Source organism: Rhinoderma darwinii, chromosome 8 (assembly GCF_050947455.1).
Source record: "Rhinoderma darwinii isolate aRhiDar2 chromosome 8, aRhiDar2.hap1, whole genome shotgun sequence".
Taxonomy (NCBI): Eukaryota; Metazoa; Chordata; class Amphibia; order Anura; family Rhinodermatidae; genus Rhinoderma; species Rhinoderma darwinii.
The window spans coordinates 13,287,768-13,359,856 of NC_134694.1; the positions used below are offsets into that span (position 1 = coordinate 13,287,768).

The window sequence follows — 72,089 nt, forward strand, 5'->3', positions numbered from 1 at the left end:
AGATATGAGATAGATAGATAGATAGATAGATAAATAGATATGAGATAGATAAATAGATAGATAGATAGATAGATAGATAGATAGATAGATATGAGATAGATAGATAGATAGATAGATAGATATGAGATAGATAGATAAATAGATATGAGATAGATAGATATGAGATAGATAGATATGAGAGATAGATATGAGATAGATAGATATGAGATAGATAGATAGATATGAGATAGATAGATATGAGATAGATAGATATGAGATAGATAGATAGATAAATAGATATGAGATAGATAGATATGAGATAGATAGATATGAGATAGATAGATATTAGATAGATAGATAGATAGATAGATAGATAGATATGAGATAGATAGATATGAGATAGATAGATAGATAGATATGAGATAGATAGATAGATATAATGTTCTGCTGTCTTTATCTATCTAATAGGTTGGTTCTCCTCTGTGTATTAGATATATAGTTCTGCCACTGTTTGCCTTACTTTACTGTCAACAAAGTGGGGGAGGCATTCCTCTCCTTGCTATGTTACCATATTAAATTTTAATTATACCCATAGATAGAAAGATACGAGATAGATAAAAAGGTGAACTATGGGTTGGTAGGTTGATAGATGTGTGAGATATGATAGATTTATTTTTCTCTTTTATTTATATATATATATATATATATATATATATATATATATATATATATATATATATATAATCTAAATCCATCTATCTATCTATCTATGATCTTGCCCTATCTACCTGATCTATCATCTGTCTATCATTATATTTCTTTCTCTCTTTCTCTCTCTCTCTCTCTCTCTCTCTCTATATATATATTAAATTCTTCTATCTATCGATCTCATATCTATCTACCTATCTATATATAATCTTAAATTGCTCTATCTATTATAATGTTCTATCTATCTATCATTTCTTGTTTCTCAGTGTATTAGTAGAGGGGGACGGATGTTTCTGCTGACTGACACCTGTTATAGCTACAAACCGTAGAACTGAAACCTTCAGCTCTCAAGTAGATAGAAGAAGAAGCAGCAGAATGAATGACATTATTAGCAGCAATGTAGGACTATATCCACTGTTCATTCATAAACATAATAACTGAGAAAGTGGCATCAAAGACACAAACCGGTAAAAGGGGCTCATGGGAATTTGGGATCGTGGGAAGGGTTAAACCATGGCCAGATGATACAATATCATTCTCCAGTCCACTTACTAGTTCTGAAGCAGCGTCAAGAGGCAAAGTTCATACAACCAAACAATGAATAAAAGATTATTGCACAGAATTAACCTTTTCCTCTCCAGCTGCATTGGAACTACAAATCTCAGCCTGACCTAGATAGATAGATAGAGAGATAGATATTAGATGTAGCAGTATCTCATATCTATCTATCTCATATCGATATCATATCTATATTTCCATCTCACATCTGTCTATATACTTCATGTTTATTAAATAACGATCTAGGTTTATATTCAGATATTGTTGTAAGATATTTTACTCAACAATAACCATTATAATAAATTATACATATCTCATAATTTGGAAAGGTGAACTGTTCTTATGTTACAATCTTATTTTGATTTATATGTAACACCACTCTTAATTGCTCTTCATAAAATACAATAATAAGACAAAAGCATATAAAAGTGATGGTGATGTTATATTATAAAAAAACAGATAATATTGGGGCAAGGTTAGTAATTTAGTATGAGAGCAAAGATGGATAGATAGAGAGCTATTAATTTCTGAATAACTCTTCCATATATTAATGTACTTGACCAGCAGTATATTTACATGCAGTATATAGAATAATGTCTATTATAGTTAGTAGTTTATAATATTGAGAATGTTATAAACGAAAATAACTGCAAATGTGAACTTCTCCCAGAACAACCATGTGCTGACTGCTCCCTGGACACCTGTGGGCACTGTCATGTAATGGTCGGGGTATTGTGAGGGGCTGCTGGGGACAGATGTACAGCGCGTCTGACCATTATCCCTGCCACTGGTCCCAGTATCACAATGTTCCACAAGACCCCCCCCCCCCCCCAGCGTGCTCCTCTCCTGTCACAATAACCAATTATTCGGGTGTTAACTGACAACGGCCCCTAACACCAGCTGCCACTCAGGCAACAAGAGGTTAAAACTGATCATGTATCACAATTATCTGATACTGAGAATAGTTTATAAATTATTGAAAATAAATCGGGACAATATTAATGATAACAACAACAAATAAAATATATAAATAAATGACAACAAAAAATACAAATATAATAATACATTTTAAAAAATATAAAAAATAACAAATATAACCTCAAATATAAAAAATAACAAACAAATATAATAACAACAAATATTAAAAAAAATGCAACGATTTTCTACCGGAGTAACAGCCCTGCATGTATCCCTGTATTCGTTCATGATTCGTTACATTGTAACGGAAACGTCTGATCGGACGAAACTTCGATACCGATTATTTGGACATGGGATAGATGGCTCGTATTATATTTCTAGGTTTCTTTATTTTCAAGACTTAAATATTATATACACGCAAATACAGGAATATAAAGTCCGAATCCTATCCAATATAATAACTTATAAATAAAAAATGATACATAATAAATATGTAATGAAAATATTTATTTCTATATTTATTTTTTGCTTACGTTTTTTAGATTTGTTTTGTTTGGGGGGGGGGCACAATCGAATAAAAACATTGTAGCAACAACAATAATTGTCTGAATACACACCCCCCCCCCCCCAAAATAAAGAAATATATAATAATAATAAACAAATAAAAATATTTTATGGGGAACCTACAATTCAGCTAAAACAGTCAGTAAGGACTGGGACTTTTACACAAGGAGCAACTTCATGCTCCAATTTGTAAAATCCAGTAACAAGAGCAGCGCCTCTTACCTGCAGTACCAGGGAAACCACACATGTCTGTAGACTTCTGGCTGCTGGACCTTACCCTCTCCAGCAGCATGGTGCCCACTGTGCCTGGTATGGCCACAAATAGTCTCACACAACTAATACAGCAGCCAAAATGTAGTGTGCGCCTCTAATGGCAGCCAAGAAGCATCATCCCCTTGTAGTCAGGTGAGCAGTTATCTTGTACTCTGTAACAGAAGTGCTGCTCAAGTGTCACTGAGATCCTGGTCTGTCACAGCTGGGGCTCTTAACTATCACGTCTTCTGGAGGCTTGGTGGAGCAGTGAGGTAGTCAGTGACAGGTGGAGCAGGGATGCCAGGGAGAACAATTGGTGTCTTGGTGATCACTTGCTTGGTGGAGCAGCGAGGTAAAGAAGTCAGTGACAGCTGGAGCAGTGATACAGTGTCCCAGTTTTGCACGGGCTGGAGTAGTAATGTCAAGGTACTGGACACAGCTGGGGTAGTGATAGGTAAGTGCTCACTTGCATAGTGGAGTAGTGATGTAAAGTGACTGGAACAACGATAAAGGAATCTCAGATGACTGGGGGAACAATGATGGATAAGTAGTCACTTGCTATAAGTATCCAGGATGATGTGTGGTGTAGGATGCTGCTACCCTGCTGTCCTAGTGTAGAGTGATGCTGCAGGAGTAGTAGCCTGGTGCAGGGAGGATGGATGGGTGAGCAGGGGGCTGGCATCAGGTGACCTCTCTTTGCCTCTAGTAAGCTCTTTAGCATAAGAAAGCAGTGGTGGTCTCCTCCAGAATGAGGACATACCCATACACGTGTCTGCCCATCACTGCACACAATGGCCTCACAGGGACCCAGCGTCCGCTCATTGTCCTAATGCAAATGTCACCCTGTCGTTAGGATTCTGTTCTTTTGTCCAATGCACAGAAGTAACAGAGGCCAGTATTGTCCCCAACTACTCAACCCCCAGCCCCATTCACTTGTCTGCAGGAACTGTGCTGACACCCATGACTGATTCCTACTCCACTACATTCATATAGGAAAATATACAATGACTGGAGACCTGTTGCTGTGTCATGTACCCCAGATCATCCCTGATGTAGAATAAAATGTTATTTGACGGGTCTATAGGGGCAATACAATTATTATTCTTTTATTTTGTATGTATTATTGGCTATTTCTTACTATTTTGTATTATTATTTTGCAATTGTGTTTGATTGCGAATTTAAAGTATTCTTATTATACTAGCAATATTTTCTGCTACCTTTACTACAACTAAGAACAATCACAATAATAAAAATAATTGTATCAAATATATGCAAATATAAGAGAACAGTGAAAATACATTCTAATTTTGAGAAATTGTTAATAAAAAAAATTGTGGCTTCAGCTGCATATTTATTTTTTAAACTAAAAAAAAATATATACAAAATTTGACACATTTGATTGTTTTGATTTCAAAACAATAGGTTAATTGAACCACATGTCGTGTATCAGGATTTAGGAACAAAACGGGATTGATACCCTTGACATGTAGGGACTGTCCCAGTACAAAATCCCGATTCGTTTTTTTTTTGGACCAATAATTAATGATATCATTGCCTTGATATGAAAATACATTTTTTCATACTATTTTAAAAAAAAATTATTTTATATATGATTGTTTTATATACTATTGTATTTAATTATTTTATAATTTTTGTTTAATATACTATTGTATTTTTAATTTATTATTGTGATTGTATCATAATTTTTTTTAAATACGTTGTTATTTTATATAATTTATTATATTATTTAGGTTATCGTATTATTGATGATAAAATAACACATATAAATAGGTATAATGCTATACCTTTGCACTGATGCTATATACTATATATGTCTGGATGAGCAGCATTTAGTAGACGTGGCCGGGGACAGCAGGTGCATGCTGGGCTCAGGTGCTATGACATGGCCCCAGACATTGGGATCCGTGCTCATGTATTATTTGTGAGGTGTCACCCTGTAGACAATGGGCTGTAGGATACTGTAACAATAGTGGAGGCATCTGCAGCTCTGCTCTCTCTTCTCTATAAACTGACTATAATAAATCCAACATTGTGCAGAGTGGGAGATTATGGGCGTCTTTCCCTGTAACCCCATGCATGCCGGGCAGGGTGACGACTGGTATATGAAGGGGTCAAGATTGATTTGGTTGTAAACAAGTGTCTCCTTATTGTAAAATATTAGTATAAATTATTATGGTAGTTATGTTGTATTGTATTAGACTTTAGAACAGTGTTCTGCAACCTGTGGCTCTACAGCCGTTGGAACTACAACTCCCAGCCAGTGGCTGACAGGCCATGCCGGCAGTTATAGTTCCCCAACAGCTAAAAACTAACGGATTACCGAACACTCATTTACAATATAGTAGTAGAGAAGGTTATAGTGTTTATATATTATAACACTACTATATTATATATTTATGAGTATTTTTATATATTTGTACTACAAAAGGAATAGATACTGTAACACTACAACAGCAGTTTAAACATCCTACTGTTACAGTATAAGGGTATGTTCACACGAGGGCGTCCGTTACGGCTGAAATTACGGGGATGTTTCAGCCTGAAAACATCCCCGTAATTTCAGCCGTACCGGCATGTGCAGGCGCTTGAACGCCGCGTCTATTACGGCCGTAATTAGCGCTGCTATTCATTGGAGTCAATGAATAACGGCTCCAATTACGGCCAAAGAAGGGACAGGTCACTTCTTTGACGCGGGCGTATATTTACGCGCCGTCATTTGACAGCGGCGCGTAAATTTACGCCTCATGTGAACAGACAAACGTCTGCCCATTGCTTTCAATGGGCAGATGTTTGTCAGCGCTATTGAGGCGCTATTTTCAGACGTAATTCGGGGCAAAAACGCCCGAATTACGTCCGTAATTAGGCCGTGTGAACATACCCTTAAAATAGTATAACATTCAGATGTAGCAGAGCTATGTTTGTTACATGGCAAACTCAACCAAATGTGTTTTGTGATCCCCCCCCCCCCCCCCAATTGAGCTATAGTAAAGGTAGGATAGAGCATAGCACAGTATAGTATTACTTGGTGTTAGTAGTAGAATATAGTAAAGGTAGGATAGAGCATAGCACAGTATAGTATTACTTGGCGTTAGTAGTATAATATAGTACTATACTATGCTCTATCCTACCTCTACTATATTATTCTACTAACGCCAAGTTATGCTATGCTCTATCCTACCTTTATAGTATTACTTAGTGTTAGTAGTATAATATAGTACTATACTATGCTCTATCCTACCTCTACTATATTATACTACTAACACCAAGTAATACTATACTGTGCTATGCTTTATCCTACCTTTTACTATCTTATACTACTAACACTAAGTAATACTATAAAGGTAGGATAGAGCATAGCACAGTATAGTATTACTTGGTGTTAGTAGTAGAATATAGTAAAGGTAGGATAGAGCACAGTATAGTATTAGTGTCAGTAGTATAATATAGTAGAGGTAGGATAGAGCACAATATAGTATTAGTGTCCGTAGTATAATATAGTAGAGGTAGGATAGAGTATAGGATTACGTAGTATAGTGTTAAGGATCTCCTCTACTGCATGAGCCTAATAGGAATAGATTAGAGAATTGCTGTACATGAATTCTTTAGTATATAAGTGAAGGGTCAATAAAGGTGAATGCAGCTTCCCAGGATTAACACCGATATCTCGGGTCAATGATACTTAATTCATGTTCAGACTTTGTGGAATGTCAGGATTCAGGTGTGAATTCCATGCCTAAGGGCCTGTTCACATCAGCGTTCGCTTTCCGTTGAGGGGTTCTGTCGGAGGTTTCCGTCGTGGAACCCCGCAACGGAAAGTCAAACGGAACCCTTAGCTTCTGTTTGCATCACCATTGATATCAATGGTGAAGGAAACATGGCTAAATGGTTTGTTAGTCACCGTCCGGCAGGTTTCCGTTTTCACGACGGAATCAATAGCGCAGTCGACTGAATTCGCATCCGTTCTGCCCACACTATGTGAATTGGTATACTTTTATGCCCTAAGGGCACGGTCAGGATTTGCCCTCGGAAGCTCTGCAGTGGATTAGCTCCATTGATGTTCAATAAGCTAATGTACGGCTTTCAGCGCAGAATCCATAATGAACATGGTGCAGATTAGAAAATCTGTGATGTGGCCAATACTCCCTGAATCTCCTTTCTGAATCATGTGAATGGGGCATAAATGTGCCGACTTATATAAACAGGTGCGGATTCTGTATGGATTTAGGAACAGAATCCGGGTGTGAGCATGGCCTTACAATTTACAGACGGTCTCCTTGTGATATTGACACCCACACAAAACTGGTGGTAACAGTTGTCACCCATAATGGAATTGTACATCTGATTGGTTGCCATGGACAACACCAGAGTTTTGTCGTTGCTATATTTTACAGGATAATACATCAGTAGATGGCCAGTTGGAAACTTATTCCCCCCCCCCCCCCCCCACTTCACCTGTTATTTCACAGTCACAAGATCTGTGATCAGTATCTGCGCTAAGGCCCCTGATTTCGCTCCTTTGTCTGCTCTTTATAACTTCCATAATAGATACAGAATATAGCAAACGCACCGTTTTGTTGAGCTACAGGTAAACTTCCACTTAAAGGGGTTGTCTTGTTTTTATGTTACGAAATTCTGAGGGGGCATTACATGGGAGCACATTGATTTCCATTGGCACCATGTAATACTTAATTTCCCCTGTGGTGGTGCTGCAGGAAATGTGAACACTTGAAGCCAGGTTCCTCCACAGATTACAGCGGATCGTTGGGGGCTCCAGCAGCAGGACACTCTATGATAGGTTTCCCCAAAAATAAACTTGATCAGCCCTTTTTGTTAAGCTGCCAATCATTTTACAATATTAATAGTAGAATTTATTAGCAGAATGCATAATTGTATAATCACACAAGGCTTTCACACTCCATTATTATAGGCACAGTTTAGCGTCTGCATTTTGGCCGCAACACCCTGACCTCTTGCGGTTTATCCTGTACCAAACTTAGATCACCATAGGCTTTGATGGAGGTCCTTGTACCCCCAACCATTGAAAAGATCAGTAGGGGCCCAGCTATTCTTGCTGGGACAAACAAAGTGCCAGCGCAGCTTATTTTTACTTACCTCATTCTACCACTTTGAAGAAATATTTTGTAAGTCATTATATGACGGAATAGTTTCCTATGGGTAATCCCATTGAAGAAAACTGAAGTTAAGGCCCTTTACACCGACCAATTATTGGGCATTCCCGATCATTGCACTGTGTAAACAGGGCAACTATCAGCCGATGAACGAGCAAACATCGGCTGATTGTATCGTTTTAAATGTCGAAAACATTATCATTGTCGGCAGCACATATTACTGTGTAAACAGTGAGATGCCCTGCCGACATGATAATAATGTATCGGGACGAGGGATCATAGTAGTGACCACTCGTCCCCATACATAGCTCCTTGTGAAAGGAGCAAACGAGCGCCGATCAATGAGCTGTCTCGTTGATCGGCGCTCGTTTACACGGCCCACGTCGTGCAGTGTAACCCTTTCTCTCCAGCCTTAAATGGCTAATAACAGAAGACGATAGAGTACTCTCTGCATTTACTATCTAGTTGAATACAGAGACTTTAGGTAATTGCTATTTATACATTTTTTTTGCTTTACAATTGTAGTGTTTTATCTTTTCCCTGGACTGGCGCTGCGCCCTCCTCCTTTCTGCATGCCAGCATCTGTCTGTGCCTGGCCTGAGGTTTTTTTTCCAGTTGGGTCACTGCTATCGCTTCATCAGGGACCACCACTAGTTCAGGCAAAAAAACAATTTAAGGCCGGGTTCCCACGTAGCATAAACGCTGTAGAATTTCCGTAACAGTATTCTGTGTGAAAATTCAGCAGCATTTACAGTAGCAGCAAAGTGTATGAGATTTAGGCTGAATTGCGTATGATGTGCGGTTTTGCGTACGGCAAAACCGCAGAGTAATACAGTACCAGCATAGGCCATGAGATCCCAGGGAATCTCATGTCCACGCTGCAGGATTTTTTTGGGACATAAATTGACCTACGGTGCTTATTTTCTAAACCGCGGCATGTCAGTTTACCCCTCGACTCCGCTTGCGAATTCTCTCTCTCTCTAGTTCTGGGAAATATGCAGCAAAACCCGCATGAAAATGCCGCAATTTATGCAGCAAAACTTAAAAACCGGACTGAAAAAAAAATTAAAAATGCAATTTTTTTTCCCTGCGCATTTCTTGTGGTTTTGCTGTGCATTTTCCGCAGCAAAATACGCAATGTGTGCATTCAGCTTTAGAAAATCTCATGCCCAAGTGTTCCATTCCGCAGCGTGTCAATTTATGCTGGTGTTCTGTGCGGAGATGCTGCGGGTTTGACCCATAGACTTCAATGGGGAGCAGAAATTCCACCACATTTATGTTGTTGCGGTTTTTACAGCGTTTATACAGTAAAAAACGCTGGAAATCTGCAGGTGCACATATACTCTGCTATAACCAATGTTTAACACTAAATCTGCAGGTAAAACCGCTGCGGAAAAAAATGCGTTTCCGCAGCAATACGAGCAGGAAAAACGGTACGGATTTCTGTGGCGTTTTTCTAGAGATTCTGCTGCCGAATTTCTGTTGCGTATTTTGTGTGTGGCCCTCAGTTTTTCCTGGAATTTTCCTTCAATGCTTACGCAACTTGCACTGCTGGATATTCACATTGACGTAGTGTCCCTATGATAACACTGAATCTGCATAGCACAGAATAGGAAGTGTTGTCATGGGAACACAGGAGGTGCAGACACTGTAAACTCACCCTGATAACACCAACAAGCGTGTCTAGAATTTCACCTTTTATATAATGACGTATAACAAGATTTGGCAGTCGTGGATCTATGATGATAATCTGCAGTTACCGGCCAATAATGTAAAGGATCAGGAAACAGAAAACATTGATTTTTATAAAACTTTTATTAACAGACACATTTTATACATTTTTGTGTGGACGTTTTTTTTTAGGAAGTTCTCAGAACTGAAGGTATTTGTATAAAATTGTGAAGGCGGGTGAGAGGATTTATAATACACAGCGGATTTAGACTGAGTTTACGAGGAGGACCGCCACACTCCCGCCCAATCAGACGGACGCACCAAAGATATTTTGCCATTTGAAAGGGGTCTTGGGGTGGTTTCCCCCTTCCTTGCAAAATAAATCCCTGGTATCTCGGCAAAGGTCCAAATGAAAGGCTATGTTCACCTTTGCACACCATTTTACAGGTTATATATAGATATCATCTAAATAAAGAGCAGAAATACGTAGCGATTATTTTCCTCCACCAGATTACTGTACAGTCTGGTGTAAAAATGACCCTTCTCAGAATACAAATCACCCAAGCAAGCCCTGTACAGACAAGGAATGCTGGGAGATTTCAGCTCTGAAGCTGACAGAATTGTGAATGCAGCTCTGGGGTATAATACAGGCTGTAACCCAGGGATAGGTAATGTAATGTGTTGACAATGTTACTCACTTTTATATATGTAGATTTCTTCTATATGTAAAATGGTGTACAGAGGTGATATACTCTTTAAGATCTGGTTATTATAATGGCAGACGCAACAATTTTTCGCTCGGATGCAATCGATTCCTTCACAACCCCAACTGCAGTCATTCCTATGCTGGTAATTGAAAAATACTCCGGTTCCCATGCGGCAACCAAGAAAATAGCACCTGTCTGACAGCACAACTTGTTACCAAGTGTCAGATTAAGCACAATGACAGGGATTATCATCAATTGAAACAATGAACTAACATGAGATAATAGGTGTGGTAGTGTGTGATGTCCTGCTTAGAAGAAAATCACAACTGGAACTCTCTGTAATCCGGCAAATACCTGCCCTGAGGGTCTCCGAGTCCCCTCCGCACACACAGTGTGTTGTTACAAGGCAGAGCACGTGCAAACCTTTAATCCAGTGTTTTATCATTGAAAAGGCAGCAATGAGACTTACACAGCACAACTTCCTTGGTTTAAGCTGGGGATTTGCCTAAATGGGCTAATACTGTGGTCATTTTAGCACAAAAAGACACAAAGATACATTCAAAGGGAGCGGAGCCCCTGGAGAAAAATTTGGCAAGATGGTTTACTGAACTGCACATAAATAAAGGCTGAAGAGGTCGCCAATTACTGAGATTATTCCAAACGTTAAGAATTCGGTTACCCGAAGGGTCCTCCAGCACGACCCGGCCTGGGCCGTGTAAACAAGCACTGGTCAAGCTGGTTCGCTCGTCACACGGAGCTGTGGAGAGGGACGAGCGGTCGTTACTCCGATCCCTCGTCCCCATACATTTCTATCACGTCGGCAGCGCGTCTCCGAGTTTACACAGGAAGTTGTGCTGCCAACAACGATATCGTTTATGCTCAAGAACGAGCGTTGCTCTGCTACACAGGGCAATAAACCGGAACAAGCGTTCACATGAACGCTCGTCTGCCCAAAAACTGTCCCATTTTAAAAGGGCCTTTAAAGTGGTTGTCACTCAAGACATTACTGACATATTCCTAAAATATGCCATCGACGTTCAATCAGTGGGGGAACTGCTGTAACCCCCGCCAACCCCTAGAACGCAGCGGCAGGTTCTTCCGTTTGGTTTTTATTCCAGGCTGCGTGATCAGCCCTTTTAAGCCAATTGGCAACCATGCACCCTACAAAAAAAGGCAAGCAGAAGCAACTGGACATGGCGCTTTCCTAGCAACACTGCTTTCTAGGCCTTCATGGGCGTACAGTGGTCAGACCACCTCCAAGTATTTCTTACGAATATGTCATTGTCTTTAAAGGGGGTTGTCCAGGATTAGAAATACATGACTGTTCTTCCAAAATCAGCGGCACCCCTGTCCACAGGTTGTATGAGGTGTTGCAGCTCCGCCCCAATTACTTCAATGGCGCTGAGCCGCAATACCAGACACAACCCACGGACAGGTGAGGTGCTGTTTCTGGAAGAAAGCAGTCATGTTTTTCTAATCCTTGACAGCCCCTTTAAGTTAGTGAACCCCTTTAATAAGTGGAATGATGAATGTCCCTGCTAAATCCTTTCAATTTCTATGTATGAACCGTCAATACTTAACAATACTTTGATCATTTTGCTAGTTTGAGCATTAAGAAGGATAAATGCCTGCGTCATCGTTAAAGGAACACTCCAAAATTGATGTGCTTTGCCTGGTGCAGGTCCTGAGGGGGCAGAGCATGACACAGGAATTCAAATAACAAAGATGCTTCACCCCCTCAGGCCCTGAATTAGGCATAACACAGTACCAGTCTTGCCCGAGTGTTCCTTTTAAGATCGGATAAACCCTTTGTGTAAATCGTCTTTCTGAGTCGCCTCTTTCTAATGGAATAGTTACCCTGAACTGCTGCTTTCTGCTGAGTTTCTAAGGCGGCTATAGGCGATCACTCACAATATGACCAATAGACTATTCTGATCGTTACTGTGCGGAATGACGAATTGTTAAAGGGGAAATCCACCTAAAATCTGAACCTCTTCTCCCTGGGTGTATCTGATACAACAGTGGTAAGAGAGTGCCACTGATTTCAAAGGTATGCCATCAAGGTTATATTGGAGACTGGCGCTGCTTTAAGATTTGAGCCTCTGTCTATAGCATTCTGGCTTCATTGTTTGTAAATTGGTGGCAATCCAAGCTTAAAAGACCACACAGATGTCATGTTTGGATATCTCAGAAGATGGCTTTAGGTGGAATACCCCTTTAACAATAGTGCACTGGTAACCGAGAATCCACGACCAGCATGAGGTATGCACAAAATTGTCCATTGTTACAACTCCTCCTATGGGTCTGTGCTGATAAAACATCAATGGCCAGCCAATAATGTGCACATCAACAAGATGGCCATTAAGGGTTAAACCTAATGGGCACCGAGAGGACCCGCTTTACAGACTACTACCAAACTGGAGTAAGCGTGGCTAAACGTTGTCCTGCTGGTGGTCGTAGTACAGTGTAAGGGAATCCTCGTCCATCACTGACTCCCCGCACCATCTATAGCATGCGTCACACCCAGCGGATAATTTCCGTGTCCAATAGGTTAACGGAATGCCCCATAAACAAAACCGGTGCAACAATTCCAGATGGGATTTGGTCAAGTGTATGGCTTTAATCGGCCTTGGTGAGGTTGAACAGTGCTGGCCTGTATGTCCATAGTGGCAGAAAAGACTCCAGTGCTGGGATTATGGACAAGCATCCTTGGTAATTAAGGTGGGCTCATCCCAAAAATGTGTTATACCAATGGCCAAAATTGTCAGACGAAGTTCTGTGTAAAACCAGCACCGGTTCCTCTGCAGTAGCAGAATTTCAAGGAACAAAAGGTGGAAAAATGTGTATTAAGTAGTTGTATGAGCTTAGAAATAGGGGGGGGTCTGTTCCTCCCAGCCACCCTTCCCAAAACAGCACCACTCTTGTCCATGGGCTGTTTGTAAAATTGCATCTCAGCCCTATTCGAGTGAATAGGGCTGAGCTGCAATACCAAACACAACCTGTGGTCAGAAGTGGTGCTGTTTCTGAAAAAATAAAGCTGAACCTTATTTCTAACCTCATGCGACCCCTATAAAACACATCAAATATCCCTGATCAAACATATATACATATGCAATTTGTACAAAAACTGTAAGGAGTCAAAATGGTCAATTAGGGGTGTAAAAAAACGAAAAAAAATTTAAATAGAAAAAAAAACAATAAAACTAGACATATGGTCGGTTATACCTGATTTTCCATCTTCTCGACCGAACTCTGAAAAAGAAATACATGATCATTAAAAATAAGCAGGAGGTGATGTAGAGCACCACACACAGGCTCATGTCTATGTTGGAGAAGCCAAGACCCAAGAAGCTCACGGACGGTTTGCTGCCCTCCCCATAGTTTGAGCTTTTTCCCTTTTCGATGGGTTTTTGAACTAATTTGTTCATGAACTCTGGTTTAACCATCGACTGGTCGCGGGACTTGTTGTGGCTGGAGTCTGCGCCTCCTCCGGGATCCTTGGTGTGAAGGTTGTCGTTCCTGCCATCCTCTGCTTCTTGTCGGTCGCTGTTAGGATCGGCGTATTGTAAGGAGATCTCTTTGGTACCATAGTGCCTCTTGAGGAAGACGAGAACTTCCTTTTCATTCCAGTTATGCAGCCCGTTTGTCTCCTCGTGACAGGCAGGGCACAGGTCAGGCGTTGGCCACTCTACTTTGGGGCTTTTTGAATCCTCACTTGGAGCGCCTATACGGAGAGAGAGACAAAAAGAAATATGAATGGGAAGTAAATGGGATCATAAAAACCAAGGCAAATGCTGCAACGCAAAACTAATGTACAGTTCTGAAGGTGGCCATTCACATAAGGGTAACATTGGGCCAAACCGGCAGACCATCTAATATGTATTATGTTCAGCTGACGTTCGTATGGCAGATGTTGGGGGAAAAAAAGGGATCGGACAAGTTGAATTTTAATATACCCTATCCTCGAGAGATAAGCCGTAGCCACGTGTCTGGCAGCAGCTTATTCCTCCTTCACTATTGATGGCACATACTCATTTGGCCGACAGCGATTGAAGGCGTTTGGCCACCTTAAGGGGCAAGGAACGGATTTCTTCCACTGCAAATTCACTGTAAAATCAGCATTAAAACTGCATCCACATGTATTGTACTGTAAATTGCTACGTGGCCTTAAAGCATTCAGCTGGAATCTGGGCTTGAACCTGTTAGCAAGTGCTCAATTTCCCTGCAGCGCCACCACTGGACAAAATGCAGTATTACATGGTGATTATTCTGGGTCCTCCAGAGAGACTTTTTGTAGCAAGAAATATAGAGAGAGAGCATGGGAAAAAAAAATGGCTGTGTGATAGTGCCATAGGGCAGTGCTGGACAAAACTAGGTGACCATTTATGGTGAACCGATCTTCCTCCCAACCCTGTAAGTATTCTGCGCTCAGGTGTTTCCACCCTGGTGCCAGTCACGGATATCATTCCTCAAAATCTGTCCCGGCAAAAGTAATCGTAGATTGCTCCTGGCATCAGACAGTGGCTCATAACGGATACAGGGATAGGAGAGCGTGGCAATCTTGGCTATGAACACAGCAATCACAGTAACTTTCTGACGACCAGCAGAGGGCGCAGCGGTGCAGTACAGGAGAAAGAAGGGTAATGCAATGACTAGTGCTGTTGGGCTGTGACTACTGGGGAGTAGGGGGCAATGGAGGGTCTAGAACTTTTGCTGAACATTTGTCTATGTTTTGGCCTGAATATGTGGGGTATGTGGCTTGTGAACGTGGGACGGTTTGATTAGCCGGTATATATGGATGTGCTGGTTAGCACCTTGGCTGTTCATTACTTCTTTTCATTACCGATACAAAAAAATCTGTAGACAAGAAATAAAATAAAAATTCCCATCACCTTCTTATTCAGGAGCTTGAGGTTCAATTGCCATTATTTATTTATTAGCAGGGAACATGGGAAAAAAAAATCCCCACCTCTACTAATCTCCTTCACACACATACAGAACCGATTTAGGCGCATGTTATAATAATTGATCTCTGTCCTCCAAAGACAGCAGACCGTATACCAAGGAATCATGTCCCTAGATATATGCACACAGCCGGCGACATTCATTATTGTTTTCTACCCTGTATTTTTGTGCTGCACACAATGAATATAGTCACTATACTCTCCACTGTCACCTCTGACTGACTGTTCTATAAAACAGGCACAGAAGACAGCAGAGGGTAAAAAACAGGCACAGGTGACAGAGGAGAATGATACAGGAGCAGAGAGCCATTATATTTATCTGCAATATCATACTGGCTATCTTGTCCCAAAAAAGAGAGACCTCCAGAACCCCTGGAAGGACAGTATAGTCTCCCACAAATCAGGGGTGTCCGAAGCAGGAGCGGTCGACAATGAGGCGGATCTCTGTTTAAAGACCTTCTTGACCGTAGACGCGCATGTGCCTGCCATTTGGTTGAATTCTCAGGCGCTATATCCTGCAAGATTTCCAACTCATTGGGAGCGGCACTGTGTATGTGGTGGTGAGGGGGCTTGTGGTTGTCAGACGGAGGAGCTTATATAAATGTAAAAAAAAAATTTGACAGTGCTTCTAGGACCCCTCTGATGTCTGTTCTCAAAAGTTGTCGCGGGAATTCAAATGAATGGATCAAGAAGCCCCCATCATCTGTACATAGACTAGCAAAACCAGGCTGGCGTGCATGGCGCTATACTGCCCATCCCATGGGATGTCTATCCGCTTCTCAACACTAAGGGCTCATTCACACTTCCTTTGGAAAATACGGACCAAATACATGCGCAATATTCTCTTTTTTTTTTTTTTACAACTTTTTTGTTTCTATATTTTGTCACAAGTTGTCCATCTTTCGTCCGTATTTGTTCAGTTTTTTTGTTATAGGATAAACTATTTTTATGCGGTTATTGCAATGTTGCTGAAATACGGATGTAAAAGAACATTATAACGCGTACTAGGCAAAAACAGAACATGCGTTTTTAAATTCAACCCATTGATCTCTGCACTAAAAACTGTACCAATACGGATCTGTTGGAATATGCTGCGTATCAAAAAGACTCGTGTATAAAAAACAAAAATGTGGATTGGCTTAGATTTTCAATGAAAAAAAACAAAAAAAACTGAACATGGAAATACAGAAGTGTGAATGTGCCCTTAGGGTGAGTTTACCAGAGGAGACTGGCGGGAAAACGTGCTCAAAATGTTTATAGCTCTATATTGGTAAAGGGCCTTATTTTCTATAAACAAAACATTTCCAAGAGTGTATTCACAGGCGGGTTTTGCAGCTTTATTTGCAGGGATTAGAAAAACAATGGTCGCAAAAAACCGCAGCTGTTCTACCCAAACATGCATTTTTGCGGGGATTTCGGATAAGTGCGTCAAAAGAGCCATAAAAGCTGCTTGTACTAAAATGGGTTGTCCAGGTTTATAATTTTTTTTCTTTTTTTACTTATTAACCCATGAATGACCAGGCCATTTTTCGTGTGTCATTTTAGTTTTTCCTTTTATTTTTCCATTGACGTGGCCATATGAAGGCTTCTTTTGCTGGACGAGCGATCATTTCTAATGGCACCATTTAATGTACTGGGAAACATTGAAAAATTATTTTGTGGAATGGATAGAAAACACCAATTTCCCCTACGTTAACTTTGTTCTGCAGGTCAATACGATCACGGCGATACCAAATTTCTCTAGTTCTGTTTTACTACTTTTACAAAACAAAAATCTTATGTTAAAAAAACAAAATGTTTTGTGTCGCCATATTCAGAGACCCAGAACTTTTTTGGTTTTCCTTCGATGGAGCGGTGTGAGGGATTGTTTTTTTGCAGAAAGATCCGTAGTTTCTTTTTATATAATTTTGGGGTACATAAAACTTTTTGATCACTTCTTACTCCATTTTTTTTGGTGACAAGTTGATCAAAAACTATTTCTGGCGTTTCTGCAGCAAAAACTTATATTAAATAAAAATGTATTCGCAAGGATCAATAGGAGCACGAAGATGGCAGACATGGGGGCCTTCATTAGGCCCCCAGGCTGCCATGACAACCATCAGCACCCCATGATCGCGTTGCAGGGTCGATGGGCTTGACCGTGGCATCTAAGGGGTTAAACAGCCGGGATCGGAGTTGGAGAGGTCTCAGCCCATGGTTCCGCTCCATACAACCCCCATCTCTTCACGACATACAAGTACAATGGTCGTTCTTTAACAGGTTCCGAATACGAGGACTTTACATGGATCCTGGAAAATGTAAAACATTGCAGTCTGTGCATCCCCTGCCCCCTCGCTGCCAGTCTGTGCATCCCCTGCCCCCTCGCTGCCAGTCTGTGCATCCCCTGCCCCCTCGCTGCCAGTCTGTGCAATCTATAGGACAACCATTCATTCCACCGTATAGAATATGGAGGCTGCGGTTTGATATCCTCAAGGAAACCAAGCCTTTCGGAAGCAGCTTGTTCTGGTGTATGGACAGTAGGGGGTGCTCTGATGGAACAAGTGTAAATATTACAGTAAGAATATGTTCATGTCACATTACTGCCCTAAGTCAGACGTATAGTTTATAAAAAATAAATAATGTAATGTGTAATATGTATGTCTGATGTACACCAGAAGCGACATGAACAGAACCGCACAGTATTCTAGCCTGTAATCGTCTCTACTTACCAGCCAGTCTCTTGTTGACCACATTGTGTTTTTTCCACAGCCAAAGCACCGCCTCATCCGCGGTTTTCACACTGTCCATCGACTCTTTCGCCATGGCTTCAAAGTGCTGTGCACATTCCCGGCATCCGAAAAATTCACCGATATATCGTCTCATGGTTTTCATGACCGCCTGAGCGTCTCCTTCAAACTCTACAGAAAAAAGATAGAAATGTTGTAATTGACAATACTGTAAGTGTCCACCATAATATCCTCGAGCGGTTACATACAGATCCATGTCAGACACGTAGACTTACATTTAGGCCTCATGCACACGACCGTATTTTTTCCCACCCGTAAATACTGGCGTAAATACGGGTCCGGTGTCACACGTATTCCACCCGTTTTGCACCAGTATTTACGAACCCGTGCTCGTTAATATGGGTCCGGTGTCACCCGTATTCCACCCGTATTTACGAGCACGTTTTTGGCGGCAAAATAGCACTGCACTAATCGGCAGCCCCTTTTCTCTGTCAGTGCAGGATAGAGAGAAGGGACAGCCTTTTCTGTAATAAAAGTTAAAGAAATTCATACTTACCCGGCCGTTGTCTTGGTGACGCGTCCCTCTCTTCACATCCAGCCCGACATCCCTGGATGACGCGGCAGTCCATGTGACCGCTGCAGCCTGTGATTGACCTGTGATTGGCTGCAGCGGTCACATGGCCTGAAACGTCATCCAGGACGTCGGGCCGGATGTCGAGAGGGACGCGTCACCAAGGCAACAGGCGGGAGACCGGACTGGAGGAAGCAGGAAGTTCTCGTTAAGTATGAAAGTCTTTTATTTTTATTTTTTACAGGTTTATACTGATCGGTAGTCACTGTCCAGGGTGCTGAAAGAGTTACTGCCGATCAGTTAACTCTTTCAGCTCCCTGGACAGTGACTATTTACTGACGTCGCTTAGCAACGCTGCCGTAATGACGGGTGCACACATGTAGCCACCCGTCATTACGAGAGCTCCATAGACTTCTATGGACTGTCCGTGCCGTTATTACGGCCTGAAATAGGACATGTTCTATCTTTTTCAACGGCACGGGCACCTTCCCGTGAGAAAACGGGAAGGCACCCGTCGCCAATAGAAGTCTATGAGCCCGTTATTAGGGGTCGTAATAACGGGAGTTTTTACGGTCGTGTGCATGAGGCCTTAAGGATATGTTTATTACTTTGCAACCATTGTTTTTCATTGCTCAAATGCACCCAGAATAAAAAAAAGAAGCAACTTTGCAAATAGTCAATTAAAAATATCTGACCGTTTTGTGTGTACAGCTCCTATGCAGACCTAGGTGTCTCCATGGTTGCAGACTACATAGAAACCCTGATGTTGCAGTCATGTGTTACATTTATTTGACCCCCTGCTTCTAGACTAGGCCGTAGAAGTGGAAGCAAATAGGAGAGTACATATGACCGCAGGTTTAAGGTTTGTTTGTAACCATGGAGACCCATAGGTCTGTAAAGGAGCTGTATACATATAAAGATCGATTAAATTTTTTACTTTAGATGCATTAGAGCAATTTAAAGAAAATGGTTGCAAAAGTGGACATAACCTTTAAGGAGAAACTCTAAACAACCAGTCTCCCAATGTCATCATTCATTAGAGGACCCTTCACAGTATAGATCTACATACATTATACATTTAATTAAAGTAGACATATTGGGTAACTTTGCACAATCTTTCTTGTCTCAATTTTGATTGACATGTTCTCTTCTCCATCGACATCCAAAGTTGCATTCAAAACACAATGTTGGTAGTACCAAGTAGTGATTAGTAGCATTTTTACTTTTCCTTTGGGTGTGAATAGAGCAGAAAACAATATAAGTAGTAAAGCAAAGAATTTGCAGAGTTACCTTTTATTTATTATGGATGTAATCGTTGTACTGTGATATGGACGGTCCCAGTGAGGCACTGTAAAGTGGAATTACATAACGCTGTACCATAATAGCCAGCACTGGCACACACGGCGGGCAGCTTGTCTTCCACCTAATGGCTTGGCACAGTGCCACTGCCCACTTTACTCAAATCAATATTTAACACTGTTGCAGCAGTAATGTTTTGCTGAGTCTTATCAGGAATGGACGAGGGAAAGCCGATCTGGACAGAGAGGATCAGGATTCGAGAACGGAGAGGTATGTTTCAGCAGAGACAAAATAGGTTTGATCGTAGAGATAGGGAGATGGCCAGCTGAAGGCAGGAACGAGGGACAGTGGCGGGCATCATTTTCTATAACGCCTGCCTGAACATTGCCCACGAGGTGGGCGTCCGTCTCATCACCTATTGAATGTGAAAAACACAATATGCCAATAAAAATGTGTGATGGTAAGGAGGCCATAGACAGAACTACTTTCTTAAAGGGACACTCCAGGAAAAACTTATTGCGTTTGCCTAGTGCTGGGTCTGAGGGGGCGGCGCATGACACAGATACAAATAGAGAACCTCATGAACCGCCGACTCAGGCCCTGCACTAGGCATAACACAATAAGTTATTTCTAGTGTCCCTTTAACGATCCGACCATAAACAACAATTGTAAATGAGAACCATTAGGCCAGGATCACACACGCAGTTTTGATGCAGCTTTTCAGGTCAAAGCCAGAGGTGGATCCAAAGTGGAAGAAAGGTATAAAGAAAAGACTGATGATTCTTCTTTGTTTTGCGTCCATGCTTGGGTTTGGCTATAAAAAAAACGAATCCAAAATGTAGTTTGTGATCCTTGCCTAACACATTCTGACTGATTATTACTGTTAAATAATTTCATTTGGTCGTTTCAGATACAACCGCGTAAACAGTCGGAAAAAAAATTGCGCAAGGTCAGACATGTTGGAAGACGCAACTAGAAAAGTATTGCAACAGTATGTATAAAGCGACCGTGCCACAAAAACGTACATACAGGTCATCAAGACATCGCAACTAAAAGAATTCTAATCGATCCATATCCTAGTTATATCTGCTTCTGGGCGACAACCAATATGGCCGCCTTTACCGCTCTCACAATTCTGAATAGCAAATCTGCATAGTTATAAAATGCAGGCAATTCTAGTATAGGAATCCAAAAAAATAGGCAGCACACCGTAGTTGAAGTGTAAAAAAGAGGGTACTTTATTGCCCCATGTGTGACGTTTCAGCTCTATCCTCTAGAGCCTTTCGCAATTATAGTATACCTAGGCAGATCTGCCATTCAGGAGCATGGGAAAGAGTTATGGAAAACCCTGGTAACGCTAACAGATGCCATATTGGGGGTCTCATACTACAGAATATTGGCTGTCAGCCGAGTTAATAGATTTACAGCTAGACATGAAGGTGGTATTTTTTTGAGTCCGTTCTTTGTCTAAATGTAGGAAAAAGTTCTAATAAAGGTGTTCACCGGGCATTTTATGTTGATGGTCTATCCTTAGGATAGGCCATCAATATTAGATCGGTGGGGGTCTGACTCCTGGCACCTTCGCCGATCAGCTGACTGGCACAGTTTACAGCAGAGTATCTCAATCTTTTCAGGCTCGAGGCACCCCTGGAAAAAAAAAGTTTATAAAACAGACAAAAAAAAAAAAAAACGGCTAAAAACGAGCACTACACTCTTAGGGTATGTTCACAAGGCGTTTTTTTGTAAGGCAGATAAAAATAAAAAAAAACTGCCTCAAAATTCCTACAAATTTTGAATTGTCAGCATTGTTTGAAACTTTTTTTGTGCCCACTTTTTTTTTAAGCCGTTGAAGCGAATGCAAAAACCGCAGTTAAAAAAGCACCAAACGGGCTCCGCAGGTATTATCTGCCTTCCATTAATTTCAACCACTCGAAGACCATCAGTCCCCCAGTAACAGTAAAATGACAATCAGCCCCCCCCCCAGTAAAGAGACCATAAGCCCCCTCCATTAAAGTCACCATCAGCCCCCCACTCACAGTAAAGAGACTATCAGCCCACCCCCAGTAAAGTCACAATCAGCCTCAGTCCCCCCACCCAGTAAAATTACCATCAGCCCCCTCCAGTAAAGTCACTATCACAAACAGAAAGTGTGCTTACTCCTGGGGAAGGAATAAATAAGGAGGTATAGAAGAGGACTACAAGTTCTAGCATGTCCAGACTGTTATGTGATATCAGAGGCCATTACAGGGAAGAGGTATAAGAGGAGAGGACTACAAGTTCCAGCATGTCTGGACTGTTATGTGATATAAGAGGAGAGGACTACAACTCTCAGTTCTCACACAATCGCTAACAAACTAAAGAAAAAAATACTTACCCTGCCCAGCGTTAATGGCTCCTCTCCCTCCGTCCGGCTCTTCTAGTGGGAAGTGGTGGGCGGTATTTGTAGCAGATGTGCGTGCGTGCGTGCGTCACGTCTGCTACAGTGTCGGGGGCTGAGCTTGTAGAAAAAAAAAGTGGATGAGCAGAGTGTCACGGCACCCCGCTTGGGGTCCACTGGTTTACAGGTACAGCGCCGTACACTTCCATAGTGGCTGTGCCTGGAATTGCAGTTCTGGTCCAATTCAAATGAATGTGACTGGTAAACCGTTATGAATGCTGCAGCCCCTTCAGTCAGCTGATCGGCGGGGCTGCTGGAAGTCGGACCCCCTCCGATCTTATAATCACGACCTATCCTAGGGATAGGCCATCAATATAAAAGTCCTGGAAATCCCTGCCATTTCAGTGATCTCTTTTTGGGAAAGTTGGGTGAAAATTAATAGGTAAACATTACAGATCCCATTAAAGAGGTTACCCAGCATCTTCAGACTCCTGATGGGTAAGGGCCCTTTTACACCAGCCAATTATCACAGAACACTCGTTCCCGATCATTGCCCTGTGTAAACTCGTTAATCGGCTGATCGGAGCGTTTCTGCAGCAGAAAATATTATCACTGTCGGCAGCACATCTCGGTGTCTAAACAGGGAGACGCGCTGGCGACATGATAATGTATGGGGACGAGCTGTCTCATTGATTGGCGCTCGTTGTTACGGCCAAAATGGGCCGGTGTAAAAGGACCTGCAGTCTACCCAGTGATACACAGCAGTATGGGAGCTGGGTATGGAACTAGTAGTTATGCCATTCAGCGGCATGGGAAAGCTGGGTGACAACTCCAGTGGGAGCTTTTCCCAACTAAAAAAGGGCTGAATAGAATTTCTTACATGAGTAAAAAAAAAATTATAAATTCTATTTACTTTTTTTTAATATCTTAAAGGGAAAGGCCCTTCTTAGTTATTGGCTGAACTTTCACAGCAGTAACGCCATACATCACCGGAGCATATTTCTATTTAATAAGAGCCGCAGGCGGCGGCCCCGCTCCATCCTGTCATACCGCTGATTGAGTAGACGCAAATAAAGAAGACACTGGCTCATAAGATTAAAGAAGATTAAGAAATGCTTCAAAACAATTTTTAGAAACCAAATTAAAATCACCCAAATCACTCAAAAACACAGACGCTGGAAGTCTCCGGGGAAAATAAGAACATTGCGGCAAAATAATCAACTTCCTTTACTGCTAAAAACGGAATTAGATTTTAATGAACCATTAACCGTAAAACACTGAAAAATATATTTTTTATAAACCTTTATAAAGAAGCAGAATCCCGGTATATTATGTTTCGACCCCCGCTGATTCCCATCTTAAAAAGGGGCCGCAGCAGGTTCCTGTACCCCTTCTAGATTATCTGGAGGTTTCTGTGATTATAGGGCCGGTCTCGGACTAGCGTAATACGGTGTTCTGGCTATTTGGGGTCATTAGACCCATGTGGTTGGGCCAGGATTTGCACCCATAACGCTTAGCGTAAAAATGCACCTGTATACGCCCGTCTGAAACCGGCCAGAAAGTCACATTGTTTTTATACCGAATTTTAACGGTCAGTAGTGTGAGAATTGTTCATTTCCAGTCATGGAAGGGGTCCAGGGACTAGCGGACGTCCGAGATCAGGGACTTACAAATACTATACGTCCGACAACAATTAACTGTAATTCGCGAAGAACAGTTTCCATAGCAACTAGTCCACCACTTCAATGACACCCGGAAACGGCAGGATGGAGAATAAAAGAAGTGACCTGATTGGCTGCGATGGGGAACTACAGCTTTCTTTTTAACACTAAGGGGCGGAGCTCCATCAAAACTAGTGCAAGGCAAAAGTGGAGCAGTTGCCCCTAGCAACCAATCACGTTGCGGCTTTCATTTTCCACGGGCCACATGGAGTTCAAATCCGATTGGTTGCTATGAGCAGCTGCTCCACTTTCCCTGCATCAGTTTAGAGAAATCTTCCCCTTGGTGCCATAAGCTAAAAGACATTCAGGCAAAATGTGGAGCCGCTGCCAATGGCAACCAATCAGATCCCGGCTTTCAATGTTCCTGGTGAAGTTGTGACCCATGGTGGTTTTTTTTAGTCACGGATGTGTTATTGGCTCCTCATGAAGGGAAAAGCTGCATTTTTGGCTGTAAAGCATTTTTTGTGAGGGAAATGTTATCTACATTACCGGGGGAAAAAAACGAAAACGGAAATTGTAAAATTTGTGAGAAAAATAGCGTGAAGTACTGGTAGTCCTACATAAATAGCAATTCCCTAATGTCCCCCATACCTGAAGAGGCGATCCAATAATAAAGAAAGGAATCTGGGCGAAGCCTCGCTGTAAACGAAGGGTCAGTTCACACCGATTTTGATGTGAAAACTGCATCTGAATCTGCGCCAAAATCACCCCTCATTTTGATTTCAATGAGAGCCAGAGGCGCATTTTATCCCGGGCGGCTTTTGACCGCTCGCAAGGGGGAAAAAAAGGCAACATGTCCTTTCATGCAGTGGTTTCCGCCTCTGACCTCCCATTGAAATCAGAGGGAGGCAGAAAAAACCTGTGACGTTGGTTTCTGAGCGCGCCCCCCCCCCCCCCGCCATCCGCCATCCTTGCATTAGCTTCAATGGCTGTAGGTGAAAAACGCAACAAAAAATGTGGAGAAATAGGGGCAACAATCAGCGTTGCTCGGATATTCCAATAAAGACATATTGGGGAATTGCTTAGTCTTACAATAAATTTGCCATGTGGAAGGAACCGGTCGGGGGCTCAGGTTAGAGCGGTTATCAATAACGCACCACCTTACGTGACCCAGCTGATAATATATAAGGCGGCTGTCATTCAGCCATAATGCCGGTCTCCATTACCCGCCGGGTCAGCCACAATCCGCAGCATCAGGCATTGTCTGAGGGTTAAGGAGTTAAGAGACAAAATGGCTCATTTTGTTTTTCTTCTTGGCTAAGTCCCTGGCCGGATCTTGTGCTAACATCTGCCATGTATCATCGTGTAATCCTCCTTTTCTCCTTCCTCACAAACTACCGCAATTCTGCTTTACCCTAATCTCTAAAGTGGACAATAACCATTAAACCCCTACCTGGTGGTGGGGCGGATTAGAGGCAGGCGGCAGGCTTTTTACTCGATGGGATTTAAGATATAAGGAGAGGGGAAAAAACCTTCCCAAGACATAATCCAGCAGACTAAAAGTGACCCAATTCTTTTATCGGAAGGAGCGCTCGGCAGATTTCGGCTGTGATGGGAAGGGGCCAATGACAACTGCGAGACCACTTACAGAACAGGGTGGCGCGGAGATTCACACGTTGGCAGCCAATAGCAGCGGCTCCGATTATAGGGAAAAGATTTAACTCTTTCCAGGCTTGTTACCAAGCAATAAAGCACAAATCTATTAGACAAGTGAGGACAGATGACTTATTTGTAGCATAACAACCCAAATGTTGCAGCAGGTCCTATGGAAATATTCCCCTACAACGTACCGCTGGCATCACCGGGCATAGCAAAGGTTGTACTTCCTACAATACAATGTTCAGAGCCGTATTCACTCTACGTGGCGCCATATGGTACGGAATTACCTCCATAATACATACACCGACTGTCCTAGTCACGTATTCAGAGGAAGTACAGTGCGGTAACATATTACGGATTTGTACAACATCAATCTGTAACACCGTCATGTAACGGAGGCCAAAGTACAAAAAAATGATACCCAAACTGATAAAAAAAAAAAAGGCAGCCAGACGCCATATAAATATGCGTACCACTGTCAACCCACGAAAATGTCTACAACTTTTATAAACGTGGTCTAAGACCTTTTCACCAAACCATATATCTGCTCTCCCAGTAAGATTTGCGATTCCAGGGTGTGGGAAAACTGGGTGACAACCGTTGTGGGAGTTGTACAGTCGCCATAAGGGTCGTCACCCAGCTTTATCAGAGACGGATAGAACTAAAACTGCTCAAATGTCCGCGTCCTGATACAGGATGTTCCTTCACCCCAAAGGAGGGTTGGAGTAGTCACTGTTGTCGCACATTGATAAATACAGAGATTCACTTAAAGAGGCTCTGTCACCAGATTTTGCATCCCCTATCTCCTATTGCAGCAGATCGGCGCTGCAATGTAGATAAGAGTAACGTTTTTATTTTTAAAAAACGAGCATTTTTGGCCAGGTTATGACCATTTTTGTATTTATGCAAATGAGGCTTGCAAAAGTACAACTGGGCGTGTTGAAAAGTAAAAGTACAACTGGGCGTGTATTATGTGTGTACATTGGGGCGTGTTTACTACTTTTACTAGCTGGGCGTTCTGATGAGAAGTATCATCCACTTCTCTTCAGAACGCCCAGCTTCTGGCAGTGCAGACACAGCCGTGTTCTCGAGAGATCACGCTGTGACGTCACTCACAGGTCCTGCATCGTGTCAGACGAGCGAGGACACATCGGCACCAGAGGCTACAGATGATTCTGCAGCATCATCGGCGTTTGCAGGTAAATCGATGTAGCTACTTACCTGCAAACGCCGATGCTGCTGCAGAATCATCTGTAGCCTCTGGTGTCGATGTGTCCTCGCTCGTCTGACACGATGCAGGACCTGTGAGTGACGACACAGCGTGATCTCTCGAGAACACGGCTGTGTCTGCACTGCCAGAAGCTGGGCGTTCTGAAGAGAAGTGGATGATACTTCTCATCAGAACGCCCAGCTAGTAAAAGTAGTAAAAACGCCCCAATGTACGCACATAATACACGCCCAGTTGGACTTTTACTTTTAAACACGCCCACTTGGACTTTTGCAAGCCTCATTTGCATAAATACAAAAATGGCCATAACTTGGCCAAAAATGCTCGTTTTTTAAAAATAAAAACGTTACTGTAATCCACATTGCAGCGCCTATCTGCTGCAATAGCAGATAGGGGTTGCAAAATCTGGTGACAGAGCCTCTTTAAAGGGGATGTCCGGGAGAAGAATAAGGGTGTTTTTTTCCACAGAAACAGCGCCACTCTTATCTATGGGCTGTGTCTGGTATTATAGCTCATCCTCAAGTAACTGGGGTTAAACTGCAATACCAAGAATAGCCTATGGAAAAGAGTGGCGCTGTTTAGGAAGACAAAAAAGCAGATCTATTGGCTTAATCCCAGACAACCCTTTAAAATGAATATAGTCATCTATACGTTTATCCTGCATATAGACCTCTTATGGGGAGCAGGAACGTCTGTCCCGATGTGGTTGTTGCGGAGCGCCATAGTAATTAATGTAGGCTCCTGTATGGAGACTACATCATTATTAAATTCATTTTACGCAGTTATAATTAGGACCCGCCAGACCATTTTCGCACCATGCCGGATTATGGGGTTCTGGAATATTGTAATTTTATTCAATATTATTTAAAGAGACACTCCAGCGATTTTTTTAAATAATTGCCACAGTGTGTACAGTACACCTGGTAAAAGGATGGGCAGGCCATTCTCTTACCGGGCACTTGGTTTTAGAAATATCCCGGCCTCAATGCGGTCACGTGCCTGGCCGATTCATACAGCGTCTGCTGTGTGGATGGGAACTCGGTTACTAGACATCCCTAGGAGTCTCACATTGACCGTCTCATAGCGATGCATAGAGCAAGACACTTCCGGTTCTCACAGCTGACGCTGTATGAATCGGCCGGTCACGTGACCGCATAGCGGCCGGGATATTTCTAAAACAAAGCGCCCGGTAAGAGAATGGCCTGCCCATCCCTTCACCAGGTCTACTGTACAAACGGAGGCAAAAATAAAAAAATCGCTGTAGTGTCTCTTTAATGTATTTATTGGAATTGAGGGGTACATCGTATTGATGAAGTGTCGCTTATCAAAATATAGAGAATTTGGGGGAGGGGGCAAATAGTAGGAGGTCGTCTAGAGGAAGGTTGAATTCTAGAAATTAAAAGGATGTAGAAAACAAAGAAACCACATCTTCAGGTTTGTAGAAAAGGAAAGAAAATATATATATGGATTTCACCGGCCTCCGGCGGCCTCCATCCTCTGACCCTTCTCCAGAACAGCCAATATCAATTCAATTATCGACGGGCTATTTTTTTTTAGAGGTCGCACCTTTAAGGGCGTTCCCATAACTCAAGGAGCCGGCACGATGTCAATAAGAATGCCTGGCCTGTTGCTGTAAATGGCTTTCTGTGTAATCAATGAATAACAGTATTTCTAAAAATCAAATAATGAGGCCGAGCGTAGGGAGAGCGGGCGGCGCTCAATTACAGCGCCGTATATTACCGGTGAAAGGCTACAGAGCGGTCTCAGCGCTGGTGATTCACGGCCTCTCAAGGGGTGAATAACACATCCAGGCTGAAGGAAGAATGACTGGTGACCGATAGCTGAAAACTATACAAAAAGGTTATAAGGGCACTGCCCGCCTCCTGGCACACTCGTACCTGCAAAAACTGTATGCTGTTACTACGTGTGGCCTTACCCTTCAAGGGGGTTTTAGGACTTTATCAATTACAGGTTATTCACTGTATAATCAAAAGTTATGCAGTCTTCTAATATGCTTTGTGTATCAATTCCTGATGGTTTTCAAGTTGAGCTGTAATACCAGACCTGGCCACTGAACAGTAGTAGCGCTTTTTCTTGAAGAAAAATCAAGTCTCATACAACCATTGTTTTTAACATTTTGAGGCAATTCCAACTACTATAATCATGTTTAATCCACTATTGTATGAGAAAAATCTGACCGCTAGCCCGATCCGGCGGGTTGACCAGTGTACGACCAGCTTTATAATGCAGTTGTCCCCAACACGCGTCTCTTCAGCTGTAATGGTACTACGACACCCAGCATCCCTGATCTTAAGACGTTTTACGTGCAAAGTCATTAAGTTACTAAAAACTTACCAGTGTTTGCCAGGATATCTGGTTGTACAGCGGCCTGTACCGTGAGGCTATGAAACAGCTTCCAGAGGGAACACGGGTATCCTCTCAGCTGTGCCCTGCTTCCCTGGCAGCCGACCCACTCCACGTGGTTTGTGAGGTAGATTCCAGAGATCTAAAAAAAATATGATATTATACATAAGGACTCAGCAACCAGCGGGCGTCAGATCTCCTAGATCATGATGAGCGCAGTAAAATTCCTGTAATCCAGCATCTATGGGATCTATCAGGCGGCAAAATGATCAAATTCTAGATTATCGGATGATCATGGAAAAGTATAAAAAACGAGATTTACATTCGTTAAGCGCGGTCAATTCCTACGCATTTTACGGAATGATCCAACGACAGTGAGAACGTTCCAGATCCAGGGACGTCACTTAATCTTTTAGTGAATAGAGAGATGACTCACCCGCATTTTGTTGTTGACCAGATCCAAGATGGCGTCATAAGGGATCTTGTCCAGCGGCATGCTGACAAGCCACTCCTGCAGCGTTTCCAGAAGTTTAACCACATGGGGGCGCCCTGGGAACAACTGGATGAAATGAAGAGCGTGAACAGTCAATGAAAAGAGAAAATAGAACTTCACAGTAAAGAAATGACTAAAGTTTATGGTAATTAATGGGTTATATTGTTTGAACTGCCGTCTTTTCTTTACGTAGGCCCCCGGACAATAGGCTGGCTATGTGGGGTTATGCCACTGGGACCCCCCCCCCCCCTAAATTTTCTTCTATAAATTAGAACATCAGGTATTAAGCTGTAATACCACATACAGCCCATGGACAAGGGTGGCGCCGTATCTGGAAGATAGCAGTCATGTTTTTTTTGCTTTCTACAACCCCTTTAAACTGAGGCGTTGAATCGGGCTGTGTGTTTTTGCGCTGTATAAGGGCCGGCAGGAAGAGACAACAGGATCTTCCTCTTTACGGCGTAACATTTTGCTGAACTAAATGAGGACATTGAGACTTATCTGCTAAAAGCATTAGAGAGTGGAGACGGTCGTAACATGACAGGCAGATTAACACTACACTTTCTTCAAGGAATGAGGACAGACACAGATTTGTGACCCACCGCCTCATTGCAGGAGTGCGTTCAGCCAGGCGTGCAGACAACAAGCGACACACATCAGACAACGCTCTGCCCTCCTAGAAACCGCGGGCAACAGATGTAACCAGATCCGACTTTATTCTACACAACCATGAGGCAGAAGCAACACATTTTAATGGAAGCTTCGGAGCGTCTTAGGGTATTGTTCATATGGCCTATTTTCAGCCGATTTTCGGGCCGTAAACGCCCCCCGAAAAACGGATGAAAATACAGGGGCTGAACTGAACGCCTCCAAACATCTGCCCGTTGATTTCAAATGGGAAAAACGGCTGAAAATCAGGCTTTCCCTTGAACAGCTCCGTATTTTACAGCCGTTTTTTGTTAAGAGTGTGAACATACCCTTAGAGGAACACAAGAGAATCGCTTCAACGGCAATTGCATAATATTACAGACCGTAACTTCTCAGAAGCTTCCTACTGTCCATCCCAAGACCACTGCGAAGGGAACTCCGGAAACGACTCCTGGCAGACAGTAGTAGTAGCCGCCATCATTGTATCATGTAATTACTATTTAAGCAATTCTCTAATATAAGGCCCCATGCACACAACCGTAAAATCGTCCGTAATTATGGGCCCATTCATTTCTATGGCCGACGGACACCTTCGCGTATGTCTACGGGAGGGTGACATGTCCTATTTTTTTATTTTACGGACCGTGCTCCTATACTTTATAATGGGAGCACGGCCCTTAAAAACGGTCGGCTGCCCGTGCCCATAATTACAGTTCGTAATTACGGGCACGGTTGTGTGCATGAAGCCTAAATCTGTAAAGAAGAGGCGAACTCTAAGGCCTTATTCAGACGAGCGTATTTCGCATCCGTGTGCCGTCCGTTTTTTTCACGGACACCACACGGATCTATGAAATTCAATGGGGCTATTCAGACATTGTGTTTTTCACGCAGCGAGTGTCTATTGCGCGAAACTCACTGCATGTCCTATTTTGGTGCGTTTTTGCGCACCACGCAGACCATTGAAGTCAATGGTTGCCTGAAAATAACGGACAGCACGCGGACGACTTCTGGGTGCTGTCCATGTTTTTCACGCACCAGTTGCTAAAGAAATGATGAGGAAAAAAAAATAATCTCCAGTTTTTTATGTTGATGTAAAAAGTGCGTGACATACGAATAATGTACTCGTGTGAAAAAACGCAGACGTGCACCGTACACGGACGTCACAGGGAACTGCAACCCAAGAAAAATGCTGCGTTTTTTACGTGCACAAAACGGCGATTGATTTCTGTCTTTCTGGCAGCAAAAATATCACCGTCTGCTGTAAAAATACCAGATCCCCAATGGACCCCATTAAAAAGTAAATGGGGTCCGTCCTTGGAAGTCATGATACTGATGAACAAACCCTTCCAGTGAAAACAGAATGTGCCACTCAGGCCACCTAAGGACGCTCATACATGAACGCCAGTGTTTTGTGGCACGAGTGTATAGCAGGCGGTAAGTTGCGCCACATATTATGTAGCTTGCGCCAGTTTGACAAAGTAGCATAATTTAATCCACAAATGCTGCAATTGTACGGGGGCGCAACTCGGTTTTAGGGTATAGCCTAACATGCCGAATGGACTCCCGGATTGCCCAACGTGGCTGTGGCAATTTGTGCAAACACTAGCTTTTTGCGCTGAAATGTTGTGACTTTATTTTTACGCTGCCTCCGACACTTCTATAAAAAGCGGGCGAGGATTATCAGAGGGGTTGGGGCCATAGCAGCCCAATAAATTGAAGCACCCATGTTTGTCTAACCCTATAAGAAAGGAAACACTGGCACCGCTCAGGCTGTCATGGCATTCTGGCTGGGAGTTTTTGTTCTGCAGCAACTGGACAGCCATAGCCACAAAGCATGGCACTGGGCTGGCTAGGGTCTATCATAGTAATTTTGGGAAGCTGCTTAGAGGGCGTTAGGTGCCACTGGAAGAGATGGCATTCAGTATAGAGGAGTATTGGCAGATAATGAAATGCAGCACTATGCAGGTAGAAGATGGCTGCCAGTGCTAGTGTCGTTGTGGGATAAAGGGGGAGACACATAGGCCCCTACATAGCAGTGCTCGGAGACTAACTGACCTTGTACAGGAGGGTGATTAAATCCTTGAAGGTTTTCAGCTTCTCTCCTTCCAGAATCTGATGGGTGGCAAGCTCCACACGCAGGAGATAATGTAACGCAGACTCCAGATCTGCTGCATACAACTTAGACCTAAAAAAAAATGAGGAAAAATGTAATATTCAAGTGATTTTTTTTGCACAAACAGCGCCACTTTTGTTCTTAGGCTGTGTCTGGTATTGCAGCTCAGACTAATTCACGAGTGTAGCTGAGCAGCAAAATTTCACACAACCCATGGACTTCGATGTTGCCGTTAGACTTTATTAAGTCTTGATGAAATACGAATATTCAATGTATTAATTCTTTATAACGTTCATCACTGGCAGGAGAAATCCTAGGACAATCTGGCTACGTGTCAGCACTGTAGGAGCAGCCTTACTTGTCATAGTCCTTCCAGGGTATGTCTTCCTCTTTGTCCTCCTTGGGAAGTCTCTCTGGTAGTGCTGAGTGAGCTCCGGCTTTCTTCCTTACTCCCGGCAAGGACTTTAAATGAGAGGAGAAGACGGACCGCAGAGGCTTCACACTGAGGGGCCGAAGGAAAAAAACCAAAAGCACGGATGAGGTAAAAGGTGCAGGTAATGGATTACAGAGACAACCGAGAGCGGCGATAAGTGACACTCAGTTATCAGAACGGGCCAATCAGAGCTCAGCTTTCATTTCTTAAACTGCTCTGGAAAAACAAAGCTGACCTGCAATTGGCTGCTTTGGGCAATAAGGTCAGTTCTTCTATGAGGGTATGTTCACACGGCAGCGTCCGTTACGGCTGAAATTACGGGGCTGTTTTCTCCTGAAAACAGCTCCGTAATTTCAGCCGTCATGGCATGTTGAGGCGCTTTTTCGCTGCGTCAATTACGGACGTAAATGGAGCCGTTTTTCCATGGAGTCAATGGAAAACGGCTCCATTTACGTCTGAAGAAGTGACAGGCCGTTCTTTGACGCGGGCGTCTATTTACGCGCCGTCTTTTGACAGCGACGCGTAAATTTACGCCTCGTTGGAACAGACCAACGTAAAACCCATTGCTTTCAATGGGCAGATGTTTGCCGACGCTATCGAGCCGCATTTTCGGACGTAAATCGAGGCGAAAACGCCCAAATTACGTCTGTAAATAAGCCGTGTGAACATACCCTTAGACAGTTTTCATAAACGGGACCGTTGTTCCTGACCATGTTCCGACTAAAGGTGTTTTTGGGACAGGCCATCAATATTTGATCGGCGGGGTCCCTCTTCTAACCCACTGCACCCCTGCCTATTAGCTGAATGAAGGGACCAGCGAGGTCGCTTCATTCAGCGGATCGGCGGGTGTTGGGCCCCCATCAATATTAAGGGCCCATAAAAACACCCAATTTAACCTTTATTGGGGAGATATATGATATCAGGTATATGGATCGTCAGGTCTTCTAGTTCCCCAAGAACTTCTGACCATGGAGCTGTAATATGGCACTAGTGGATGGGCCCCTACTGTACCTCAGATTTCGTATGGAGGCCTATGGAGTTTTTTGGGCATTGTGGCCCGCTCCATCGTATGTCGTGTTACGTTTTATACTCTCCTAGCACCGTAATACAACGTCTGATAACATGCAATCTATACAATTTTTTTAGTATGAAATCAGAGGCAGGTGGAGGTCCAGCAGAAAACTTGTTTGGGAGCCGTATCACAGCTGCATAAGGCGGTATACACAAAATATAAAAAAATCAAAATATATAAAAACAAAAAAAAATTTGGGGGGGGGGATTTGAACTAGGGGACACTCGCCAGATCTCACACTGAGGTCTGATTCTCCCGGCATCATATAAATATTCATCGGTTCAAGAGACGCCTAACACATAAGACAAAGGGTAAAATATGTTTATCACCTATCAAACTGATTAATGATTCCGGGTCACCAGAGATCGCGCTGGTCACAGGGTGAGTCTTGGTCCCCCATGCGATTTACAAATTCCAGCTGCAATTTATCATGTCAGAGGCTGTATTTAACAGCATGACTGATCAGTAGCTGCGCCCTGAAGAGACCGGGTTATATGAAGAAGCATCAAACGCAGAATAAACCTTCCAATGCGAGACCATTCTGCCATTTTATAGGATTTGAACACACTAAATCCAGATGTGACTGCAGAAAACCCAACACCTCACTCCATGTCATAGGGGTCCAGGAAGCTGAGATATGGGAGCTGTTGGGTGGGCACCTCACACTGTAGAGCGGTCTTCACTGCCCCGTGACATGGAAGGACCACTGGAGCTTTAATTTCCCTGACTAAAAAATAACAAGCTCGGCACTGTCAAAGTGAAATTGTGACCACCCCTCCCCGTGCAAAGATTCTATCTTGAATAGGAAACCATCAAACAGCACCCCATGCCTCAGCAACATTGGAGATATTGAGGATAGATAGAAAAATTGTCCCATTAAATAGCGTTCGGATTATGCTTTTTGGAGTATAATCTGTGCGGAGATGTAGTCATCGGCCGGTCGTATGTGTTCTATTTCCAGTTTTTGTAGAGCTGTGCCACTATTAAAAGAATATGTTCATTCAACATGGTCTCTCGTGATATGTCATAGCGTTTTCTTTCTCAATGTACCTTTTGAAATGAATGGAAACCCCAAGCAGAGATGCCTACTCGCCCACAGGGCATACATGAGGGCGCTCTACTTCAGTGTGGAAACATCTTCACCTTATATCTAAGTAGGCATACTATACAACAGACATACACAAGTGGTGGGCATGGAGAGGACGGAGGGAGTGTAGAAGAGTCCGTGTATAATTGTATACGGAATGTGACTGGTTGACTAACACTCAGCTCCCTAATGACAGACTATGGTTGTAACTCCAGTAGGAAGAGCAGCTCTGGAGAATAAACTGCAGTTCTAACAAATTAAATAAATACTGTGCAGCCTATTGCCTTACAGAGGTTGTGCCTTCAGGACAAGCCCTGTCCATATGCTCTATTAGAGTATATGGATGTCATAGAGGGGGGATCCCAATTTAGGACTACCCTCTATAAACCAAAGCGGAGAACTGCTAACAAGCAGCAGCTCTCGCTCGGGAGGACTAAGGCTGTACATGTATTACTATATTTCTCCTTCAGAGGACGCTGCAGGTGGTTCACGGTTGCTTTCCCTGCCAAAATCAGCGGTTTGTTGGGGGTCTTGTGAGCTGGACGATATGCAAGGGGTTGTCTGTAATGAGACAGCCCAGGGTTTTCCCTTTATAGATGGATAAATGTCTGATCGGTGGAGTCCGGCTGCGAGAGATCCCCCTCCATTATAGTGAACAGGAGATCCAGAAACAGCCAAGTCAGACATTTCTAGAATCTCCAATGAAGAGACCACAAATGTTGATAGTAGTGAAGACCCCTACAAGCCAAAGCCGAGAATACAACGGAAAGTGAGAGTGAATTGTAGCGCCAATATGGAGGCGGGCTGATCAATAGGTACAATGTTACCGTCACGTAACACTAAACTGTGCTCGGAGAACACATGCTGCGGCCTCCATTTAAAGGGAGAAAAGCTCCTTGTATCTCTTACAGACACTTAGGTACTTACATGTTAATTAATCCATGTGAAGCGTTCGGGTAGATCAGGTAACATGACGGAACTGAAACAATACCGAGCTTCTCCAACGTGGCCTTGTCTGAATTCAGGGCCCTCCGCACCGCAATGTACTCAAACTGCATCAAGTCTAAGATCACCTACAGGAGGAGAGCGCAGAGTTAAGTCATGATCAACATGGTACAAGACTGAGCTTCAGGAGAATAACCTCATCCAATTAGAGGGCACACGAGAGAGGACCGGTCAGCTCTCCTGACATCGCTGTATTAGTAAATTAGCCTGGATTCTGCGGCCGCTGCACCAGGCGAAACAGGGGTCGTCATCCCCCCCCCCCCCCCTCCGTTCTCGATATATGTGCGAGTCCCAGAGCTGGGGCTCCATTTATCAGACATTTATGGCAAATACTATGGATATGCCATAAATGTTTAAGTTGGGAATACCCCTTTAAAACAACAATTCTGGAGCATTTTTTTCTCACAAATCCGCACTGTCCCGTTCCTCTGCTATTCCTCCTGGAAATGCATGAATAAACTGCCCACAACATTGCACTGTTATTCCTCCTGGAAGTGAATGAATAAAATGGCAACATGGTATTTACCATTCTCTATGTCAATTGGGTGTGTCCTTGACCCATCAGGACTGTTTGGATAGTATCAGAATGTGTATAGGTAATGGTTAACACCCAGTTGTCAATTTAGTCATACATTTCCAGGAGGAATAACAGAGGAATAGCACAACGCAGCTCTCTAAGAAACAATTATTGTATACAACGGACACATAAGTAAGCCTATGTCTACATGAAAGGATTATAGACACCAATTTGTTATTACGCTAATGCATCTGAAATTTAAAAAAAATGAGCCTATTACTGTTCTGTGTGTGTAGGTCCTAGGCAGAACTGTGTCTCCATAGTTAGACTACAACCAAACCCAGTGTAGTCTGATCCTGTAGTCATACTCCCTTCCTTCCGTCCCCTACTTCTTGCTAGAATACAGACAGTAGAAGGGGAGGCAGATGTGCGCCTGTGTGTGAACCTGGCCTAGCAGAGAACCCACCTCACGTCCAACATACGACGTCGTGCTCTCAAAGATGATGGCGGTGTAACGGGGCTCTTTCAGGTTAAGAAGAGAAGTAATGTCACTCGAGCTGAAAAAAAGAATAGACAGGTTTCAAGATAAACTCTAGAGAGACGGTGGAAAGAGGACACAGATCCAAACCATGTGCAACAGGTAACGGACAATTACTTTCTTCTCTTTATTTCAGTTTTGTACCAGAGGGAATTGTTCAAGGGCCCTTAACCTAAAGGACGAAGCTTAGAACAGACCAGCAATATTAGAGTTGCTAATATCAGTCACGCATAGGGATGTTAAAGGGGTATTCCGCCAATAAATAGGGGCACATTTTAGCATCCGTATTACATACGCAGAACCCGGACCTCCTGCAGTTCTAGTGAACCGGATTTAGATGTCCATAGTCCAGTTCAGAAGAACCACAGAAGGTCTAGGTGCTACATTGCGGCCATAGATGTAGAATGTGCCATAACTGGGTGTCCCACCTATCGAGAGAACAATTTGGTAATCCAGAGTTGTGGGGGGGCTCTGTCTGGACTTCACACCTTCAATGGGATGACCGGCAGGATCAGCAACATCATAACCCATCAACACTGCACAGGGTATGGATAGAAGAACGTAAGAACATAGTCTGACAACTAGACAGATAAACATTTATCAATTGTGGTGCAACTACAACTCTCAGCATGCCCTGCCAGCCTCCAACAAGGCATTGCAGGAGTTGTAGCATATGCTGTAAAGCACAAGAAAAGCAATACATCAGCTCACCTGATTGGCTGGAAGGGAGGACATGCCGGGGGTCTGTGCTCAGCAGGGAGGCCCTCCAGGTAATTAATGATGACCTGTCGGACCGTCTGCACTTCTCTGTCGGCTTCCGCTAAACCACAAAGATCAGAACATACAACTTTACAATTCATGAGATAACCTGTCCCCATCCATATGTATCACTATTGATCCCATTCTCGCTTATTGGTCCCTGCGTCCGCCCCTGCTGTGTGCGCTCATGTCAACTACCAGGCCTTACCATTACCAGTTTAATGTATGACGATCATAGGGCATTTCATCCAAAAATCACCAAAACCCTTGAGTCGCCCTCTATTGAGGGATTATTAAAAATTGTATTCAGCCATTTCTTAGAGAGGCCCTTAAAGGAGTTCTCCACTTTGGAAAATCCCTTGTTGTTAGAAAGGTTTCTTGACACTAAGCAGATGACAACGTGTTCCCCCTGCTGGGACCACCAGCGATCTGCTGCAATCTGTGGGAAAACCTGGCAGCAAGGGTTCAATTTCCCTGCAGTGCCACCACAGGGGAAATTAGGCATTACACAGTGCTCACTTAAATCAATAGGTTGTCTGTGTAATGCAGGACAGGACAGGTCCTCCAAAGCAAGAGACGCTCTTTATAACCGCTCTCTACTCTGGCCAAGAGATGAGGATCCTGGACAGAGGACCCCCCCTCTATTAACTCAGAATTACCTAATCGGGCATATGAAAATTGGATTTCTAAACTGGACAACCCTTTAATAACAAATATTCCAGGTTATCCAGCACTACAGGATGAGTGAATTTGGCACTGCTATGCAAGTTTGCCAGTCAGGAGTCTCGGAAAGCTGGGTGAAGACCCTCATTACACCTCCCACAGAGTAAGTTGTTCAACCTTCCTGGAGAACTGAATACTAAATCTATCATTACAGGAGCATCACTGCAAAACTGGGTGTCAGTCAGGCGTCTGGCAAAGCTGGGTGACTGACCACTCAAAGGCTTTCAGCACAGTAGTCATTATTAAGCATTGTTCACACCCCATATATATTCGATATTTCCAGTGCTGCTTGAAAACTTACCTTTGTAGGTTTCTCCTTGTGAAAAGTCTTTTGTAAATGCTCCAAAGAACTAAAAGAGAAAATATTGTAATTGTGAAATACATCAGAGAATCCATTCAATTAAAATAGCAAATGTCAAAAGTCTTCATGCCTCTGACCCCGGCCTAAACAAAGTCTGTAAAAGAGACGATCACTGCACCGGAAACCTGCCGCGTGGTTGTCACTTCCTGTCCCCCATAAAGGAAGACGCAGCTCAGCAGGCGAACCTCAGATATCTGACTAAGGCGCTGTTCACATCTACACAGATTGTCACATTTGACTAAAACAATAGGTCAGCATGCGGCGCTATTTTTTCCGGTAAAAAGACAGACACCACAAGGGAAAACGACAGACCTCACAGGTGATAAATATCTGATCACTAGGGGTCCGACTGCTGGGACCCCCACGGATTAGAAAAACAGGCTTACCTTGTCGTTCTCGGAAGCCCCATAGGAATGGAGCGGTAGTGCGCATGCTCGGCCAGTGCGCCATTCATTTCTATGGGGCTGCCTAGCGCTATCTTTGACAGCCCCATAGCAATGAATGGAGCTGAGAATACGCACTACTGCTCCATTCCTATGGGGTTCCCAGGAATGGCAAGGTAAGCCCGTTCTCGGGATCAGTGGGGGTCCCAGCGGATGGGTCATAAACATTGATTATGGGAAAACCACATTAAAAAAAAAGTTTCAGAAGATTCTATATATATATATATATATTTTTATTATTTTTTTTAATTAAAGGGGCTCTCCACTTTCAACCACCATGTCAACTCCGGTGTCCCTCAATCAGAGTTAACAGAGAAGGGTCATTGTTCTGGACCCTCATCTTTTAGTCAGAGCAGATATCAGCTACAAAGGTCTTTCGCTGTGGAGGACCCAGGACGCCCGTTCATTATATGGACAGCCCATCTTACCCTTGGGGGACCCTTCTAAACTAATCAGACATACCGTTTAAATCCTCCTTCTAAGTGGCAGCCCTGGTGGACTGAATTATAACAAGTAGTAAATAAGAAAGGGAGGGCGCTACCTGGGTTCTGAAATTGAAGAGGAGGGGGCAAAAAAAATCTGTCACATATAGGACTGCTGAAGTACCAGATTATCAGAAATGACAAACCACTGGACATTATAGAAGATATAGGTAATATATATATAGTGGGATATTGACGCACAGCCATTTATAGGGGACAAGTGATGGTATCCGGTAAATCCCCGTTAGTCTGGCATGGGTCTATATTTAACTCATTAGGGATCAGCAGGACTATTAGGGACTGGATTCCTGAAGTTTTACTATATAGATAGACTATTATCATTTTAGATGCATAAATTTTGGCTCAAATTTTTGACCCCAAAAAAAAAGTCTACTATCCAGATAATCAGCTTGTTACACATATAGGACAGATATAGCTACTTTCTTCCAGAAACAGCGCCACTCTCGTCCAAGTGCTTGGTCAGGAAATGCAGTTCAGCTCCATTCAAGCAAATAGGTCTGAGCTGCAATACCAGACACAGCCAAGGGACAAAAGTGGCGCCGTTTGTAAAACTACCTGTATAAGGGAAAAATTGTGATGTGGAAGGTAATTTTCTTAAGGAGATGCAGGCAAAAGAGGACGAGGATGGATAAAGCAGGCACGGAGAACCTACCCGAAACGTTGGATAGAACTGGACACCATAATCTTTGCAGATGGCCGTATTCTCCTCATCGGCGCAGTTTAACACTCCGATCCTTATTGCGGGATCCCAATCTGAGGGAAGAAACATTGTGAGCGGTATTGGATTGTTAGATCACATTACAGTTATAATACCCTGTGCCTCTCCCATATGTTATTCTACAGACTGGCAACCCTGTATCGAATGCCCGCAATCTATAAACTGATCTGTGGATGGAGTCGGGTTGCATGTCGCTGTATAAGTACAGATAATTCTTCCAGACTTATCTATGTAGAAGTTTACTGAGCGGAGAATCCACAGTAACCCCTGAAAGGGCCGTCCATATGTTCACAGGTTACACAACATCACCCATCCTCCAATAAAGAGAAACATGATCATCACGGCGCTGGATCACAGCGTGGGCAGTTGCTCAGGGGCCTCCTCCAAAAGGGTTTAAAAACTTATGTAATGGCGCCATCTATGGCATTATTCAGAAAAAGTTATTATTTGGGCACTGTACAGCCCTATAACGAAAGCATTATATGTTGGTAGTACGTGGGCACCGTATGGCACGATTATTAAAGTGGAACTCTAGTCCTGTTTTATAACATAGTTTAAACATAAAAGAAAAAAAGGTCACACAAGAGAAGAGGCCAAGTCTCCGTGACCCCGCGCCGCTCTTCACCGTAGTCTGAGGTTACTCAACCCGACAATTTATAAAAGTGACCACGGCTTTTATCACTGGTATTGCGGCACTACATGCCACTTCCGTCGGCTTTGTATTAATATATTATAGGATTATATTTTACTTATTGGCAAGGACCCACATACCGTGATCACGACTTTATAGCGAATCCCAAAACGCATCACAACCTCATCAAATGATGGAAAACTTACTTCTCTATATGTTATCCTATCGTAAGCCTTTATGGCAGATCCGCAGGATACGGGGGACCCTCGCCTATCAGAACGGGGGTCTGAGGACCATCAGAGCGCTCTCCGTAACTTCTAGACTTTGACAGATCAGACTACAAAAAATATGGATGAAAACGACCCCCTGCTCCGTGCCAACTCCCCCTCATGGCAAACCTCTAGTTCCTGCCGATCTGCCGGGGAAACGTGTGTGACAGCTGAGGGAAGATGTCAGTTGTAGCAGACGAGCTGACAGATGAGGAAACTGGAGGTATCGGAGGACAGATGGAAGGCTATTCAGCCCCAGACAAAGGATCTAACGGACTATTCTACAGGCACAAAGTGATGCGAACTGGAAGAACAAAAAGAAAAAAAAAAAAAAGTTTGGCTTGAGGGTGCGGAATGCGGAGTCCTTTCACTTCTTGCCCTCCACACTCCTCCTCCCCCAACTGCAGCCCATGTCCTTAAATGTTAATGTGTCCTGACAATGGCGCACGTCTCTGGTGGCACGCCTCAAAGTACGGCAGATGGTACGTGGGCTCCCCTGGACGTGAAGAAGACCTCACATCTCCTGCTGTACGGAAGTCACATGAGGAGTAATTCCACCGGTTATAGATCTACACACGGATGGAAAGACATGAATTTAGGACTAAGGCTGGGAAGAGATGGTGTTAACCCAGGAGATACAACTAAATGATGAAATGTCTGGCTGCAATGGGCACCGCCACCTCGTATCTGATGACCATGATAATTTGACCAGTCAGAGCAACAGTTGGTTCATCGGTGGCAGCAACTGGTGTATGGATTCATGGCCAGAAAGCAGCTCTAATGAACACGGAGCAGCATGGCTGACCATAAAGGACAGAGGAGATGGTACCTGTTCCCAGTCTCCTGCATAGAGCCAGAAACTACCACAGTGACGCTTATCTCCGCTGCCGCTGATTGGTCAGTCCGAATTACTTGTAGAAAAGGACAGAGCAATCCAGAAACAATAGGCGAGTCACCTTGGACAACCCTTTTTTGAGGCAGCTCCCCCAGCGGTAAGGTCTTCGCATGGTCTGGCTGCTAGAACCCCTGGCAATCAGAAATCCACGCTGAGGGAAACTGCTCCCATGTCCAAATTTCCAGGTGTAGTATTACACAGTGGCCATTATAATACATGTCAGGCTGTACCCCCCGCCCCAGAGCGAGCGTTTACATCGGCTCCCCCCTGGTTAATAGAGGAAGGTGTCAACCAGGGGAACCCATCTATAAACCCAAAAATTGCAGTAGTTTTTTTTTGGGCAGGATCCGGTTATCCCTTTGTGTCGTCAACACATTGTAATACAGTGACAAAAATGAAATGCGGATGTATTTTACCTAATAAATGTTGGAATACATCAGGCCCAATGTAGGATAGATTCAGAGTATACAGGCTCTGAAAAGCCCATTCATTTTCTCATACATCGTAAGAAAAACAAGCCAGTGGGTGGTGTGACCCACGTGGTCCCGCACGATCACTCCGCTAATTGGTGGCATTGAAGGCGCCACAGACGTAGTTCAGAGCGGCCAATCATCAGAATAATCTACAATAACCAAAAACGTCACAACCAGATTTTTAAAGGGGGTTTTCTAAGTGCCTTGGTGCCCAAGACAGATGGCAAAAAGTACCCTCCCTTGCCCTCGATTATGCTCACTTTCCCAACATTATACATGTACTTAATTTTTTACGTAGGGATTGCCGCTGCCCCTTTATTCTGCTGGTGGGGATCCTGTAAACACCTTTAAATATTAAACTTCTGTCTGCAGCTGCCACTAGGGGGAGCTCACGGCATAGGAATTTAGCGCCCATTGAATTCAATAATAAATTAGGATGCAGTGAACTAGTCAGAGGGAGGTTTCTGGGTGCTAGGGTATCCCCTCTAAGGTCTGCCCATGTTTCCATTCTGTAGGATATTAAGATCTATTGTACAACGTGAGCCGCTCTGAGCCGTGATATACATGACATGAAGGCTGCGCAATAGTCATAATAAGAGCAAAGTGGATTCTCTGCTTGCCAGCGGGCGTGTGCGGGCATCTAATCACCGGCACTAACTCTCTAATGACAGGTTATATTAACGAGGGATTAAAAAAAACAGAGCAACCTTCATACTGCAGAATGGAAACCTTTACCTAATGTGAGAAGCACGAACCGCAGCAACAGGTGAGATCAACACGACAGGTGACCGCCCGCTATTTATACCTTGTAGATAACGTACGCCGCGACAAGGACGCCAATTCACCTCACACGAGGAACTGCTGGAGCATAAAGCCAGTTCATGATTTTCTGATGTCATAAGATACGTGTGAGGAGGTGACATTGGTGAAGTCTGATCCGGGACCACCACAGATTTCTAGTATGACAAGACTGTATAGAGATCAAACCCCTTTGGCACTGCCCAGAGATTTCTGGAATTAAAAATTTGCCAACATGCTAAAGGGACCATACAGTATTGGATAAATGTCGACCAAACCCCTTTAAGATTTCAGGGTGAGCGCTCCCGACCTACAAGATATATATAGTCGACTCCACTATTGATTCCGCCGTTAAACCGGAAACCTGCCGGAATGGTGACGAACAGAAACCATTAGCGATGTTTCCGTCACCATTAATATCAATGGTGACTAAAACGGAAGCTGTGATATCAGTTTCACTTTCCGTTGCGGGGTTCACCCGATGGAAACCTCCGACGGAACCCCGGAAAGGAAAGCGAACACTGATGTGAACAGGCCCTAAGTCAAAAGTAGGCTAAAAAAAACAATGTGCAGGGGCTTTATCTCCCGCTCTCTACTGAAATAAACATGGACACTGCACAGATCCGCGAATACGGGTCATGGGACCCCTGTTCTCCCGACAGGTGGTGGTCTCAGAGGCGAGATCCCCAACTATCGGACATTAATAGCATATCCTGAACTGCAGTATCATGTATGACAACCGCCCATACAAACAACCACCCGTACCTGTGCAGACAACGTATAGGACGCGGTGCTCGGGGGAGCGGCATGGCCCCTTTGTTATGCTGATCTGCGGGGGAAGTCGGTCAAACATTGATGGACTACTAAGGATAAGCCATCAATGCAAAGGTCCCAGAAAACCCCTTGTCCAATATCCATTGAAATCAAGGGCAGCGTGCTTAGAAGGTTGCGTTAGATTTCCGATAGTAGTAATCTCTGAGCAGTGCCAAAGGGGGTGTAACCTTTCTATAGAGCTCTATCATATGGGAAATCACTGGCGGACGGCGATCATAGACATGAGAAATACCATCTCCTCACATGTATCCGGGACACATCAGAAGAACATTTTGACCCTTTTCAGCATCAATCACGATTGGAAAACAAATCACAACCAAGAAACAGCCCCATCAGATGAACAAGAACAGCGCCTCCTTGTGGAAGCCTTAGGGTTATGTGGGGGCTCAGTTACACAACGATATCTATATAAAGTCTCATGAAACCCAATCTCCACCTCATACTTCATCAATCAAGGCTGCGCCTAGAGGGCACAACTGCACCCACTCAGGGGTCTCCCAATCATTGGGCTGGAAAAAGGCCTCCTATGTCGCTACTACATGTGGGCCGGTCAGCAAGCAAAATGGGGGTCACATGACTGACTGGAGACGTAACATATAGAGAACAGCGTGTAGACTGGAGGTGTGAGATCTGCCTCTCCTGGTTTTACATGTTCATCAGCTCTGACCAAGAACGTACACAAACCCATGTGGCACATTAGATGCCGTATACCGCACGCAGCACGACCTGTCGCGTGGCCTCACACTGTGCTCCTCACCTCTACTACTACTGCGCCAATCACATAGACCATGGCGCAAAACTAGTCTCTCCAAATCTAGAAAGTAAAATCATCTACTCACCAGTGGACACTACATAACACCCCCCCCCTCCTCTTCCAGGGGACACTACATAACACCGCCCCTCCTCTTCCAGGGGACACTACATAACACCGCCCCTCCTCTTCCAGGGGACACTACATAACACCCCCCCTCCTCTTCCAGTGGACACTACATCACCCCCCTCTCCTCTTCCAGGGGACACTACATCACACCCCCCCTCTCCTCTTCCATGGGACACTACATCACCCCCCCCCCTCTCCTCTTCCAGGGGACACTACATCACACCCCCCCCCCCTCTCCTCTTCCAGGGGACACTACATCACCCCCCCCCTCTCCTCTTCCAGGGGACACTACATCACACCCCCCTCTCTCCTCTTCCAGGGGACACTACATCACCCTCCCTCTCCCCTTCCAGGGGACACTACATCACCCCCCCTCTCCTCTTCCAGGGGACACTACATCACACCCCTCTTCCTCCTCCGCTGGACACTACATCACACCCCTCCTCCAGTGGACACTACATCACCCCCCCTCCTCCAGTGGACACTACATCACCCCCCTCCTCCAGTGGACACTACATCACCCCCCCCCTCCAGTGGACACTACATCACCCCCCCCTCCAGTGGACACTACATCACCCCCCTCCTCCAGTGGACACTACATCACCCCCCCCTCCAGTGGACACTACATCACCCCCCCCTCCAGTGGACACTACATCACCCCCCCCCTCCAGTGGACACTACATCACCCCCCCCCTCCAGTGGACACTACATCACCCCCCCCTCCTCCAGTGGACACTACATCACCCCCCCCTCCTCCAGTGGACACTACATCACCCCCCCCTCTTCCAGTGGACACTACATCACCCCCCCCCCTCCTCCAGTGGACACTACATCACCCCCCCCTCCTCCAGTGGACACTACATCACCCCCCCCTCCTCCAGTGGACACTACATCACCCCCCCCTCCTCCAGTGGACACTACATCACCCCCCCCTCCTCCAGTGGACACTACATCACCCCCCCCCTCCTCCAGTGGACACTACATCACCCCCCCCCTCCTCCAGTGGACACTACATCACCCCCCCCTCCTCCAGTGGACACTACATCACCCCCCCCTCCTCCAGTGGACACTACATCACCCCCCCCTCCTCCAGTGGACACTACATCACCCCCCCCTCCTCCAGTGGACACTACATCACCCCCCCCCTCCTCCAGTGGACACTACATCACCCCCCCCCTCCTCCAGTGGACACTACATCACCCCCCCCCTCCTCCAGTGGACACTACATCACCCCCCCCTCCTCCAGTGGACACTACATCACCCCCCCCCCTCCTCCAGTGGACACTACATCACCCCCCCCTCCTCCAGTGGACACTACATCACCCCCCCCCTCCTCCAGTGGACACTACATCACCCCCCCCCCTCTTCCAGTGGACACTACATCACCCCCCCCCTCCTCCCGTGGACACTACATCACCCCCCCCTCCTCCCGTGGACACTACATCACCCCCCCCTCCTCCCGTGGACACTACATCACACCCCCCCCTCCTCCCGTGGACACTACATCACCCCCCCCTCTTCCAGTGGACACTACATCACACCCCCCCCCTCCTCCAGTGGACACTACATCACACCCCCCCCCTCCTCCAGTGGACACTACATCACACCCCCCCTCCTCCAGTGGACACTACATCACACCCCCCCCTCCTCCAGTGGACACTACATCACCCCCCCCCCTCTTCCAGTGGACACTACATCACACCCCCCCCCCTCCTCCAGTGGACACTACATCACACCCCCCCCCTCTTCCAGTGGACACTACATCACACCCCCCCCCCCTCCTCCAGTGGACACTACATCACACCCCTCTCCTCCAGGGGACACTACATAACATCCCCCCTCTTCCTCCTCCACTGGACACTACATCACACCCCTCTTCCTCCTCCCCTGGACACTACATCACACCCCTATTCCTCCTCCGCTGGACACTACATCACGCCCCTCTTCCCCCTCCACTGGACACTACATCACACCCCCCCTCCTCTTCCAGGGGACACTACATAACACCCCCCATCCTCTTCCAGGGGACACTACATAACACCCCCCCCCCCTCTTCCAGTGGACACTACATCCCCCCTCGGCTCCCACGTTCTCACCCTGTACATCAGAGGCCAGGGCCTGCCAGGTGGGGGCATAGTTGATGCAGTGTCCGCACCAGGAGGAATAGAACTCCAGCAGCCAGGCAGAGGATGAGTTATACAGAGCTCCGTTCACCAATTTCCGCTCCAGTATGGAGATCCCGGCATCCTGCGGTCTATACAGCGTCTTCTCCGCGGCCTCCAGCAACCCGACCCCGGCCAGGAGCACCAGCAGCGCCGCTCGAAACCCCGGTACCCCGAAACAGCCGGCCATAGCTACTGTGCAGCCGACCTCTCACCCCGTGACGTCATCAGCTACAAGGGGCGTGGTTAATGCCAGAAGGCGGAATGAACTCGCAATAAACCACGCCCTGTCACGTCCTCATCATCGATATGTGACGGTCGGAGACTCGTCCATCAACAGACCACGCCTATCTCACCACAGTCTGCTCCATCTGCTGCTCCGTTATCAGCTCCCCAGCAAACTGCCAAGACACACAGATTAACCCCTGACGGGACAGGGGCTCAGAACAGCCACGTCCTCATCATGGGACCAGTCATATGTCTATGTAGAGCTCTAGATCTCTGTAAAGCTGCGGCTGAAGGGTACGATAGTGATATAATGTCCACCAGGGCCGGACTGGGACTAAAAAGCAGCCTGAGTACACAAACCCCACCAACAGGGGCGTAGCTAAAGGCTCATGGGCCCAGGTGCAAGAATTCAGCTTGGGACCACCTGGACCACCACCACCTGGACCACCACCACCACACCCCTGCGCGCGCCTATGCCCAGACGCTTTGCCCAACAGCCCCCATAGTATAACGCTCCCATAGCTGCCCCCACACAGTATAATGCCCCCCATAACAGCCCCATACCGTATAATGCCCCCCACATGAGCTTCCCATACAATATAATGCCACCATATGAGCTCCCCATACAGTATAATGCCCCTCCATATCAGCCCCCCCATACAGTATAATGCCCCTCCATATCTGCTCCCATACAGTATAATGCCCCCATATGAGCTCCCCATACAGTATAATGCCCCCATATGAGCTCCCCATACAGTATAATTCCCCTCCATATCTGCTCCCATACAGTATAATGCCCCCCATATGAGCTCCCCATACAGTATAATGCCCCCCATATGAGCTCCCCATGCAGTATAATGCTCCCCCACCATATCAGCCCCCCCATGCAGTATAATGTCCCCATATGTGTATAATAGAAAAATAGCATAATTATTTACCTATCCCCGTTCCTTCGCCTCCTCCGGTGTGTCCTATGAGTGACTCGGCGCAGACAGGCGCGATGATGTCGCTACATCCCGACTGCCTCCGTCGAGCCGCTCAGGGCACAGTGAATGCTGGACGAAGGAGACGTCAGCTCTTTGCTCCAGCATTGAATGGAATCGGGACCTCTGTGAGTGACTCGCAACCCCCCGGAGGTCTTCACACGACCCCCCAGGGAAACGTGACTCACAGTTTGTAATGTATTGTACTGTGCAGTTTGCGGAGGAGGGGGGACTGTAATTTAACGGGCCCCCCCTCTCCACCGCAAACAGCACAATACAACACATTACAAGACAACACAACACAACACAATACAATACAGACTATGCAGCTCACCTGGAGTCCTCCGCACCGACTCTTCCACTGCACTGGCTGGAAGACGTGTCACGTGACAACATGGTCACATGGTACACTAAGTGTACCATGTGACCGTAACCAGGAACTGCCGGCTTCATGGCACAGAAAATTCATTTAATAAGCATGCTGTATGGCAACGGGGACCCGTGGGCCCCCCAGGCTTAGGGGCCCGGTCGCAACTGTGACCGCTGCGACCCCTATAGCTACACCACTGCCCGCCAGCCCACGTAAAATATTGCACCTCACATCATGAAAAAATAGTGGCGAGCACAATACAAGTACCAATAGTATAGCCATACAGTGACCATATAGCGCTCAGATACCAGGACTACGCTGGCGGTCTGCAGACTATCACGGCCATACAGTGACCACATAGTGGTGAGATACCAGGACTACGCTGGCAGTCTGCAGAGTATCTTGGCCATAAAGTGACCATATACTGGCGAGATACCAGGACTACGCTGGCGGTCTGCCGAGTATCACGGCCATACAGTGACCATATAGTGGTGAGATACCAGGACTACGCTGGCGGTCTGCAGAGTATCTTGGCCATACAGTGACCATATAGTGGTCAGATACCAGGAGTACGCTGGCGGTCTGCAGAGTATCTTGGCCATACAGTGACCATATAGTGGTCAGATACCAGGAGTACGCTGGCGGTCTGCAGAGTATCTTGGCCATACAGTGACCATATAGTGGTCAGATACCAGGACTACGCTGGCGGTCTGCAGAGTATCACTGCCATACAGTGACCATATAGTGGTCAGATACAAGGACTACGCTGGCGGTCTGTAGATTATCACGGCCATACAGTGACCACATAGTGGTGAGATACCAGGACTACACTGGCGGTCTGCAGAGTATCATCGATGCAAACCAATGGCGGTGTAGTTGCAAATAACAGTAAACAGTGTACCGTACACTGCAGTAATAACTTTGCACCAGAACAAAGCTCAGTACATAAATGCGGCACCAGAACAAAGCTCAGTACATAAATGCAGCACCAGAACAAAGCTCAGTACATAAATGCAGCACCAGAACAAAGCTCAGTACATAAATGCAGCACCAGAACAAAGCTCAGTAAATATATACAGAACCAGCACAAATACAGCTCCTTGCAGAGATCCTTTGCAAAATCAGGTTAGCCCCTGAAATAAAATTTGTACAGGGTGAAACTACAGTATGGCCATAACAATGGTAAGGTTATGCTGGGAGTTGCTGTTTCACAAACAGAATGATGCCACCCATCATCTTGTTGCAGATCACACAGTGACTGCAGTACTGATCAGTCAGAGGAAGAAAAAAAACATTTGACTCACAGGTGACATCTCTGACTGGCGTTGTTCTTTACTTCTCCATCCGGTGCAGACCTCCATTTTGACTTCTCCCGGCCAAGACCAATCCCTGCAGAATTTGCCCAGAGGTCTTTAAATCCTCACTTTTTCAGCACGTCTGCACCTATAAACTAAGATAAAATCTGTATGGTGCCGCACACTACGCTACTAAATATATATAGTGAACCACTGTGCCCTGAATATAATTATATCACATACTGTCCCCTTGAATATAATCATGTCACACACAGTGCACCATATAGATAATGTTGATAAACTATATACAGTTCCCCCTTATTGGTAGTGCCCCTGTAGATAATGCCACACACACAGTGCCCCCTCTAGATAGTGCCACAGTGCCCCTGTAGATTGTGCATCCTGTAGATAGTGCCACAGTTCTCCCTGTAGATGCCACAGTGCCCCCTGCACATAGCACCACATTTTGCACCTGTAGATAGTATTGCACATTTCCCCCTATAGATAACTCCAGTGCACCTGTAGATGTTACAGTACCCCCTGTAGATTGTGTCTCAAAGCCCCCTGTATATAATGCCAAAGTGCCCCACGCCACAACAAACATACTCATGTCTCTGTACCCATACCATCCTTCAGCAATGCAGTCCTGGACTCTTCTGACCGGGCCTACTTCAGTGGAACGACGCAGGCGGTGAGATGATGTAACCGTACCACCTGGATCACAAGAAAAGCGCAGAATGGCGGGGAAGTCATGGTTTCCTTGCCTTGCCAGTGCAGTCAACTGTATCCACGTCAACTGAGTCCAATTGTATGTGAGGGCCTCCTGAGCCAGGGATATAGTGGGGCCTGGGGCTCCAATGATAACCCGTCCTGGACAAGGGTGGCATTGTTTCTAGGGGGGGGGGGCTGACTTTTTTTTCTGATCCCAGAAGCCCTATTTAAGTATATGAAAATCCTATTAAGAATATTTAGAAAATGTACAATTAATATTTATTTTTAAAGGGAAATTATTTGTATAGAGTCGGGCTGAATAACAAAATCTAAAGGGGTCCGCCTCAGGGTGCAGGTCCTAGATTGCACTTACACTAGCTGAGATCATGTCCACCTGCCATATTACTTGCAGCTCCTAACTCATCCTTCAGGATTGGGATACAAAAGACAATGGGGGAGGGCAAACATTCTCCAACAACCCATTTCAGAATTGAGAATCTGTATTAGGAGAGGCGCGGGTACGTTTTGGGTCTCCACACCCCCAGCAACATAGCGGTAAACACTTGGTGGTTGGTTTCAAATATCAAAGAGTTTACTCTTATACCAGCTCTGTAACTGAGCATAATAAATTCTAGACTCTGGTCAAATCCCAACCAACATCAACCATCATTTTCTTCAGAAGTGTGGTCCAAACACGATGGCCTCTATCCAAGGGCATGAAAAGAAAATCGATCAGAGATTTTCTTGGAGTCAAAGCAAAGCCAAGGAAAGGATTAGACCTTGAAGTAATCCTGATACTGAAATCTTGCAGGGAGCAGTGGGAATGTAGGCCTCAGATCCTCTACTTCGTTATTTGATGGGATTACATAGGTAAAAGTGCGGGTCATTCTTTTCATGCGTTCAGCCCATTTCGGATGGTGGGTGGAAATTTGGTGACTGATGAAAGACTTGTCATAGCTAAGGGAATAAAACAATTAGAATTCTCTGCCTTTAGGTGTGGAGAACAGGATCTCTGAGGAGGGGGGAGTGGTGGTAGGGGATATAGTCCTGGAGTCAAGCTCCTTGGCGACCCAGTCCCTGGAGACTAGTAAGACACTAGTGATGTAGTCTGAGGAGTGCAGTGATTTGGTTTCCCAGTCCCTGAAGTCCAGTGGCTGGTTGACTCAGTCCCTGGAGTCCAGTGGCTGGTTGACCCAGTCCCTGGAGTCCAGTGGCTGGTTGACCCAGTCCCTGGAGTCCAGTGGCTGGTTGACCCAGTCCCTGGAGTCCAGTGGCTGGTTGACCCAGTCCCTGGAGTCCAGTGGCTGGTTGACCCAGTCCCTGGAGTCCAGTGGCTGGTTGACCCAGTCCCTGGAGTCCAGTGGCTGGTTGACCCAGTCCCTGGAGTCCAGTGGCTGGTTGACCCAGTCCCTGGAGTCCAGTGGCTGGTTGACCCAGTTCCTGGAGTACAGTGGTTTTGTACTCTAATCTTTGGAGTCAAGTGTTCTTGTACTTTAGTCCTACGAGCAAATTGATTTCATGCCTCAGTCCCTGGTGTGTAGTGGGCACTAGAATGCCTCCCTGCTGTTTACGCATCTTCGTGTCCCCTCTACAGATACGCTGATTTCATGAACCTTTCTGTTCTTACTACAAGCTGGTATCTCAACCCTTTCCCACAACCCTAATGATTTTGCTTCCTAGAGAAACTCTTTCTTTATATATATTGTAAAACACATATATAATAAACGATAACACTGTTGCCGTCCTGGGGACACCGCTATTGATGATGCATTGGTGGTGTAATGAGTGATTAGCTTCCAACACTGCCCCCTATGGGTGCATCTAGCTAACAACTTTGCTGCAAAGAATAATGGTCCTAGCAATTTTGAAGCCATAAAAATATCGTTCGGGTTAACCCTAAAATCTACAAAAAATAGTACTCTTACTCCAAACTTAGTTGTCAACATCAATGTTACATTCTTATAACATCTCCAGTCACAAAAAAATAAAAATAAATACAGTATGATCAAGATCTTTAAAAAAAATTGTCTATTTATTAAAATACAAAAACACAAGATAAAAATATTGTAATACAATTATAGTATAAAACGTGCTGACCACTTTAAATATGAAATAGCTCCGAAAACACAGACTTGTGCACTTTGAATTTTAATGGTGATTTATGTATAAAGGAAAATCAAATTAAAAAAATCAAAACAAAAAGTTCCCGTCGCTGGACGTCCCTAGCCACCATTACAGCAGATAGGACTGCCTGTGAGTTATTTCTATTTTCTAGGTCAATGTTCCCCAACTTGCGACTCTCCAGTTATTACACAACTACAATACCCAGCATGCCCTGACAGCTGAAGCCTGTCATTTTGCAACAGCAGTGGAGCCACAGTTTGGAGACCACTGTTCTGGCGGTGCTGTACCCACGGATTAGGGATGTAGCGGGTACAATACTGCGGACGTACTTTTACAACATTGTGATGTATGCTGGATATATAAATTATATATAAAGATCCGACTATTATTTCAGTACAAAATATATTTTTGTAATTTTTTTTTTCATACATATAGCAGCTGCTGAATTTATCCGGTTGCCATTGGAAACAGACAACGGCTCAGCTCCACCCCAGACCTTAGACATGTGGCCTAACCGATTAAAAGGATTGTTTCACCAATACAACCGCTGTTTATATGCCCTATCAGGCAAATGGATGTCATAGATGGTGGACCCACGCGCTATGTATCAAAAGGGAAATCTGTTCTGTTAGAGCGTTTCCCTTCTGACAGCCCAGACGTATCCATCCATTACATGCACAGCCGGTGCCGAGGAAATGTGTGGCTGCCCGTAACGTCCCTCGGCGAGAACAGCTGATCGCCGGGGGTTAGATCGGTCATCTTCTTCAACCCATGTGAGCTCCCACAATGCACTCGTTTTCAGTAACCGGAAGCCAGCAGAATTCTAGCTTTAGATATGAATGGATAAGAAATACTTTACCTCAAGATCATACAAGATAAATAAAGCAAAGTTTATGTGGATTTTACGGTGGTTGTTTGCCTTTAAATTACCCGTTTGGTCGCATATAATGTAATAAGTCATCATAGCTGTTGCCAAAAGTCAGAGACTTTTTTTTTTTTTTTCAAGGCCTGAGCCAGTATCGGGTTTATATTTTAACATTAAAGGGGTTAGAAATATGGTCAGTTAACAGAGGGGGGTTATTCAGGGCTCATCTATTACGCCTCGTGCACACGACCGAGTGCGCCATCCGAGTCCCGTCAGTGATCCAAGGAAAGAGAGGACATGTTCTATCTTTCCTCGGATCAGAGCCTCGGACCATTTTTCACGGACCCGATTCAACCGCTAAAGTGAATGGGTCAGTGAAGACTATTGGGTGCCAAGCTGATGCCGTCAAAAACCACCAGAGTGGCACAATGGTCGTGTGCAAGAGACGTTAGCGCAGTGCTTCTTCCACTCACATTGACTTTACCACTTATCACATGATTATCTAGGTGAGGATAAAATGATATTAATTTAAGGTGCAAACCAGTAAAAGTTCTCAATCACCCAACACAATGATAGAATAACACACGTCACAAATATCATTTATCCAGTAGCCTCATCATGTAGAGCGTCAGAACAATGTATTTTCCGTCTGGTTCACCAGTTATGGGATATCCGCTCTCCACAGATCACTGGCTCCTTTACCTGCTAGAATCAAAATATTTTTTAGGAAAGCTTTCTTTACATTTTTTATATTCCAGATTATGAAGAAAAACGCAGAATGACATTGTACCAGAAACAGCGCCACCCTTGTTTATGGGCTGTGTGTGGTATTGCAGCTCATTCCCATTCTACTGAATGTAATACCAGACATTGGGCAAAGGTGGTGCTGTTTCCGAAGAAAGAAAAGCTAATTTTCATTCATTGGGTAACTAGGTGGTCACCGACAATGTCGTCAATCATTCGGATATGCCAGGATGACCACTTTGTGATGCCAGAACTGATGCACTGTAAGGTGGTGGTCCTGGCACATCTTCATAAACTACAGGGCATTGCCAGGAGCCACCTAGTTAACCCAATTATTGCCTCTGTGAAAGAGACCCCATATTCCAGGAGAAGGTATTAGAAAGGACTTAATCCTAAAATAAAATCTATCTAGTGGTTATAAGTTCTATAAAGCCGTTTATACAAATCATAGTAAAGTTAAATAATCTGCTCAGGCTTTCCTTAGTTATATCGGTTTCCTGCAAAGTTGGGTGACAGCCAATATGGCTGCCATGTTGTCACCCACCTTTACTGCAGTCCTGACCAGGGGTCTAGGAAAGCTGGGTGACAACCTATATGGCCGCTACTACAACTCCCACAGTGGTTGTCACCCAACAATCCCAGAAATAAGTATCTAAGAGTTCGTTAGAATTAACAACTTGACAGAAGAGGACGACGACTTCAGGACTGGTGATTTCCCATAAGTCCCACATACCTGGAAGGCAGAACGTCTCGTCCAGGTGCCGGTCAGGATTGTGCCCTATTAAAATGAATATTTGCAATCACTTGAAATGAATCCTTCACCAGCTCTTCACAGATCCCATCAGTAAAGTTCACCAACGCCGACTTTCTGTATCCGAACTGTGAACTGGACGTCCGGTCATTCCCAGCAGCCTGGAGGAAAGATGTGAAGATCATCCATAACTGGAGGCACCAGAGAGATCAGTAATGTCTGTATTCACATCTGCATCAGAGGCTCCGTTATATATCTGGTCAAAAAGGTCGGACAAAATAGTGCAGCATGTTGCGCCATGTCTTGCAAAACAACGGACACCCTGATGGAAACCCGATGGCACCTATTAAAGTCAATAAGTTCTGTCCGGCATGCAACGGATCAGGCACTTCCGATATTTTAATTGTTCTGCTCATATGTCATAGCAAAACAAGGGAAAAACCAAACAGAGGTGAATAAAGCCTTAGCCACAATCTACAAGAGTTTTATCTATGTCATTTCTACTGTATCCATTTAGCTCGTATCTAGCTCACATGTAGCTCGTATCTAGCTCGTATCTAGCTCGTATCTAGCTCGTATCTAGCTCGTATCTAGCTCATATCTAGCTCATATCTAGCTCATATCTAGCTCATATCTAGCTCCATTGAAACATATAGGCTGCATACACAAAACAATAAAAAAAAAATATATATATATATATATATATATATATATATATATATATATATATATGACTATTTATAAAGCTGCTTCACTTTTTATTTCAGTTGCATTAGAACAATTGAAACAATGCGGTTGTGAAGGTGAGAGAGAGGCAGAGGATTTGGAGCCTTGTTTTTGAAAAATGTTCCTCGGATACCTATAAAGATAATAAGTTATGATATTATGGTGGACTAAACTTTTATAAAAAAAAAAAAATTGTGTACTTGTGGGTCGTTCAGGGTTAATACTTCTTGGCATTTTCCACTTAATTCTTATTGCGAATTAACTTGTTTGTCAATCCGGGCAAGAAGCTTTAATACGGAGCCAATGTACACGTAGCAGGTAAATATACCTGTAAGTCACATAACCCCGGAGCACTTCTGGTTGAAATTAGAGAAACATGAGCACCCGGTTGTTAAATATTTATTGCATGCACTAGAATGAGATCATTGGGTATAGGTGAAATATCACGCAGCGGAGTAAAATGCAAGATCCCTGAGAAGCTGCGGGGGGACTTCCGATAAGCAATGATGATTCGTTTGTGGTCCCTTGCTTGCCTACTTCCCCTCATGACATTATAACAATCGCCCCTATTGCAGTACCAAAAAAATAAATAAAAATAAATGTATGTATTGTACCCAAGTTTAGATTAGTAAACAAATATCCTGAAATACTTTGTGCTGCTGAGAACCCTGCTAGTTTTACTATAGAACACTCAGTCTGTGGTTCTCGACTTCTCTTTTCCGTTCATCACATCATGAAACGGCTATTATTACATATTACATGAGTGGATAGGTCACTGCCTGCTACACAACCAATAAATGCATCCCCTTAAATACTTTGTGCTGCTGAGAATCCTGATCCTTCCATTCTATTATCTTTTGGTGAGTGGCCTCCTGCTTCCCGCCTTGCATAATGACACTGCCCTTCTCCTTACGAACATAATCATACAAGTTAATGGGTCACTGCCTCACAAAACACCAACATACTCATCTCCTGCTGCTGGAAACAATATTACAGCATTATTTAAAGTGATTGTACCATAAATCCATATGGACGTCATAGACTAGGGGGTCGCCTGCTCAGGACCCCTTCTAAGAACCAGAACAGAAAGCTGCCCTGTTGGAGGGGTTTCTGCTTTGGCGGACCCAGCCCGTCCACGGAGGACATAGGCGTCCATTCGTTTAAACGGTCGCTACGCAGTACTTTATTTCCTGAGGCAGAGCTGGAGAGGAAGCTAAAGGTGATGTGGACAATGCATTCCGCTTTCTGTCAGCCAGAACACCAAGACTGCAAACCACCAGGTATTAACCCCTTAATTTACCTTAGGCCACATGGGAAGAAAGTATTAACCCCCTCATATACTCTAGACCGCAAGGTATCAAACCCATTTCAATCTAGACCACCAGAAAATAAAATATGAATCCCCACGTCTACCCTAGACCACCAGAACTAGTGACATTAACCCCTCCACTACCCTAGACCACCAGAACTAGTGACATTAACCCCTCCACTACCCTAGACCACCAGAACTAGTGACATTAACCCCTCCACTACCCTAGACCACCAGGGAAGTTTTCATTTGTATGACTTTATTTTATTCTTATTTTCGGCAGTCTATACCTGGGCGCATCTTATAGTCTGAAAAAACACAGTACATACCAGAAAAGGGCTGCTGTAGATCACGGAAGACCATTGTATTTTTTCTTTTCCGTTGGTACATTTAATTTTTTGATATTCTGAAATGCGGTCGTTCATAACATCAGTCATTGATGCCTCCACCTGTCCACCTGCCTCTCGTGTGGTCATTGATAGGAATAGATTGCAGAATCCTTCTTCAGGCACCACACATTTTTCATCCTCATCCTGGCTACTATTTATCACAGACTCGGGGACAGTTTCAAATTTTTCCCGAGATATTTTAGAATATGTCCAGATGGCATCACATAAGACTCTGCTGATCAGCTCGTCTGTAACCTTTAGAAGCAATCGGTGTGTGTTGTCCTGCGGAGGGTTTGGCACTATTAATCTGTTATTGTCACCTCTACAAAACTGCTGTATTTGCAAGTCCTGACCGGGAGTTTTGTTTTCTACCCTAGGTTCATCGGGGAATGTATGTAAACCTCTCGGGGAAAGATCACCGCCCGGTTGACAGGGAGAAGCAACTTGTACATCATTATTATTTTCTGAGGACTCCAAACTGCATAACCTTGACTGGTTGATGTCTTTTTCTGAAGAATTCTTCCCTTTATCCTTCTCCCTACATTGTCTTCTTCTTGAAACTTCACCACCTTGATCCTGTGGTGGAAAATCTCTTGGAGATGGACCATCACCGAATGAAAAATCATCATCCTCATCCTTCTGTGGATCAGATCCATCCATTTCATCAAACAACAAGTGCGAGATCTGTCCAGGTCGGACAAACACGCCGCAATTCATAGAACAATGAAAATATCGGATGCCTTCGTACCTTCCATCGTTGTCTCCATCTGGCTTATCAAGGGCGACTCCTGCCCAAAAACCCTCTTTGAAGGACGTCAACCCTTTGAACATTAAAGTTCCTGGCTTTGAAAGTTTGACCAGTACCCTATCTCCAATCTCAAAGGTAGAGAGAGGGTCATGAACGCCATCTTCGACTTTGGACGTTAGGAATGGTCTACACGGCTTTGCCGGGGAATTTTTTGTGTTCTCAGTCTCAAGTTGAGAATTTTCATGGTTTCCGTCATCTGGTGGAAGGAGAGTGTCCTCTGTTAGAAGGCTATCGTATAGTAAATGGATCTCATCTATGAGGCTGGCTTCCCTACTACTTTGTAAACTTTCAGTTCTGGATAAAAGTATCTCCTCGGGTGGGGTGGGGAAGTCTTCTGTGTCGCTCTCACCACTTCTAACTGAGCCTGGGTCTCTTGGGAGAGACGGGAGCTCTTCACTTTGATCCTGTTGTGGGGAACACCAGTCTGCGCTATCGTAGGAAAGCTTTTCATCAACTGGAGACAAGATTTCTGACAAGGTATCTTCAATAGGTTGCAGAACTTGGTCTGTGATGAATATGATGTCTCCCTGACTCCGATGTGGAAAGCTTTTAATCTGAAATAAATCTTTTGAAGTTGTAGCATGAAATGGCATCATCTCAATTTTCCTGCAGATTGCACTTTCCGTAACAGATTGTTTTTCATTCGTTTCTGTCACTCTGTGCCGGTCTTTAGTGTCAGGTGAACTCATTTCAGCTGCATTACCGTCCTCTTTCGGACTCATTGACGTCGACTTCTGTATGTCCGTAACACTGACTTCGCTACGGTCCCGATTTTCAGGAGTATGGTTTATACCATACGTTTTTGTATCGGATTCTGTCAAGTCCTCAGAGGTTGGGAAGGATTCGCATGCCAAAGGAGCCGTTTCAGTCTTGCTTTGCGTCTCTTTCAAAACCAAGATGACCGGTTTTCGAGAATCTGGAGGTTTTGACGGGGAAGACGTTGGCTTAGACTTGTCTTCTTCAGACACAAGATCCCCTTTTATATTTTTTTCATCCTGATTTAGGATTTTCTCACCGCATTGCTTGTCTAATTGTCCACCAGGGACCTCTGGAGATTCAATGTCGAACACCTCAGAATCGCCACTCTCAGTGTCTTCGCCACCTTGCCCTCGGTCAGATGCAGAGATGGAACTTTCCGAGATTTCAATAAGTTTAGCTGAAACTTTTTGAAATTCTGCAAGCGAGGGAGAGAGTGCGGCACCGTGTAATGCCCGGGAGAGGATTTCTGGATTGGAAGGCGCCGAGATACTCTGAGAACTGTGATCATTGATTGGTTCAGTTACCAAGCGGTTATCACTTGCAGTTTCTTGGGTTGCAAGTATTGGAAGATCTAAAAATGTAACAATACAAATTATTTAATAATTTTCTCAATACACAACGGTTATAAAAAATGCACATAGGGAAAATGGACCATATCCAAAGCTACCAAACATATTAGGGCTATAGAGTCCAGTATCTAAGTATATTATAATGCTAACAACAAGTACCATACACTACATCATAGACCACTAATGGCCATTTATCGAGTACCAATAAAAAAAACAATGGATTACAGTAGATGGAGCGGTGTACACCAATCGCAGAAGGAAGAATAAACATGGCTTTCTATCACATGTAAAACTAGGACAGTGCTGATGTCTATGCCCTCCTATCCTGAACCCACCTGCAACTTTAGCACAATTCTACATTTTCACCAACTTTTATAAATTTTCGATGAAGTTTTCTAAATGATCGACCTTTCACAACCACAAATATGTATATGCCAAAAAATATGACATTGAACATAAGAGTCCACTCATATCTTACCTTGTGTGAGTTCTTCTGCGCTCTCAACTTCTGCAGGTTCTCTCTTTTTACCCTTGTTTTTCAAGGGGAGATTATTCCTAGAGTAGAAAAGAATAATAATATACGTGAATAATCTTGAACATTTGTATACATCGATGAATATAAAATCTACCACTGCTGCCTTTAGGCACAGATATAAGCCAGCCATAGACACCATATAGCTGTTGGCTGTAACACGCACGACACAACAGGGAAAATAAGTATCTCCTCTGGAGCCTCTTATCTTCAGGGGTAACAATAGTTGAGGACAGAAAAATACTACCTTCCCGATCCATAGTACCCCAACAGCAGTTTTCGGACGAGTATGCCGGGCACTATAGAGGTTAGATTGCTAACTGGTGATTTAGTCAGGATTCACATTTTTACCTGTGTTCTCCTGCAGCAATCCTGTCCGCGTCTTGCATATTTACAAATATCTCCACCTCGCTGTTGTTCACAGAGATCTCTTCCTGATGAAAATATACATGAAGAAGTAGTCAAATATGCATTAATATCTACAGTAGAATATATCACTTCTGATCGGTAAGGGTCCAACTGATGGGACCCCACCTACCATGCAGGGAATTGCAGCACAGCTATTCAAGAGAACAGTCTGTGGCTGGTAGCGCCCCTGTGTAGGGGAACCCCTTCATTCTCAGGATCGGTGGGGGTCCCACCAATCAGAAAGTAATAGAACATTCTAGTGATCTGCCATTACTTTCAATGATGGGAAAAGCCCTTTAAAAGGGGTTGTCTCATGAAGACACCCTCGCCCATTTGCCCTATTAGGGCATATGGACGTCATAGAGGGGGTACACTGCTCAGCTAAGCTTAAGTCATTCATAAATATGGCTCCCTAGGGGTGATGGATCTGTAAAACAGTTGCCTAACAGTGGCATTTGTCTCACATAGACTAATAGTATCCGTTTAACGGATATGTCATGAAAAGCCCATGACGTAGAAGTTAAACGGTTACATCATGAACTGGGGTCATGAACGTTAATGAGGTATCCATTATAGTCTATGGGGGACGGACGCCACTGTTAGGAATCCATCACAGCTTCAGTTTAACATATACTTCAGATATTTTTCCTGGCGTATACGTCAAATGAAGACTAAAAAAACTGTGTGAAAGGGTCCTTAGTAAGATGGCTTTCTAAGACAGCTGGATAGCAACTTATATGTGCCACCATTACAACAAGCATTAACACCCAGCTTTCTTACACCCCTGCATAAACAGGTCTAATTATGAAGCAATATGGGAGTAGGAAACCTACACCTGCATAACAAGGCAGATATTCCTTTCCGGACTAAAGAAAAGCTGGATGACAACACTGCAGGAGCTGTAACGGCGGACATATTGGTAGCCCTCCATCATTCTCAGAATCAGATAAAACATAAGTTGCTGAACAGATGACGATTATTGATAGGAAAATGTGGTGTAATAACTCCCCTATATAAAGCACGACCCAAATACAAAGTTGCTACGTAATATATGTATATGAGTGTATAATGCGCATACATGAGCCGGGTCCCACTGTCTTGGCGGTGAGTGATTGCTCAGATCTTCCGGAGTCGTTGGAGAGGTCGGACACAGAGATCCCGTCACTCGCGTTCTGTCACCTGGTAAAGAATTGCCCTCGGCTGCTCCATCTGCAATTCATAAAGATACATTAGGTTGCCTTTCTCTTCTCCCGTGCACCATCGCGGTTAATATTTTTATTTATGTAACACAAGCGGTGATAAATTCTTTGCTGCTAAACATTAATACAGACAAATGTATGCAGAAAGTTGATTTATGTAGTCACAGGGAAAGCCATTTATATTTACACACCGAAATGTGTATCTTAGCTTTGATTGGCTAAGAGTTTTGAATGGTAAAAGAGGTCCACAGCGACATATCTGGTCAAGGGAAAGTTGGGTGGCAACCAATATGGTCGCCACTACAGAACACACATGGGTTGTAATGGTGCTCTGTCTGGTTCTGCTTTGATCTAAACCGTGCGACGAAGCAGGACTGAAGGAAAGCAGAGTAAGAACCGCTGTGGAAGTAATAATTGTATCCATACTGGTGGACACCCAAGTTTCCCTGGAACAGATTTAACTAAGAAACGTCTGGATACAATTTAGTAACGACAGACAGAAGGAGCCGACTCAAAGACCCAACAAAATGTATTGTCATTACCACAACACACTAGCCATGTCCTCACGGATATAATTACAGAAAAGGACAAGTGTGCTCCATACATTCCTCCTAAAACACTCTGTGCTGCTGTGTGCTCTGTATATTCACACCAAAATATAGGGTATTATATTAATGAGGGTCTTATGCTCGGTTATTGGCGCAGTTCTTGTAGAGCATATCTTTGTAACAGACTGATACACTAAGATGGAAGCTGCTGTCCATTCTAGGAGGGTGTACTCGCTCGTGTTCATGCTGCTATGGCCACCTCTACACTTCATATGTGTGTAACCTTATTATTATTATAGGTTTGCTGGGTACTACAATACCCGATACTTAACAGGATATCCCGACCAAAAACATTTAGGATAATATGTCATAAATGTCTGATAGATGGGAGTCCCAGAGGTGACCCAACACCTGCTATGCAATCCAAGCCGGTCGGTGTCTGCAGAAAATAGAAGATGATGGGAATTTATGGCGTAGCCAATAGATATGCCATGAATGTCTTTGGTTGGTATACCCCTTTAAAAACAGGTTTGCTGCCTGAAACTACCTGTTAAAGACACAGAAACTGATCGTAAATTGACATTTGGAACCTATACTGAGAATATATAGAGTGAATTCTTTACAGGTAAAAGGTAGTTATAGTAACGGAGTCTTCAACAGGGAAATCTCAGGCAGAAATCCCAAGGTACATATGTCTTTTCCTTATGGATACGGTCTGGTATCATGGTCTTATCATAGATTTTATTTCATAACCCAGGATCACATGAACTATATAGGCTGGTATCAGCAGTACATAACATTACCTGGTTTTACTGCAATATAATCCGCCTTCTCTTCTGCTTCTTTACTGCCCTGAGGGTCACATTTTCTAAGAGATGATTTATCACAGACCTCTGGAACAGGAGATGTACTCTTATCCATTGCCATTTGTGTCCTATAGAAAAATAAAAACAGTTACCACGACCTCGCCAGCCTTTTAAAAGACCATTTGGGGCAGAAGTGATAGAATGTGTAATGTTTAGTGCAGAGTCTAAGGGGGCGGAGCATGACACAAGAATTCAAGAACACTAAAAGAGTAAACTTGGTATAGCACACTAGATGTACCACAGTTTATCAGTTTTGCCAATTACAAACAAACCCTGTTTAGTCTGATCCTGCAGTCACACTCCTTTGCATCTATCCCCGAATTCTTAATAACATACATTTTATAGGTTAGAGTGAAGTAAGAAACAGAAAAATAGCAATGTGACTGCGAGATCAGACTACAGAGTGTTTGTTTGTAGTCTGTTACCATGGAGACACATAGGTCTCGATAGGTGTAAACACAAAATAGTAGAAGATCTTTAATTAAGACTATTAGATATAATAGATACATTTTTCTCTTTAGATGCATTGGAACAATTAAAAAATGCTTACAAAGGACGATCTTCCCTTTAAATATTTTTTCGCATTGAGATCTCAAGGTAAAGACAAAAAAGATACCAAGGTGGTCACTATATCACATACTGAAATGTTTTCATTGTGTGGGTTATTTCTGCAATGTCATCATCTTCGGAGAGGTCAGAAACGGCTGACTGCGTATCCTGGTTTAGATCCTCAGAAGCCAAGGTGGAATCACGGAATGTGTTGTGTCTGGACTGCTGTGTGGAAGGATCAAGGTCAGTCAGTTCCGGTGCCTAAAGGGTAAGAATATGTCTCAAGATCTGTGTAACATCAAAGCAGAAGAAAAACTGCGGTCGTGTAGTGAGGAGGAACAAGGGTGGTTCTGGACCCCCGTTCTAGCAATGGGTAGACGTCCCAGCGGGGGGGCCACAGCGATCAGACTCTTATCACCTAACCTGTGGATAGATGATAATGGTCTATTCTGGGAATACCCGTTTAATAATTGTATAATGAAGTCAAGTATCTTTCTTATCCATCTAGTTTATATTCACTGCCAGCAAGCTCATATCTTAAGAGGAAAACAATTGCTATTTCTGAAAATCTCTCCTGCTCACGCAGCTGCTGCGATTGTTACAATGTGATCAGTGTGGAGTCTGGGACTGCAGAGAGTTTTGTGCTGCTGCAGTGTTTAGGTCACAGAGAATTGCCCAAACTGAATACATTGTAACGCACCTTCCAGACGCTGCGCGAGTAAGACAAGGTCAGAGCACATTTTCAACTTCTGAATGTAAACAGACAACCTTTCAATGCACGGCATTATCATTCAGAACATAAATATAGTCAATTTGATTATTCCAGACCTGAAGAGACACCCCAGAATTGTGCAGTTTCTGCTGGACGTGGGCCGCAGACTGCTGTATCCTCAGTATCTCCTTCTGCTGTCTCAGCAACAGCTTCCTCTCCTGGTGGGCAGCCTTGTAAATATTGTGCAAGTGCCTAATTTCTGCCTGTGGAGAACAAAATGACCCATAGATAAGCAATGAATTAAGGACCAATGATATGAGCCAATGATCAGGAAAACCAGTGATCAGCTATGAACGGGGAAACGCTCGTTCCTCACCTGATCGTATTGTTTATGCAGCATTAAATATTATCATTGTCGGCAGCACATCTCATTGTGTAAATAGGGAGACACGCTGCCGACATGATGCAAATGTATGGGGACGAGCGATCGTTCGTCCCCACATATAACCAATCACTGCTCCTTGTGAAAGGAGCAAATGAGCGCCGATCAGTGAGCCGTTTCATTGATCGGTGCCAGTTCACGGCACATATTGGCCGGTGTAAGAGGACGTTTACTTGTATGTGTTAATTAGCCATTGTCATTTATCCATGGCCAGTGAACGCAGCAGTCGCCGTGTTGTCCATGATGACGTCACCGCCGTAGCTAGAGCTTGACTTAGGTCACATGACCACGGATGAAATGTCGTCTTCCTGTCTCCAAGATGCTCATTGTGCCAAATTATACATGTATATAAATGTTGAACCTTTTTAAAAAGGTCAGGCTGCAGCAGGGAAGGGCCAATTTTCTTCAGGTCAGTTGTATCAGCGACAACAATTCAGACATTTAATTTAAAAAAAATAGTAAAAGGAACCCCCCCATTGGGAGTTGCATAAAGGAAATTAAAGGATTCAGTCATAGAGACAAGTAATATCACGGCTTCTTTGGTCTAAATCAGTGGTCTCCATACTGCGGCTTGCCATCTTTTGAAGACTACAACTCTCAGCATGCCTTACCAACGTTTGGCTGCGAGGGCATGTTGAGAGTTGTAGTTTTGGAACAGCTGGAGAGCCGCAGGTTGGCGATCACGCTCATAAACGTACTAGTAAGATGTCAGAATCAGCGCCTTTGTGGCCAACTTTCATAAGTTGGCGCCATCCATAGTAACCACATGAAGAGCAGAGACCCTGCAGCAATACCCCCTTATTTATATAACCCACCCCCATCAGTTTTCTTGTACCTGCTCTTGTTTCAGGTTTCTCTGGATTTCACCTTCCTGACTTAAGAGTTCTTCCATCTTACTCGGATCGTTTGTTTGCCAATATCTAAAGTAAGAAGGAAAACAACTGGGATTAAATCAGAACTCACCAAAGACATGATAATAAAATAATGAATCTGTCATTTCAACCACAGTGACTAATATCCTTATATAGAGTTTCCCTGGTTTTAATAAACAGTGGTAATTTAACGCTGCACTAAAAGTAACTGTGATCCATGAAAGAAGATCTTGGCGTCTTCAACTGTATTATGATATACCATAAATGTCTCATAAATAGGGACCCCCTTTGGGATCGCATGTCCCTTGACCCTATTGCTCTGTTAAATGGGTATTTCTAACCCCCGATATTTATGGCGTATCTGCATCCAGGCAGAGAATGAATGGAGAGATGGCCGTGCACCTCACCAGGCGGAAGAGGGTCGAGTGACCCACGTTATAGAGATGGCTGTGTGTCCCGGAGCTGGGACCCATATCTGTTCGACATTTATGGCATATCCGCAGAACATCCTATAAATGTCTGAGTTGGGAATACCCCTCAGTCGCTGTGGCTTCAAAAGGGAGGAGAGGCAGGAGAGGGAAGACGATGCGCCAATACATATGGGCTTCTCATGCATCTTGCGGCTGCATTTAACAGTGCAACAGAGAAACTGAACCCTTTCTAATTTGTGTATTATGGAAAGCTATACAACATGCTAAAATGCTTTGTATTCCAATTATTCACAATTTTCAACATCTCTGTTTGCGGTTAGTGGATGAAAACATTCTGGTTTACATCCAGAGGCTGATTATCTGTACAGACCTAATATTTATTAGAGTTAAGAGGTGTATACCACTGTATCCAGTCTAGACAATCTTCTATGTGCTAAATATATCGGGAGCACAGATCTCTCTCCTGTTGTGACAATTTATCAGTGCAGGTAAAATGTATCTTCGCGAATTCCAGACTATTTAGCTCACATAGGATTGTCTAGACTGGATACAAGTGTAGTATTAGTACTGACTTTTTATAGGTTTTCAGCCTCTAGATGAAACAATAATATTTCCATTCACTGACAGCAAACAGAGATCTGGAAAATGGCGATGGATTGAAACACAAGGTATTTTAGAAGTGCCCTGATTACTAACGAAGAACTGCGTATAACAGCTGCAACACGATGCTAATATGTTGTGTTGGCTGTAGGCTAGGGACGGATTGAGAATTATCTTGGCCCCGGGCATTAGAAGGTCATGGGCCCCTTTACCACGACGATAACCCATATATACTTGATTTTGGCTAATAAAATAAATTTGAGGAGGACTTACCACTTACCTTACTTTCTTTTGTCAGACCCTACTTTAAGTAGTGCTTTAAATGATTAAGGGGCGGTGGGCCCCCTCTGGCTATAGGCCAAGAAGCATTGCAAATGGTCAGTCCACCATGGTTAGTCCACCCCTGCTGTAGGCTGACTGCCATGCATGGGATATCCCGCATAGGACAACGCAATGGGAGGACTGCAGCCAAGTAATAATAGTCCTAGCTTAAGAACATCGGAGTTATGAACCTAGTCCACTTATCCTATGTCCACCTCTATACTCGGTAATACAAGGAAAGCGCTCACGTTTTTTGGTGATTTAGCAGGGCCAATTCTGCTTTGGTCTTCTCTTTAAGAGCCTCTTCCCGAAGCCGGAGCAGAGCGGTCTGATGTCTGGCACGTAACTCCTCTTCCCGCAGATACTGCTGTGACATCTCCAGGGAGAAACGAGTGAACATGTTCGGAGATCCATAAAACTCACCAACTTCACTCCACTGTAAAGGAGATAAAAACCTATGCAGGTCACCAAGAAGCCAAAACATTATATAGACAACACTCATATAAGCAACCACTACTCCATTATTGACTGTGATATAGAGACTTGTACACTGGTTATAATCAGCCCCAAAACCCAGCAGAGCTCACAATCTAAATTCCATACCCTGTTCTAATATGCAAGAAATAAATGACCCGCCCCCCCCAACCAAGTCATCCAAGATCAGAAGTCGGTACAGATTAACATTATTATTATAATGTTCGTGTTACATGTGCACGGTTATATCACTGTTACGTATAGAAACTAATAAAAGCTGCTGCTGCTGCTTCAGTAATAAAAAGCGTACATCAGATCCAGGACATGAGAAGCTCACAGATGCATTATGCACTGCCACCTGCTGGTCACCAGTGGTAAATTGCAAGAGGAGCATTTTGTCCGACCTGTAGAACCCTCTATATCAGGCAGAGAGTTGGGATAGCAGGGAGCGCAATTCCTTTTAAATTATTGTCACAAAAAAGTATAAAAGATACTCAGACATAATCATAATTGCAAATAATAGGACTGGATAAAATGTTAAAGGGGTAGTCTCATCAGAACAACCCCTTTCCATATCAGTTATGAAGACATATGTCGTCAGAGAGAATAACCCCACTCTGGACCCCCCCTCTCTATGAGTCAGAACAGAACAGAGCAGCAGCTCTCACTCTGGCGGACCCGCTCTATCGATGACGTACATGGACAGTCATTCAGTAGAATGTCTGGATGTAATACTACATTTCCCCTGTAGCAGCTGCTGCAGGGGAAATGAGCATTTGCAGACCTTTCCAGGCATAATCACTTTGTCTCAGGTGTCATATTTTAAGGGGCTGTCTGTGATCAGAAATGTCCCACGTGCTCATCGATTTTCCGCGTGACCATTATTACGGTACCTTGCTGGTGGAGTCTGTGGCTGGTTCAGTGTGCTCCCAAGAATACTCCAAGCTTTTCGTTTCAGTAGGCGCAGCGCTCACTATATGAAGGAAGGTTTGAATTTGAATTTTGAGATTATAAAAATATACGTTTAAAGAGGTTTTATGCCTTTTACTTTTTACAATCCTATTTTGTTAGACGGGTTCCCCAAAAATAAATTGATAAGTAGATCATAGTAATCTGCAGGGAAACCAGGCAGCAATTGTTTTAATTCCCCTGCAGCGCCACCACAGGGGGAACAAAGTATTACAAGTTGCTTATTAAAGTCAATTGGCTGTCCATGTGTTGCACAGATATCCGGATCCTTCAGAGAAACATTTTTTTTTTGTATTTTCTCTCTTTTTGGCCAGACGTAGTACACACTTACACCCAGCACCCAACTTTCAATAACCCGGGGTCCCTCTATCCTTCTGTATAATAATATTTATTTATTTTGCCTAATTCTTCTAATTCAGCCTTCCTTTATGATGTGTATTCCAATTGGTTCCCATGTAATACTTTATACCATTATGTTTTAACTATTTCAATTCTATCACTTAGCTATGTACCATTTGATCGCTCTAACTTTGCTAATGATAGTAACATATCACAAAATTGAATTATTTTAACAAATTGTTTTGTGGTGAACTCTGACCCGTTGTTTTGGCGTTTTTTTTGTCCATGACTCTGGTCTGAATTTAGCCCAATTAAGACTTGCATCCTTTCAGTATTTATATGTGCTACTTTTCTGTCATTTCAACTTGCCTGAGGAAGACGCCAGTCCGGCGTTGAAACGCGTAGCAATTGTCTATTACTACTCAAATAAATGTATTAATTTTTTCATAAAGCAGCGCCTCAATATACCGTTTTTTTATCCTTTAATCGTCACTATCCCAAAGACATCCTTCTACACTGTACAATTCTGCTTCACCACCTCACACATCATCCAAGTCCCGACCACGCTAGCCGAAATTGGCACAGGTACGCAGCAGCATCAGCGTTTGCAGGTAAGTAGCTACATCGACTTACCTGCAAACGCCGATGCTGCTGCAGAATCAAATGTAGCCTCTGGTGCCGATGTGTCCTCGCTCGTCCGACACGATGCAGGACCTGGGGCAGGAAGTGAGTGACGTCACAGCGTTATCTGCCAGAAGCTGGGCGTTGTGAAGAGAAGTGGCTGATACTTCTATACACAACGCCCAGCTAGGAAAAGAAGTAAAAACGCCCCGATGTACGCACATAATACACGCCCAGTTGTACTTTTACTTTTAAACACGCCCAGTTGTACTTTTGCAAGCCTCATTTGCATAAATATAAAAATGGTCATAACTTGGCCAAAAATGCTTGCTTTTAAAAAAAAACAAAAAAAACGTTACTCTTATCTACATTGCAGCGCCTATCTGCTGCAATAGGAGATAGGGGTTGCAAAATCTGGTGACAGAGCCTCTTTAAATCCCAAATAGAGCGAGCAGTTCACTTTTTCGGTTAGTTGTCACTGTTCCAGGCCGGTAAAATGCCATTAATGAAAGTCACCAACAGAAATTACTGGCTGATAAACCTACGTTATGTCATTTTATATGTGAAGGAATCTCGGACACGAAGCTGCAGCGATAAACTCTTTAATGATTTGACAGAACTTGAATGTTAATGAAAACAACAGAAACCACTCAAGGTAAATTGAGAAGTCATTGCCTTAACTCCGCTCAAGTACGTGTATTTAATTTTTTATCTTCTTTATTATAGTATATAATATTTTCCATAATTATTATCGTTCTGATTTCTGTAATCCTGAACGTCTGTATTGATGGATCCAGCGGAAATGCCTCTCGCTTTATGGATTGATTCCAGTCTCTTCCCCAATACTGAGCCGTACAATATGTAGATCTCAATACGGCTAAACTATGGGGGCCTGGGATAATTACAAAGTGGTGTGTTCTAGAACATGGCAGAATAGCTATCTGAACGGAAGCTACAGATGAGGGCACGTTACAAACTTTAAAAAGAGTTGCTGCATGAACACAACCAATGTCCATATCCTCGATTCGGGTATATAGACGTCATGGGGGGGTCCCCTGCTCAGGACTCCCCTCGATGAGCAATAGTAGGAGCAGCTCTTATTCTGGCAGAACTGTCACATACATGCATTACATGTCTAGCCAGACGCAGTTACTCCTCTCCTGGCGATAGCCGCTGATAATCAATGGGGGTTCAAACCTCGGGACCCCCACAATAAGCCTAAGGAAAGGTCTGTGAGGCTCAGTGGAGCAGCGCAGCCCCTTAACTGTTAATTCAGGCACATTGACGTACAAAACTAGCACTGAGCTGCACTACCAGTATACTAAATATAGGACATCAATTGAAAATACTGGACAACCCCTTTTAAAGGTCTTCCATAGTTTTAATAGACTAAGGACTAATATAGTCCCTACTGCAAAGCAGATCCTGAGAAGGATGTAAATTTGGCTCAAAATAGTCATCCCAATGACTAAACAGGCTTGAACCCAGACAACTTTTCTGAGCCTGAAATTTGCTGACATCAGTAGTCACTTCCCTTCCCCCACTCCTATAGCAGCGACATTGAGCAATGCAGAAAGCTTAAGTGAATATGAACTCTGTGCTCAAATATATTATATATCACATATGTTGATACATATGCATCGTTTATATCCGTATATTCAACATACTCGTACCGTGTGCTGTGACCAGTGTATTCTGCTGAGTAACATTGCTGGTGCCGTGCTGGTCTAATTCCATACGTGCTGCCAATCCAGCTTCAACCCTGCGATAAAATATTATAGGACATGACATCAAGCTCTTGTGTTTTTAGCGTTACAGCAGAAGGTCAACCAATCACAACGTAGATACTAAAGCCCAGATTGA

General features: G+C 44.1%; 2 protein-coding genes across 2 annotated transcripts in view; both read right to left on the bottom strand.

Moving 5' to 3' along the window:
* Positions 1–9,926: 9,926 nt before the first annotated feature.
* Positions 9,927–47,974, bottom strand: QSOX2 (quiescin sulfhydryl oxidase 2). Its single transcript, XM_075835167.1, has 12 exons — positions 47,647–47,974; positions 40,705–40,805; positions 39,047–39,095; positions 37,975–38,083; positions 37,192–37,282; positions 36,131–36,276; positions 32,970–33,113; positions 32,554–32,683; positions 29,794–29,916; positions 29,349–29,499; positions 18,181–18,369; positions 9,927–14,232 (listed from the first exon to the last, which is right to left on the bottom strand). The coding sequence occupies exons 1-12, from the start codon at positions 47,900–47,902 to the stop codon at positions 13,712–13,714; spliced, it is 2,010 nt and encodes a 669-aa protein (XP_075691282.1). The 5' UTR covers positions 47,903–47,974; the 3' UTR covers positions 9,927–13,711.
* Positions 47,975–53,312: 5,338 nt separating this feature from the next.
* Positions 53,313–72,089, bottom strand: part of CCDC187 (coiled-coil domain containing 187) — a 72,014-nt gene continuing 53,237 nt past the window's right edge. Inside the window, exons 18-30 of the mRNA XM_075835166.1 lie at positions 71,900–71,988; positions 69,191–69,270; positions 68,072–68,259; positions 66,435–66,519; positions 65,274–65,420; positions 64,537–64,706; positions 63,834–63,964; positions 62,362–62,492; positions 61,227–61,309; positions 60,822–60,898; positions 58,148–60,345; positions 55,766–55,944; positions 53,313–54,993 (exon numbers count right to left, since the gene is read on the bottom strand). Of these exons, the coding sequence (XP_075691281.1) occupies positions 55,798–55,944; positions 58,148–60,345; positions 60,822–60,898; positions 61,227–61,309; positions 62,362–62,492; positions 63,834–63,964; positions 64,537–64,706; positions 65,274–65,420; positions 66,435–66,519; positions 68,072–68,259; positions 69,191–69,270; positions 71,900–71,988 (3,526 nt within the window). The 3' untranslated portion in view covers positions 53,313–54,993; positions 55,766–55,797. The remainder of the gene's footprint in view (positions 54,994–55,765; positions 55,945–58,147; positions 60,346–60,821; positions 60,899–61,226; positions 61,310–62,361; positions 62,493–63,833; positions 63,965–64,536; positions 64,707–65,273; positions 65,421–66,434; positions 66,520–68,071; positions 68,260–69,190; positions 69,271–71,899; positions 71,989–72,089) is intronic.

Bases quoted from the DNA above. Each gene is read 5' to 3' on its own strand.
- QSOX2 (XM_075835167.1), bottom strand. From the start codon at position 47,902: ATGGCCGGCTGTTTCGGGGTACCGGGGTTTCGAGCGGCGCTGCTGGTG. The intron at 40,806-47,646 runs GTGAGAACGTGG...TTCTTCCCTCAG, and splicing joins CCTGGCCTCTGATGTACAGG to ATTGGGATCCCGCAATAAGG. The intron at 39,096-40,704 runs GTAGGTTCTCCG...TTTCTCTTTTAG, and splicing joins AGTTCTATCCAACGTTTCGG to TTCTTTGGAGCATTTACAAA.